The sequence below is a fragment of the Amblyomma mixtum genome, chromosome 6 (assembly GCF_055824585.1).
Source record: "Amblyomma mixtum isolate Tamu chromosome 6, ASM5582458v1, whole genome shotgun sequence".
Lineage (NCBI taxonomy): Eukaryota > Metazoa > Arthropoda > Arachnida > Ixodida > Ixodidae > Amblyomma > Amblyomma mixtum.
Window position 1 is genome coordinate 20,207,674 of NC_143017.1, and position 72,089 is coordinate 20,279,762.

At 47.0% G+C, this 72,089-nt stretch overlaps 1 protein-coding gene and 4 pseudogenes across 1 annotated transcript; 2 read left to right on the forward strand and 3 right to left on the reverse strand.

Annotated features, from left to right (window-relative positions):
• Positions 1-1,296: 1,296 nt before the first annotated feature.
• LOC149338355 (uncharacterized) lies at positions 1,297-2,735 on the reverse strand (annotated as a pseudogene).
• A 2,859-nt stretch (positions 2,736-5,594) lies between these two features.
• On the reverse strand, positions 5,595-7,699 carry LOC149338356 (uncharacterized; annotated as a pseudogene).
• Positions 7,700-9,084: 1,385 nt separating this feature from the next.
• Positions 9,085-11,842, reverse strand: LOC149338357 (uncharacterized; annotated as a pseudogene).
• Positions 11,843-12,601: 759 nt separating this feature from the next.
• LOC149338358 (uncharacterized) lies at positions 12,602-20,101 on the forward strand (annotated as a pseudogene).
• A 13,407-nt stretch (positions 20,102-33,508) lies between these two features.
• LOC149338359 (uncharacterized) lies at positions 33,509-37,815 on the forward strand. The gene is made up of 7 exons (XM_089547626.1): positions 33,509-33,608; positions 34,136-34,323; positions 34,634-34,753; positions 34,907-35,119; positions 35,343-35,557; positions 37,168-37,264; positions 37,748-37,815. Exons 2-7 carry the CDS (start codon positions 34,137-34,139, stop codon positions 37,795-37,797), a joined length of 882 nt encoding a protein of 293 aa, XP_089403752.1. The 5' UTR covers positions 33,509-33,608; position 34,136; the 3' UTR covers positions 37,798-37,815.
• Positions 37,816-72,089: the final 34,274 nt, after the last annotated feature.

The following is a 72,089-nucleotide window of genomic DNA, read 5'->3' on the forward strand; positions in this document are numbered from 1 at the left end:
GGAATGGCGTTGCCGTTAATATATACGGGGTAACTTCTCATTTTTTTTCGTGTGAATGGCACGAGGGAACATTTTTTTGGTAGAAATATTTAGGCCCTGGTGACGAAGGTATAACGTCAGTGTCGTTGCCGCCTTTTGTAGTTCCGCACAAACTTGGGGACAGGTCACGCTTGATGCCCAAATACAGATATTATCGGCCTATAATTAGATCTTAACAGATTGTGGCAATGAGTCAACCAGGCCGATGAGAGCAAGGTTGAAAAGAGTTAGGCTCAGCACTCCACCCTGTGGGACTCCACGCGAATTTAGGTGCAGAGAGGTTGGTCCGCCTTCAGTCTGGACAAAACACGACCTCTTTGCCAAATAGCTGCGTATCCAGCTGAACATGCCGCCTCTAATCTCAGCAGCTTCTAGTGCGTCCAAAATGTCCTGATGTGTTACGTTGTCGTAGGCACCGTTGATGTCCAAGAACAGTGGCACTGTTAGTCTTTTCAAATTTTTTTGTGTGCTGGGCGGATGCTACAAGGTCAACCACATTGTCGTTGGAAGAGCGGCCACGTCGAAACCCAGACATAAATCCAGGGTAGATTTGGTATCGCTCCAGGTACCATTCCACGCGTGTTAACAACATTCTTTCCATGACTTTCCCGGCATTGCTGGAGGGTGCAATCGGGCGGTATGCTGAAATGTCGAGTGGTGATTTTCCTGGTTTAAGGAGTGGAACTAGACTACTGGTCTTCCATGCATTAGGAACTATGCCGCCACCCATGACTTGTTGTATGCATCCACAGGAACCCGTCGAGCCTCTTGGCCCAAGTTGGCGAGTTCGGAGTGTGTCACTATTCATGCCACCTATAAGTCCTGAAAAGCGAGTCAGTAAATTACAAGACAAAAATTTCCATTCTCGCTCGTCACAGCGATGGTCAGTGTTGCTGTTTCGCTTGAATCCTGCATTACTACAAGCACTGTCTTGCCTAAAACCACAAGGACGTTTGTAGCTGAAGGCGCAACCCACAGGAAGTGGTGGCACATCACTTCTTTTGTCTTTTCTTAATTGTGCAATAAAGGGCGGCTGAAAAATGTAAACCGAGCGAAGAGGGCAGACCAAGCCTATAGTATATTTTTTCAGCCTCACTGCTGTGCACAATCTGAAAGGCAAAGTTGCTAATATCTAATTCTTCCGGCGCTGCATAAGCTAGATCACTAGCTTTTGTGGGAGGATGATGGGTGCAGGCGTTAAGTGGATGCAGCTAGCACAGGACAGGGTTAATGGGAGAGGCCTTCACCCTGCAGTGGCTATAGTCTGGCTAATGATGTAGGGTCTTGATGTCTTGATGGCGCATAACGGAGCCATTCGGCTATAGAAAGGTGTATTTGCGATTCTGTGGCCTGCGCAAAATTACTCGTCAGCGTTTCTGAAAAACAAATGAAAAAAAATGAATGAGTCGCCAAAAACAAGGCTACATTGATTCGCTTGGGGAAGAGGGTTAAAGTAGATAAGAGAAATCCGCATGCCTTGTGCTGAACAACGGCCTCATCCCGCTGCGTTAAAATAGGCAAAGCAGAAAACCAGCAGAGTGATAGCATGCTAGGAAAAGCCTATGCTAGCAATATCAAAAAATGTACTGCTTGTGTTTCTTACATAGGAAATGCATTCAGTGCTTCAAGCCTATGCATCATTAACTGACAGCTTAGAAAGCATGGCATGCTGAAATGCGGATGTGCGTATGCATGCTACACATGAGAGATATATAAATAGCACACCTGTGAGGACTTGGAGCAGGTATAGCCCAATGAATGGCCTTTTTCCTTTTCTCCCAGTTAGAGAAAAGTCCAGGGCCAACGTGTCGCACATGCATCTGCGCATAATTTTGCGGACAGAATCTTGAACAGATGTCTCAACGACTGGAGATAAATGGGCCATCTAGAAAAAAAAAGACATCCACATAAAATTTTATGCACTTGTACTTGCAAAGAAAAAAAATACCGACGATTACGTTACTTCCTAATGCGAAATTTGAGCGCAGCAAATAAGCTGTTTCACCTTTTCGATAGATTGAGGCAAAGAAATCGAGCAACACATGTATGCGCTATCACAGAACGTAAAGTAACGTAATCGTCGGCGCTATCACAGAACGTAAAGTAACGTAATCGTCGGCGCGTCGACAACTGCGCGTCGGCGCTATCACAGAACGTAAAGTAACGTAATCGTCGGCGCGTCGACAACTGCGCGTCGGCAACCGGCGCGTCGGCAACTGAAGAGCACCCTATCCGCCACACAAGAACAGGGGGGGGGGACCCTTTCCTCCTCTTTCTTCATGGCGGCGACGGTGTTCTATGCAGTCACGTTATCTTGACTCTCTAGCGGCGTCAGCGGCATCCAGCGGTATCAGTCGGTCGCTGCTAGCGCTGGGGGGATGAAAGGGGGGCGGAGCTGGTTACGAGGCCGACGCCGACGACGACGCGAAACCCAGGAACGGACGCCAAAGAGCTGCGCTCTAAAAATTTAACTTACGAGGTCTGTCCTATTTTTTGGAGTCATGAAGCTGCCATTCCAGTTCTTCAAGGCTCTGATGGGTTGACAGAGGAAGTAGTTCAAGGATGGCACTGCTGACAGGTTCTGCACCTGGTAGCTTATTTTGAGTGATGGCTTGCTCCGTCCTCTGCATGGCTTTTTCTAGACAATCTACCTGAGCTCTTATGCCCTTCAGCTCCTTGAGCAACATTCCAATCATGGCTAAAATAAAGAACATCAAAGTAACCTGATCAAGCTAAAACATTTCACTGTATTGGTTTTAATCTTATGTAAGCAGTAACCTAAGTAGTGTCTTCATTATTTCTGCAAGCAAAGCAATCCACCTACGAAATTGTAGTAACAGTTAAATAAAGGATTCTGGTCATTTCTTTCTTTAACCGATGTTCTGCAAAGGGCATAACTTAAGGTGCATGAATAACACTTTGCATATCCAATACAAGAACACCACGCAGAAACATGCGCACGTATCTTCAGTGGATCTTTAAAAGAGCCAGAGTACTGGTGCTGCAATCAAAAGTATAAGAAATGCAAATATAAAACAAATGCTTCAACAGTCAGACTTAATAATGATGAATTAGACATATTATGCAAATATTTTAATGTTAACATAAGTACGTTTTCCCAAAAAGTATTGTCTAAATTTAAGAGATCTAATATTACCGTGACCATATTTGCCTGTTAGCGCACCGAAATAAATTAAGACGTCTCGCACTTTGAAGACTTACTATTTACGTTCCAATCCTACTTTTGCTAGAGCTCCACATGTAGCTGCAAAATGTTTAAGTAAATGAATAGAATTAAATAAGATTAACTTATGGCAATCACCAATATGTGATCATGTCGCTGCTACAACTGAGGAGACCAACTTTTCCATGCTAAACTGTAACACCATGGTTGGATGCAACCTAAGTGCAGTGAAGCTCCGCCCACATTCGGGATGCCCACTCTGAATTCCGCTGTAAGAGAAAGTAGTCCGTTTTAAAAGCTTTTGTTACCTTAACAAGAAGCTAATCACCAGACGAAATGATAAGACCAAGATTTTTAATGCTCAAGCTCGTTTGATAAAGTAAAACACTAAAAGCTGATTTCATTTATTGTTCTGATTGGTCAGCACAGTAATATAGAGAATGTGAACCATGGCCCAGTATTACCAACTTCATTTTTAAGTTGTATCCTACTACGGTAAGATCACAGAAGTGGCTGGCACCTGCATATGACACCAACAGATGCGTAACCATGGTTAAACACATTCAGTAAGGCACTGTCAGAGCAACACCGTCTATAAAATGCATAATGTAATGTAATAAATGTAATGGGACATTCGCATGATCATGCAACCTGCACCTTCCCTTTGTCATAGCACACATGGCGGTCTGCTCTCGTCTGTCTTTACGCTCCACTTATGAAATTAAGAATCAACTATAGCCCTTCTACAAACTTTGCAGAATTAAAAATGCACCAGACTTTTCACAGATTGTTCATGAAGTTGGACAAACTCTTGAGACCTGCAACTCATGTCGCAAGCGTAATAATTGAATCGAAAGGCTGGCAGCAGCCCCTACCATTCTGGTAAACCTTCTTATTTTCAGCAAAATAATTGCAGTTATCTAAAGCCACTTCCTGGCTAGGTGAGGCTGCTTGTATCTGGGAATCCTGTGAGGCAAGTGGCTGGCGCTTGAACCTTGATGATTTCACAATTTTTGGCGGTGCTGGTCTTGAAACAAGCTTCGCAATTTTTTTGTGAACAATTAAAGCACTCTCCTCGTAGAGGGATAACTAGAGGCTCATCAGGAAAGGCGATTCTCTCTTCATCTGAAAACTCTAGGCGTGATGGCGGCCACCTCTTTCGCCTTTGTTGAATTACTTCAGCATCTGAGGCCAGACCTGACGTAAATTCTGCCTGTTGCTCTTTTAGCCTTGTACTTTGATAGCTGCCTAAAAAGAGTGAATGTAATATTTATTGCCCAAAAAGAAATGGAATGCAAAGCACTAGTTTTAAAGAGACAAACAAATATGTATAGAGCTGTTGAACACTGAGTGGTGAAAGAAATAACAGTACAGTATAAAAACGACATGGCAAAATTAATATGTTTAGTATAATCATCTACTTAATATTTGCCACCTCCTCTAGTTTCGACACAAAAGCCAACAGTTCTGGTACTAAGACTATAAAATTGCAGATACCTTAATTATAAAGTTCAACGAAGATAATTTTGAAGCCAAAAGTTTACATAATAATACTGCCAAAAATTTACTATCATACTGATAGTATATGAAGATAAGCTACCAACTTGAACTTGTTTTTTAGAAACTTGGGCAAGAAGCTTACCACATGACCACAACACTCGACATCCGTAGCTTTTCCAGTCGCTTGATGGCGGTTGTTGCTCTTTGATGGCAGCAGTTATCTTTGCGGTGCTCTTGAACGGTGGCCACCTGTGTTTTCCGAAATCCACGAAGTGGGAACGACAGAAACTGCATCTTCATCTTCTAAAAGAACGATGCTGTATGTCTTCCCCCCAGAAATTATAAAATAAAGAAAACTGAATTAATGCGATGGAATCCTAGCTATGATGGGTGCCGTTTGATGAAGGTCAAATGTGAAAAACAAGCCCTCTGCTATGATGCCTCTTTGCCGCCTTTAAACTCGCGTCAATGGGTAAATTACTGTACTTTACCTTTCCTGATAGGCAAGTTTTACATTTTACGAAATCAACCAGTGATCCCTGAAAATATTGCCTTTCCCATTACTCTGCAATGCAACTGCTACCCTTGTACTGCAGGTAATGATAAGGTGAAATGAGAGGTTTAACATTCCGAAGCTGCACATGGATTTTTAGGACACAAAAACGGAAGGCTGCCAATTAATTTTTGTCCACTTAGGGTTCTTTTAATACGCACTGACGTCACACAGAACACGCATTTTCACTGCGTCCAAAGGTAGCCACTCTGGCAAGGATTCAATCTCATGACCTTGAGAAGAGCAGGTCGAATTAAATGAGCAGTTTAAATGGCCAAGTATACGAGCATAGGCTGTACTTGACTAATTTAGTCCATTTCAGTGGACCAAACAATGGCATGTGTGCAATAGAGGAAACACTGCATAATTATCTTCTCCACTTGGCAAGCACATGCATTTGTTTCTAATTTCATCAACAGGCCACACAGAAAGACCTTGTGAAAGGTCTTTAGCAGCAAAAACCAGGAGCTCTGAAGACGGCAATGGATGCGAATACAAGTAAGTCAAGTTGTAAAATAGTGCCCGCAGATGCTGGCCCCTGGCACCGATCGCAACATATTAGTTACTAATACAATGTGACCTTTTTTAAGCTGGAAACAATCATCCAGCCTGCCAAGCTTTAGCACAGTTCCTTCGAACTCTAGCAAAGAGCTTGCCTTGAAATCCTGGCGGCACAGGTTCATTAGAGTGCTCTCCTGACAGCCTTGGGTATGAATTGAGAGGGCCTACGGAAACATTACAAAGAAAGCGTTTCTCTCTGAGGCGCTTGATAACCTGCTGAAGAGCTCTTGCCTTCGTCCTTACTAGGGTCTGCAGTTTATGAAAAAAACTTTTCAAAAACGAAGGCTGGAAAGTCATCAAGAGGGCCAAATCTTCTGGCATCGTCAGCTAGGTGCAACAATGAGTGCACGTTATAGACATAAATCCCCTTTCCATATAGGGAGCCAGCCCCCGCTACAAACTCTTGAAGAAGGTGTCCGCCAAGTCCAAGTTGTGCACTGCGCAATCTGGACATGCAAGGATAGCAATAGCAGCACTAAGCTTCATAAAAAGGTCGTAAAACTTCCTTTCCAAATTTCCTTTGAGCACAAGTGGTCCGTAGTAGAGTAGAAAGTTCCTAAACTCAACCGCTTTCCACTGCTCCAAAAATTGCAGTAATCGTGGCCTGCGCTTCATTTCACTTGGAACTCACAAACAAAAACTAGCAAGCATCGTGGATACATGAAGCTTTGATTGTGACGACATTTTTGAGGCTGATGGCTTTTTAGATGTCCAATAACAGACCAGCAGTTTCTTCATTACCCCCAAACAAACCAGGTGCATATAGTCTAGTGGGAACTGTGTGACCATCCCAACACCGTAACACAGCAGTGGAGACTCGCTATGGTAGGGATGTTTTTGGGCAAAGCTCCTGAAATCTTCATCACTGCGCAAGGGGCTGTCATGAAAAAAATGATTTTCCTGTAAAGTGCAGAGTACGCACCCTTTTGAGTGCACTTTAACATCCACAACAGGCTGTATGACCCTTAATGCATTTGATGTAAGCCCTTGCTAGGGCATCACACACAAATGCATGGATTTTCACAGCATAGACCTTGCCATTGTACAAAGGCCCTCCTCAAGCAGCTTCCTCATTACGGAGACAAAATCGTTTAAGTATGAGGTCACATCTCCAGGCTTGCTGTCGCCCTCATAGAGAGAAGCAACAAATGGAGAAGATTGTGAACTTTCCTTTACAATCACGAGAATCGACAGAATTGCTTCCTCGGGCTGCGGGAGAGCGAAAGGCCGTCAACGCTCGCAATGAGTGACAATGTCCGACAACCTGCAGGAACATATGCAACATGTTCTTCCAGATAACGAGAAATTCCAAAATAGTGGTAATGACCATCGGTCATCACTGCTGGACAGTATGCCTCTGCGTCTTTAACAATGTTCTAGCATCTGTGGGTAACTCTGGATAGTATGGCTTCAGTACTTTAAGCAGGGAATTTAGGTGTGAAGCAGGCAATTGACTATTGATAGCCCATACACGCAGGTCATACTCTAGACATTGAGTAGCGTCACCAGACTCATGTGTCATCCTCTCTTCATACTCCACAACTCGTCATCCTCATAAATCTGCGACAAGTCTGACGTTGCACTTCCTATGTCAGAAATGCTTCTAGAGGTGCAAAATCTGACAAGTTGGAACTGTGGCTTTCATCTGCGTCCTCGGCTGGCGCTGATAAAGAGGATAAAGCAACATTATGCGACGAAAAGACGTCTTGATCCTGCTCTGCTCATGTTGCGTACAATTTGCTGTCACCACCCTTATCAACAACTGCGAAACAATTTTCCAGTTCGCCGTGTATATCCTCTACTATTCTTCAGCGTCATTGCCGAATGGACACTTCACTTAGCGAACTCTTCACTCTCTTCATGATACAGCGAATGTAGCCTTTATAAAACAATCACGAAGGGCCTGGGTAACTTATGTACACTACTGGTTTTGTGCCAACCAACACGTGTCACAGCCCAACAATGAAAGTGAGGAAATCACTTACCACTGAGGTGATCCTCTGGGCAAGCCTGCGGCATTTCAGCTGAATTCCAGAGAAACTACAAAAAACACAGCAGCACAGGCACATCGACCCCAAAAAAATACACAAGAACAACAAAAAACGTGGACTTTTACACGACTGCCCCTGAGAAGCATGTTTTCAGATGAGCGCACGTCGCAGGACTGGCTCTCTGCGTGGCCGCGATTTGGATTTGTGATGGTGGTCTCCATGGCCATTAGACTGCGGGGCGTCAGTGAAACCAGAAGTCAATTTTTTCGGCAGTTTTAATTTAGTCTGCCTGTTTGATTGAAAAACAGAGTTCAGCTGTTTAGAAATATTGTCGATAGAGGTATATTTTTCTTCATCGGTGTCACAAAGTACACTTGCACTGCTCACCAGCTGTATTCACACCACATGCAAGCTTGCATTCCAAGTAAAAAAATAATTATAATTAATATTGTAGCGGTGAGCAGAAGCGATCTAGTACAGGCTTTTCTATTTGGGCTTCAGAAATAGCTTGAATAGCAAACAACTAACCTATAACATAAATATTATAGGAATGCCATCGTATGTGGCTCAACATTTATTTATCATTTGACAATATTGCTGCAATGTGGAAAGACCACTTTAGAGCAGTATTATCAGAATGTTACTTGGTAACATTGCAGCAACTTTATCTAATGTTGAAGAAAGTTTTAAGTTTTTGCATTATGTTTCAGAAATGTCGTCCAATGTTGGCGCAACATAGTAGTACATTGACAATGTTGTTGCAAAGTTGCAGTAACATACTGTTATACTACGGCCCCGGGTGAAAATTTTCTGCTGGTTTCCTGCTGGTTTACTACTGGTTTCAGTACTGCTGGCTTATTAGCACATTCACAGCACCTACTAGGACCAGTAGGTGTTGGAACCAGTAGCTGAGACCAGTAACTACTGGTTCCAGCAGAGGGTTGCAGAAAGTCTGCCGACTTGTTACTTGTCGACATGGAGAACGTCTCCAAACGGGAAGCTTGCGCCTGCATGAACTCAAATTCATGTTCTGGTACACTTTTCAGCATATTTCGAGCGAAGTATGAAATCATGACTGCTATCCTGGCTGCTTTATTCTAAAGATTAAACCTGCTTATCGCGTGGCTTGGCATCTTTGTGCTACACTGACAGAGCCCACATCGATCTTGTTCTAGCACAGTCACACATTTTCATACTTTAATCGGCTTGCGTAGCTTTGACCAATACAACCATCAAAAAAGAATCTTCACAGTTTTTCAAAATTTCATCTGCATGCGCAGCTTGGTTTTCAAGAAATCTTGAATTTTTTCAGTAAGGATCCTTGTCAAGTTCTTCTCGGTTTCCTCAATGTTGACGGAATTCTGTAGGCCCCAGTGCTTGAGTGTTTCTAAAAAGAGAGAAAAGTCAATTTCAAGCATAAAAAATACTAGCTGTTGCCGCAACTAGACTCCAATTATGCGGCCGGAGCTTGGCAGTCAGCCACGAATTAGATTTATGGCACACAAACTACAACCATGCACGTATATGCACATGGCTTGTCAGCTTTGGCAAAGCCATCAAGTCAAGCTGTCCTGTATTCCATATGCCACAGTGTTGTTTCATGTCCACCGGAATATTGTACGAGCACAGCCACCTGAATGTGACCCATTCAAATTTATCTGCATGCAGAGGCTTGGGGTGAAGAGGTATATGATTTTGGTAATTCCTATATGACTAAGTACAAGGAAATGTGTGCTATCCTAATATATATAATCAGATCCTTGGCAACATGCTATGCCAAAAGCTAGTTCGTGCTACTGCATTTTTATTCAACTGCCCTGCTGCGAAAAGATAACTTACGGCATGCAACAGTACAGGCAACAGAAAGCATTCATGCCAGCTGTATCTGACACGACAACAAGTTTCTCAAGCGTCAGGAGTTGTTTTGGCAGCTCCCCCAACGCTCTCTTCTTAGAACAAGCCGTCCCAGTGACACTCCTTGTAATAAGGACATCGTTTCCCCATATCGCTTGTGCCGTGTCCTTAACAACCAAAGTTGTTTTTTTTTTGTTTTTAAGTATTTTTTCAGCACATATGCCGCTTATAACAACTCATTTCGTCAAATGGAACTGTGAAAAGAGGAAAATAATGGGGGAATTTTAATAACACCTTGTTTGAGGTCGTGAAAAAAAAGCACCCAAATAAATAAAAGAAGTACACTGTGGTAGCAGATGCCTTCAACATGCATATGAATGAATTCAAGAACAGAAAATGCCGAGGATCAATAACTGTACTGTAAGCAACAATGAAACATGAAAACTACTGCATGTTACTTCTGGTAAGTGTACAGCAAAACTAAGAAACTGTTTGGCCAATGTCATTTCACACCATCATTAGGACATAGCCCATGAATAATATGCGCTCCTTGCAACTGCAACACATAAAAAGGGTGAATGTGTTCGGTTCATGCTCGTGTTCATCTTTGCCTAACAGGCACGAACTCAAATTGCAAACTTGAGCATGCCTGGAAAGGCCCTTGCTTTTGTAAAATAAAAATGATAACCATTCTGCGGACAACAGGCATTGGGAGTCAGCGGCATTATTCAAGACTCACTGAGTATGTGCCAACAGATTAAACGCTAAGCATGAAAAGTGGCTGACTTACTTAACCTAGTAGCGTAGTATTACTCACGGAACCGTCTTCCATATAAGTGAAATCTCGAGTTGGAGCTACAAGTGAGGGAAAAATAAGAATCCTTGTCTGACATACACAAAACGAAGTTTATAATGTTAGCGGTGATATCAGTCTACTGCTCACCTGGAGGTGTAAGGAAGTGCTGCTACTGCTCTCTAGAATTTCTGTTGCCCTCCTCTGCTTCTGTATCAGCAGATAAGCATGGTGCTGCACACCTTTAAGGAATATTAAAATACGTGATCTGAGAGCCTACATTGGTTTAGCTGAAAACAAATTTACTCTCAATGAAAATAGAACTGTTACTTACAGGGAGCACGTTTGCTGGGGCCCCTGTTGAGTATCTGCAATGCTGCTAAAGTTAGAAAGATATACTGATAACTGTAGCTCCAGTTTTAAAATGCAAGCAATTACATAAAGAACCAAAGTACTTACGCCCAACCAAGCCTTCCGTGGCAGCCGTCACAGAAAGTGCGGCTACAAAAATGGGTTTGGTGCAACAGTAAATGTTATGAACAGGTTTCATCCATATCACTGCTTGCTGCCAGAAACCTCAAGCCCGTTAGATTTGCACACTTTGCACTGCGCAGCAAGTTCACCAGGTACAGCCAAAACTCTCATAGCATTTGCTTAGCACATACTATTAGGCAAGTCGTTTTGACAAAAAAAAGAAAAAGTGTACTGTGCGATGTCAGTGCACGTTAAAGAACCCCAGGTGGTCGAAATTTCCGGAGCCCTCCACTACGGCGTCTCTCATAGCCTTAGTCGCTTTGGGACGTTAAACCCCATAAACCAACCAACCAAAAAAAGAAAAAAAAATGACTTCATGACGCAGCGGAGAAAGTGTTGTATCACGGCACCTTTGATGTAACCCATGCATAGTTTCCAAAGCATCACATGAAGGGCCAACAGGAAACAAACGTGTTGTCATGCCATGACTGTAAGCCTTATCTTGTTGTTGTTCGACTGTATAGGATAAGCAATAATGAACAAATTTAAGAAAAGCACATCATCTGTCATGTTGAATCATCTTTCGTGCATGGTCAGCAAAGACATTAGTGCAAAGCAAAAAGCATTCTTACGTTCAAAAATTTTGCTTTCCAGGCACCTTTCCAGGCTTGAAACTAGCGCTTTCAAAAACACGTTGTCATCTTGTAGTTCCTGGGCGCGAGATTTCAGTAATCTATTTCTTTCTTGAGCTCGCCTTCTTGCAGCTCCTGGGAACGTCCTTTCCAGGCTTCCTTCTGCTTTTTAATTTTTATTAGCTCGCTCTTGGCACATAGTTCATCACTGTCTGATGATGTGCTCACAGATGAATATCTCTTCCTTGGATGAAACTGCATTATGTAACGTTTAGGAGAGGTTTTGATGTCATGTCAGTACTTTTTTTGTAACACAAAGTCCTAAATTCTAAAGAAAGACAACCCCAGAAGAATGGCCTGAGGGGCGAGTTGGTGCATGATGAAATGAACGGCGACGCAACAAGGACGCTAACAAGAAAGGGGACACCACATGCGCATGTGGTGTCCCCTTTCTTGTTAGCGTCCTTGTTGCGCCGCCGTTCATATCTTCAAAGACAACCACTCTTACCTGGGCTCCAGGTTTCTGCAGAGACTGCGCGTTGTTGGCACAACTTCCAGAATTTTTTTATCTCCTCATAAATAACTTTCTTCGCGTTGCCTTATTCGTTCTTTTGTCTCTGAAAGAACAGGAAAGCACGGAAAACAATTTAAACGCGGCAATCCCGAAAGTTTCAGCTCTTTTTTTTCGCTTGCGACTCCTCGTCGTCATCTCTTCCTTCTTGCAATGAACCGCGTATCTTCGGGATTATTACCCTCTTTGTCCCCATTTTGTCGTGTACGTCGTTTTCGCTCTCTGTAAGAAATGAGCATTTATGAATTGACACTATAACATTAAAGAGGGCATACACATACCTGCCAGACACAAAACTTGAGTGTCCGCTGTTTGGGTCGTGAACAGGGTCCCACCAATAAGCAGAATATACGGCGCGGTTGTCGTAGTCATTATTGTTTTTTGGTGCGAAGTCCTCAATCACGTGCAGGCGATTGTCGCGGTCACTAAGAAAACGCACAACGGCGAACATGGTGCCCAGCTCTGTACAAGGAGGTAAGTCTTGAAAAATTGCGCAACGTGCACCAGACAGAACACACGCGCAACCAGGTTACTCCCGAAAGCGCAATAACTGCCCATAGTGGGCAGTGGGCTCAACCGGCCCAGCGTCGCGGCTGATTCTGGCAGATTTCCGAACAGAATAACTAATAAGGAAATGATAATTGTTAGGAACAAAATATTTATGAATATGACTCGATTATTTAGACTGAACGCATAAGTATTAGTTAATCAAGCACTTATTTTGAGATTGATAGCGTCTATTGTGGGTTATGTGTGCCATGAATGTGTGTCCTTGGGTAGCCCGCAATCAAACTTAATCCAGTCCAATCCAAGACGTAAACATTATGGTGTGGGAAGCTACCGGCAGTTCGAGCCAGCATTTGCATCGTGAGTTCAAGGTTTGCATGGGAATGCACAGGAGAGAGTATGGGCCGTATAGGATGGAATAGCTGCACCCAGGCAGCGCCTCCTACATCCCATATTCAACGAAAAGTTATCTTGAGAAATCAGCCCGCCGCGCGCAGGAGTCACATTCATCGCAGCCGGCCACCGACGTTACTGAACCACACAGCAGTGTCGCCGGCCATGCGTAGGCTTCGATATCAACTCCACATACTGGCGCGCAGCGGGCGCAGCTGCCAGCACAGACAAAACTTATGCAGGATGCCGAGACTACGGCTGAAGGCCACTTTTAGGCTGATTCGGTGGATGAAGTGGTGTCAACGTCACCTTGTGACGCCCCACAGCCTCCCATCGACGCAGAAGTGCTGCACGAAGATTGTAGCTTTTCTGCTGACAATTTGCTGGCATTAACGGCGAACTTTGGTTTGGAGTTTGGCCTTTGACCTGCAAAGGCTAATAATGCACGTTCTTGCTCGGCACGATATACCAGCGACGAAATATCACTTAAACAGAGTGTCGAGGCCGAAATTAAAGCCACCCATTTCCACTTCTACTGTGGAAACTGCTTGAAGCTACTTGCCGAGACCACTGGCGATCTCGCCGAGAGAAATGCAGTGCGAGAAACATGCTCTGTGTGCGGGCGTCACTACAGAGGCCAGCAGATGCTGCAGGATAGGCACTTGTTATTAACACTGCCTATTGTGAAGTTGCTTTCTTCTTTACTCTCTGGAAATGATATTTCTAGTGTGCGTTATCAAAGACTTGATATCATAAAGCAGACTTTGTTGACAAGTATGCGACGGCAGACATAACAGATGGCGCCCTCTACAGAGAGCTTAGGCGCAAAATGGCGTCCAAAATTGACCTCACCCTCACTATTAACACAGACGGAAGCCCCGTCTTCAAATCATCAAAATTTTCTGTGTGGCCAATTCAGATGACAGTGAATGAACTGCCAGCACTTATTGGACAGAAAAATGTGCTTGTATCTCCACTCTGGTATGGCCAGAAGCATCCTGACATGACTCTGCTATTGAACACATTTGTGAAACAAATTGATGGTTTGTCAACCGACGGCATTACATAGACGGCAGGCAAGGAAACTATGCACTTAAAGGTAATTTTTTTCTGCTAATATAGAAACTGTTCGAACAACACAGCTTCAGACTATTCTGGTTTGTAAATGATGCATTGTGATGGAGTGCATAGACTAACTGCAACTTGAAAGGGTGTGTTGCTGGGCTAGCTGGTCACTTCATTCAGCTTAGAATCCACTGTTTTGGAGAGAGGCAGAGTGGAGAATGACAAGCACAACTACTGATAGTTCAGCACAAATAATGAGGGTGCAAGTGGAGCAGCTTTTTTATCCTGCTGATTCAAGCCATCACCTCTGCACCTGAGCAACACTGTATGGTCTGAAGTTCACGTACAGTGCTATTCATAACGCTATTTGTGTAGAGTTTGATAATATTACCAGCCAATACATGTAGTGCTCAATCATATTCCAGTTAATTAAAGGCTGAGTACATAGACGGGATTGCTGCAAGAGTAACAAACCAGAAAGCTACATATAATGTTCAGTTTGTACTCAAAGAGCGCATTGACGTTATTAGAGCACGTCGAATAATGAATAACATTTGTCGCAAATTGGCTATTTTGTGATTCTTTAAGCATGGAAATAAATGTTGTGCTTGCTTACGCGGGTATACTGCTTCAGCTGCTGTGCGGATGCACCTGCGCTGGCGGCCATGCGGCACTTTCTTTCTTTCTCTTTATTTGTTCCTTTCCGCTACAGAAAGCCGGAGCCAAAGCTAAAGGCTGCAGTGCCTGACAAAGGCTTTCGCTCCGGATGACGTTCAGCGAGCAGGTAAAGAGCACACAATGTTTCGTCACATATAGATTTGCGCCATGCATGAACACATAAATACTTACAAAGTAGACTAACATAGAATTGCTGATTGCTTTGCAATAACAGAACATTTAACTATAATATATTGAAAGCAAGACATGTCGTTATAAGAAACATTACTAAAGAATATCGGCTATACTAAAAACAGACATACATATTCAGGTACAACAAAACGAAAGAAGCAGCACAAAATTACACAAATACAAAGTGTGGGTTTCTAAGTGGACACAGGCCACCACCCACCGCGGGTTCGAGCTTCGCGCGAGCCAAGGGCCCCGATCAGCCGTCACCACACACCACTGGGACACCGATGCGGCGCACTCAACCTCCGCTGGGAGGAGAGCGATTCGCCGCAAAGAAATAGGCCTCCAAGTTCACAAAGGAGACGTTTGTTCACATCGTCCTCCAGCTGATACACACACACTCAATAGTCACCCCGTCCCGGGGGCGCGCGAGGAGCAAGGCTCCGCTGCGCGCACGAAGCGACTCGAGTAATGCGCACCGCTAGCACGCCGCTGCGGGAGAATGTCCCCGCGGCAGTGCTGTGATCTCTCTCTCGTGTCGACCGTTGGGCCGGTTGCGAGAGAGAGTGGGCATTCAACGCAAGGTACGCCTGTCAGAGGTCGCTGGACCCCGCTGGACAGGCTCGAGCCGCTGCAGGTCAGAGGACACGTGCGGGCGAGCTCGAGTAAGCACTGGTCCGAACGGCAAAGGCCGGCACGGACAAACAGTAACGTACGCACCTTACGCTGTCTCGGAGGGATCTCTCTCTCTGGGCCCCGCTCGGACGGTCGCGCGGTGCGCGGCCGCCCCAAAGCGGGCCCCGATTCCCGCCAAAAGGCGCCAATGGCAAAGGCCCTTGGGGAGCCGGGGCGGAGCTGTGGCTAAATGACAGTGATTAGTCACCCAGCCGCCTCTCCACCGCCTGAGGCGGGAGCAAGGGAAAGAGGAGAAACAACGCGGGCGGCCGGCACAGCCGCGCAAAGGCGACGGCGGAAAGCCAGGATTCCCACATCCCCCTCTCCTTAAATGCCCTCCTACCCATCGGCAAAGCACGCGGCCAAAAATAAAGAAATCAATACACAAAAAAATAAGCTACACTTCAGTTCCAAAATAAAGAAATGAATACACAAAAAAAAAACTAGCTACACTTCAGTTCCAGCCAGAACAACGTAAGAAAACAAAGGAAAAAACAAGGCAAACAACACTTGCATACGCTTCAGTAAATCAAAGCAGCCTGCAGATTATATACACGGTACACAAGGAGATGTGAATACCACTGTACAGCTGTGTTACAGGTGGATGCCAGCCTCAAAGTTCGATGGCACGGCCCAGTGGGCCGGTCGGCGACTCACCGCTCGCAGACTTCAAGTTGAACGGGTTGGGAGGGCCGACGACTGATGGCGGTCTTCTTTCCGTTGATGTAGGGTGCGTTGATGACGACGGGGCCGCGGCAGAGCACTGACCTCGCGCCCTTGGACACGACATCACGTTCGGCACAAGAGAGTTAGTGCACCCCCTTCACGCCGGCTGAAACGGGCGAGGACGTTCGGCGGCGTCCTGATGTGTAACCTTGGCCACAGCGAGGGGTCCTTCTCATCCTCGCGCTCACGCAGAAGCACAGCGGCACAACTCACAGGCGTCGCCTTGGCTCATGGTTACGCGCGCACACAGCCACAGCCACAAACACGCATACACCGGCACGTGCGCGGACGCTGGTCGGCGACAACGACCCCCCCATCAGAAGCGTCCAGAGGCGCCGCGGCGAGGGTCAAAGGATGCACTTTCCGCCCCCCATCACCCCAAACGCCCCGCCAACTTCCCCTCCATACGGGCCGCACAAAACTCGCACCGCGACACACGGCTCCTTAACGAGCCCACCACCCACAGTCGGGCCGGAAATGAGAAAAGGCTCGCTGTACAAACGACACCTAATCCAATCTATTCCTTCTAGAAGATAAGAGCAAGAACGAGCGGGCTGAAGTTTACATATGTACAAGTCTGGTACGTTAGAACAAAAACAGACGAACCAGCAGGAAACGAAAGTGGCTAGAAAACTGACTAAAAGCAAAAAAAAATAAATAAACTGATAAACACACAAGGCTGGAACTGAGCATGCTGCAAAAACAACAACAAAAATAACACACCGTGCTTCACCTGGGTAGGGCCTGACGAGAAAGCTCGCCAGCTAGCTGAGGCTGCGTGCCTTCGGTTGCGGAAAAGTCCGCCGTCCGGCATAAATCACACTGGTGACCGTCGCCTCAGATTGTACCGGTGCTCCGTACGCTTGCGTTCCGCAGCACCAGTTGTGCCTTTGCGCTTGCCTTTGATACCAATGGGTACCGGCGCAAGCTCGTCAGACCGTGACGCGTAGGCCTTCAAGTCTATGAACCCCTGCTTGCTCCTGGGGAAAGGCCCCATCAAATCGCAGGTGGCCATCTGCCACGGACGCACACTGTCAATCGGTTTCATCATTCCAGGCGGCTTGCCGCCCCGTGACTTCACCGCTTGACAGACATGGCAGGAACGGCAATAGCGGAAAATGTCACGCTTCATGCCGGGCCACGTCACCGAATGGCTCAGTTTTGCAAAAACTTTGGAGCCACTCAAATGACCGGCCAGTGGTTAGTCATGAGAGAATCTCAACAGTGCGCCTCTCAGACTTTTGGGGATAACCACCTAGAGCGGGTCGATGGACTCGTCATCGGTGGCTATGTATTTCAGCACGAGCCCGTCATGGTCCAGTAAATATGAATCCCCGGGGTTCGCCGCGACACACGCTGGCTTCTTCCCCCCTGCGCCCGCTACAATACAAGTAGCGTCACGGCGCTCCGTCTCCCTGAGACCGTCGCTCACCTCGCGACAAAAAAGGTCATTTTGCTGGGCTTTCAGTAGCTCTTACGGCTGAAAACGATTCCAGTCATCCCAGAGGGGAGCATGGTCTCGTCCCCACTCAGGTTTGCAGCCAAAATTTCCGTTCGCGTCGGCACCTCCGAGGCGCTCACGAAGAGCTTTGCCTCTCGTCCGCTTTGCGAAGCGCTGCTCGCCTGGTTAGCGGAATGGGTTAACCCGTTTGCGGGTTCCCCCTCCTTGCCGCCCGGCGGCTCGTCCGCTGTTTCGCCCCTCCGCCTACAGGCGTCAAGGCGCCGCAGGCGAGTGGGGCACGGGATAGCGCGTCAGCTACCACGTTTGTGCTCCCCTTTCGACACTGCACGGAAAAGTCGCAATGCTGTATCAGGAGAGCCCAGCGCGCCAGCCGACCCGCAGGCTCGCGGAGCCGCATCAGCCAACTGAGCGCACTGCACCCCTGCCTCAGTGGAGGCTTGGGCGGGCTGCACGAACGACGGAGGCAAGGCTCCTAGTTCGATGAGCGGCGCGGTTTCCGCAGGCCCCGTAACTTCACCGCTTGACAGACATGGCAGGAACGGCAATAGCGGAAAATGACACGCTTCATGCCGGGCCACGTCACCGATTGACTCAGTTTTGCAAAAACTTTGGAGTCACTCAGATGACCGGCCAGTGGTTCGTCATGAGTGAATCTCAACAGTGCGCCTCTCAGACTTTTGGGGATAACCACCTTGAACGGGTCGATGGACTCGTCATCGGTGGCTATGTATTTCAGCACGAGCCCGTCATGGTCCAGCAAATATGAATCCCCGGGGTTCGCCGCGACACACGCTGGCTTCTGCCCCCCTGCGCCCGCTACAATACAAGTAGCGTCACGGCGCTCCGTCTCCCTGAGACCGTCGCTCACGCGTTGGGCGCCAGTTGTGGGTTTCTAAGTGGACACAGGCCACCACCCACCGCGGGTTCGAGCTTCGCGCGAGCCAAGGGCCCCGATCAGCCGTCACCACACACCACTGGGACACCGATGCGGCGCACTCAACCTTTGCTGGGAGGAGAGCGATTCGCCGCAAAGAAATAGGCCTCCAAGTTCACAAAGGAGACGTTTATTCACATCGTCCTCCAGCTGATACACACACACTCAATAGTCACCCCGTCCCGGGGGCGCGCGAGGAGCAAGGCTCCGCTGCGCGCACGAAGCGACTCGAGTAATGCGCACCGCTAGCACGCCGCTGCAGGAGAATGTCCCCGCGGCAGTGCTGTGATCTCTCTCTCGTGTCGACCGTTGGGCCGGTTGCGAGAGAGAGTGGGCATTCAACGCAAGGTACGCCTGTCAGAGGTCGCTGGACCCCGCTGGACAGGCTCGAGCCGCTGCAGGTCAGAGGACACGTGCGGGCGAGCTCGAGTAAGCACTGGTCCGAACGGCAAAGGCCGGCACGGACAAACAGTAACGTACGCACCTTACGCTGTCTCGGAGGGATCTCTCTCTCTGGGCCCCGCTCGGACGGTCGCGCGGTGCGCGGCCGCCCCAAAGCGGGCCCCGATTCCCGCCAAAAGGCGCCAATGGCAAAGGCCCTTGGGGAGCCGGGGCGGAGCTGTGGCTAAATGACAGTGATTAGTCACCCAGCCGCCTCTCCACCGCCTGAGGCGGGAGCAAGGGAAAGAGGAGAAACAACGCGGGCGGCCGGCACAGCCGCGCAAAGGCGACGGCGGAAATCCAGGATTCCCACAAAAGTCATGCTTGAGCAATAGGGTTTTTAGAAAATGTTTGGACATTTGTTTCGTAAAATTTACTAATTCATCAACACGATTCAACCACAAAGGTATCTGGAAGCCTGTATATTGCCGGCCATAGTTTGTTCTTGTAATAGGTGTCCTTCTGTGTCCTCTGTGGAGAGAATACTGTGAACATGGTTCAGGACTTGTTGTAGTGTAGAGCTTGTTGTTCTTTATATACTGCAAGAGCTTGAAGTAATATACTTGGTTTGCTTTGATTAATAAATGCTTTATAAAGAGCGGACTTCTGGGAAGAAGTTGAGGCTTGCCATAAAAGTTTTCAAATATTCTCAGTGTTTTCTTCTGCAATAAAATTAATTTGTTATAATTTTGACCTGTTGTTGTTCCCCAGACCAATGCACAGTATGAGAGACGAGAGTAGAACAGAGAGTAATACAGCATTTTTTTTAGCCAAAGCGGAACAAGGTTTTTAACCTTATACAAACAGCCAACTGCTTGACTTAGCTGTTTGACCCATTTCAATGGCTACTACACCTGTGGATGGTGTTTGCACCCTGGAGCATCTGCGGATGGTTAGGGAAGATAACAAAACTAAGAATGCAGTCTGCTTTCTGATAAGACGTGCTGAGGCAGATTTTCGACTTTTCTTCAAGCACCTTTCCTGTAAAGACATACCTTAGTGTACAGTGTACTTGGGCTTGCCGGTAGTTAACTTGCAACACTGGTCATTGAAACACTGAAACATCGAAAGTTAAGTTAAAACACTGATCCTCCTGGTCACGGCACCAGTTAAGTTTCTTCCGTAAAACGTCGAAATGGCCGGTTCGTCGATGATTGTACGTGGTTAGCATTTCGAAGAGCGCTTCGCGCTTTCGTCCACTCGACCGGCGACACGTTGCCGGTTGGGGCAGCAACTGCAAACTTCTTGATAGAGAAAACTTGTTTATTTAAGACGAGACAAAAAATAAAGGCAACAGGAGAAAAAGGCGGTTAAAGGAAAGGCTGGTTAAAAGCGGCTGAGACTGGGGCTCGGCGCGCTTCCCCTCGCTCTTTGTTTGCAGCGGGTTTTAATACCTTCGATAATTGGGCGGAGCTTTATTAAATCTGCTCTCACCCAATTTCAACCAATACTGCTGCAATGGCATTGTACATACAAGTGGGCGGAGCGCAGTACTCACCAGAGCCCGACTCGGCGGACCGCGCACTTTTCCTGGAATACGCACTCTAACGAGGCGCCAGTAAAGTCCACCGCTTGGTCGTTTCGAAAGTCGCCGACCCCACTGACCCCCACCCACTTGAGAGCTAATCTCTTTTCAATGGGAAACGGTCGTCAGCCCCTTCGTCCCCGTTTCCCGCGGTCTTGGACAGCGTCCGAAGCGCGCGACGCGCTGTCACCATTGTCAACCCCTCCCGAGTTCAGGTGGACACGGTAGGGGTGAAATGAGCTACTGGCGCCGTAGGCTTCTACCTTAACACCACTTCTCAGCTCTGAAGAAAAATTGTACCTTATTTTGAGCAGCAATATCATATTTCAAGATGATTGCACGTTGTCGGTTTTTAAAAATGTATTGTAGAAGTGGATTCTCAGAAATACTCCTGTGAACAAATGTGGTAATATTTTGAAGCGCTGAACTGTGCGAGATCTTTACAAAGTTATAAGTTTGTGTGGTTTTCAATTTTTTCTTACATTGCCAAACAGGAACCGTCAAGTACCTCGTGAGCACTGTTGTGCCTGACAGGGCTGCTGAAGACACAAGCACGACGATGATCGAGGCTGCTACAGCTGGACGGCCTGTTCAGGGTGTAAAGGCCTAACGCCCTTAATTAAGCTCTCATAATGTAATATAATCTGGGGCTTTAGCTTAGATTATATGCATTGTGTGTTGCTGAGTGTGTCGCGGCAGTTAACCGAGAACTGTCTCTCCGTGTAGGGGAGCAACACTACATTGGAGCACCAGAAAGAGTGGCAGCGATAGATCAGCGTGTAAGTGCTATAAAGCCACATCGTTGTGTTCCACTTCTTCCGCGCTCAGTTTTGCTGAGGAAGTACTAGAAAGCCTCAGAGTGGCAACAGTGCCTTTTGTATTTTGCATTGCCATGTTTGAGAGGCATCCTTCTACGGCAATATTTTAAACATTTGGCATTACCTGTGAAGGTTATTGCCCTTCTTCTGCAGGACACAGTGATCTTGAATGACACAGCTGTAAGCACGAACTGCCTTGTAAAGTTTGTTGTTGATATGCAGTTTCTCTATGGAGAAAAACAGATGACTTTCAATGTGCATCAGCTGTTCCACATTCCTCCAGTGCTGCGCACCAAGGAACACTTGGGCACATTCTTTCTTTGCATTTTAGTCCGACATTGGCCAACTTAAGCAGCTAGTCACATCAGAAAAAGGTGCCCCGCTGCAGATTGTAGAGCGCCTCATGATGGCCAGCAACTTCAAGAATCTGAAGGCTTTAGCTAACCCTCGCACTTTGAAGTTCTTGGCAAAAGCTGGCCTATCAAAGAGTAAAGGTGCTTTACTTCTCAGCAGGCCCCGAGCTGCGTCTGACCAGCTGCTTCGCCTTCTTCAAGACCAAGTTGGCAACATCATAAGTTGCCCTGTTGTGGAACATGACCGAGTTATTCTGTCTCCAGGTCTTGTTTTTCACAGTGTGCAATACTCAAGGCCAAACAAGACAAGCAGCACAGCCTTGCAGTCATATTTGAGAACCTGCCTAAAAATAAAGCACATTGTTTCCTTCAATGACATGACTGGCAATATAAGCATTTTTGTACTTTCGATTAAAATCTTTTCCCATCGTGCATTCAGTACAGAACAAATAATGACATCTGAGGGTGCTAATTTCCAGCAACTAGTGGAACTTTTTACTAATGTTACCCCATGCAACTATATAGAGTTCAATGGAAAGTGTTTTTTTTAGAAGATTTTCTTTGAAAATGCTCTCTGTCGGTTATTAATAGGACAATGAGAGCAACGTTTTTCTACTTGAACCGTGGATTTTACTTTCATTTCTTCTTTCACTGTTTGTTCTGCACCAGAAATGATTTCACCTCTCGGAAATTGCTTTCACTACGTTTCTGACCAACTGCGGTTGATTTGTGGATCCTACGTTGGAATATGCAGGCGTTCTATAAGTTCATAACCCATAGCATGATTTGGAGTCTAGACCCGCCGCGGTGGCTTAGTGGTTACGGCGCTCGGCTGCGGTCCCAAAAGACGCGGGTTCAATCCCGGCCGCGGTGGTCGAATTTCGATGGAGGGGAAATTCTAGAGGCCCGTGTACTGTGCGATATCAGTGCACGTGGTCGAAATTTTCTGGAGCTCTTCACTGCGACGTCCCTCATTGCCTGAGTCGCTTTCGGGCGTTAAACCCCAATAAACCAAACCAAAAACATTTGCAGTCGAGTCTCATATCAGCCAGAAATGCATCCACTTCTAACAATGTGGAACTGGTGCTACCACAGTGGCTATGCTTTCAATAATAAAACTTTTTATCTTCACAAAAATACTTTGCTGTTGTTGCTTTGCTTGGACTTTAATGTCCCAAAGTGACATGGCCTCTAATGGACATCTTTGTGGAGGACTCCTCATCAATTTTCACCACCTGCAGCTCTTTAACACGCATTGACAATGCACAGCACATCCGTTCTTGCGTTTCGCCTCCATCAAACCCATTTCCTCGGGAACCACAGTCGAGCGATCTAAACAATGAGCCACTGCATTGGAGAAAATGCACCTGCTGTGCATTGGATTGAATCCTGGCCATAACAGCCTCATTTCTGTGAAGGAAAATGTGGAAACGCCTGTGCATTTTCTTGCATTTTCGTTGTTGCGTGTTAGCACTGGACGGTCAAAATTCATCTGGAACTGTAATCTACCAACTCTTTTCTTGTTTTTCCTTCTTAATTTCACTGTATTCAAATATACAGGGTGTTTCACCTAAGACTTTCTGCAATTTTTAAAAATAAGCTATTTGAATTAGATGCGCGCTTTTTCTGGCATAGCATTGTCAGTGGTGTAGTACATCCTAATGCAGCTAAGACGTGCTAACTAGCAGGCTTGTTAATTGCCTGTTGACTGGAAGACCGCCCGAATCATCCCTGTACCTAAGAAAGGAGATCGTTTAATGCTGTCAAACTACCGCCCAATCTCCCTTATTTCATCTTGTTGTAAATTAATTGAACACGTCATTGCTGATCGCATAAATGAATTCCTAAATCGGCACTCCATTTTATCCAAATTTCAGCATGGTTTTCGTAAAGGATATTCAACAGTAACCCAATTAGTAACAATTGTTCACTCCATTGCATTAAGCTTAGACAATAATGGCCAAGTTGACCTAATATTTTTAGATTTTAGCAAGGCTTTTGACAAAGTCCCTCATGATAAATTAATTCTAAAGCTTAAATCTATTGGCCTTCCTGAGATATTAGTTACCTGGATTTCAAACTATTTAACTAACCGTAAGCAGTATGTCTCGATTGATGGAGAGGAATCGGGCGCTCTTTCAGTCACTTCTGGAGTGCCTCAGGGGAGCGTACTTGGGCCTTTATTGTTCTTACTATATATTAATGACATCGCCGACACAACTGTTCCGGGCGTTGAGATTCGATTGTTTGCGGATGACTGCTTGCTGTACAGAGATATTACATGTTCAAATAACCAGATTGACCTAAACACTTCTCTAACTAACATCCTTACCTGGTGCCAGAAATGGGACATGGCTTTAAACAAAGAAAAAACAAACTTCCTTCGCGTGACACGTAAAAAAAATATTTTTGAGCACAGGTACCATCTCGGACAAACACCACTAAAGGAAGTTTCCAGTTTTAAATACCTGGGTGTAGCATTAACTAACAATCTGGCCTGGAATTCACATGCGGAAAATATCTGTTCGTCCGCCTTTCGCAAACTCTATTTTTTAAGAAATAAACTTTCCAAAGCTCCCCCTCAGGTTAAACTTCTCGCGTTTAACTCACTAATCAGGCCTAAGCTCGAATATGCATGCGTGGTGTGGGATCCTTATACTAATACTAATATTAAGAAAATTGAAAGAATCCAAAGAAAAGCCATAAGATTTATTTATTCTAAATTTTCACCTTTTGATTCTCCGTCTGAGCTAATGAAATCTAACCGTATCCAACCTCTTGAGATAAGAAGAAAAAATATTCGACGAGAATTTCTTTCCTTGCTCATAAATAACAAACTGGCTCTTGATCCTGCACCCTATTTATCGTCTTTAGCTACACGCATCACACGTCACCATCATCCCGGTTCACTTACCCCGTACTTTGCTAGAACTGACACTTTTAAATTTTCCTTTTTCCCGCGTACCATCAGTGAGTGGAATTCTCTGACATGATAAAATGTAAGCGCATAGTCATCCTGCATGCCTTTTTTTATTTTTAGTTTTAGTTTTTCTTTCTATTTTACTTGTTATTTCTTTTTATTTTACTTGTTACTCGTGTATCTATGTTATCTTGTTCTGCTTGGATCTGTAAGACGATCTGCAGTATGAAATAAATAATAAATAAAAAAAATATTTAATAGTTAACTTTTAAACTATTACCGTTGAGCTCCTTAATTATTGAGAGGCATGTAGCTCACTGTAAGTGATGTCCATATCCGTTTTTATAATTTCGAGAACGCGATTATCCTCGGCGCTGTGGCCCAACAAATTTTGGCTATTTCGACGAGTTACGTGCACTGCAGAGGTTGCTTTGCCTGCAAGCTTCTCAAACCGCATGTATTTTGCTGCGATGTAGGCGAAATTTGTTGGGCCACAGCGCCGAGGATAATCGTGTTCTCGAAATTCTAAAAACGGATATGGACATCACTTACGGTGGGCTACATGCCTCTCAATAATTAAGGAGCCCAACGGTAATAGTTTAAAAGTTAACTATCAAATATTGGTTAATAAGCCTGCTAGTAGCACGTCTTAGCTATATTATGATGTACTACACCACTGACAATGCTATGCCAGAAAAAGCGCGCATCTAATTCAAATAGCTTATTTTTAAAAATTGCAGAAAGTCTTAGGTGAAACACCCTGTATAATGTTCTAACAGCAGTGTGTTGAAAATTTATTCGCATGTAATATTTCCGCTGAGCAGAGCAATTCATGCAGCATCAGGGGTGTGTAGGTAGCATTATCCTAAATGCCTCTCCTGTTATGACTGGCAAATTCTGGTCATGGAATAGCATTGTGTTTTTTCACACTCTGGTGCATTGTAGTTTATTTCTGGAAGTGCTTTCAAATGCTGCTTTATTCGGAATAATTTGCATAGCTCCAAGTGGCTAAAAGTCACCATTTATTCTAGCCACTCACAGGCGTCTACTCTATATGGCTGACTGTCAAACGTTCCAAGGGTCACTAGTAAGACACTGCTGCCACTCTGCGGAGTTGCTACTTTAGGACCAAGTGATTGTTTCTTAGTGCCTTGTTTCTTCTCAGTTCTTCTTTTGTTATGATAGTTATATGCATCAATGCATGCTTTTTGTATTCATCATTGTGTAGATATATAGGTTGTACAGTGTACCACTACTTTTTACAGGAAATTAGCAATGACAAAAAGCTAGAAAGCAGTGGGTTCTTAGCTCTAAACAGCAGATTCAAACTCCAAGAGGGAATAGTTCAACTAGTTAACTCATTGCTGGTTAAATTTTTTTTAAAACAGTGAAAATAAGACAAGAACTGAAGACATGCACTTCCGAAGAAGTGACCCTCTTGTGCCATCATTTCCGCTGCTTTTTTTCTTTGAAAAATCTAAACTAGTTTACTTCATGCTGTTACCAAAACTCAGTTGAAAACCAGGAAATCATCAAATGGGACCATTAGAGTCCAAACACAAAACCACTGAATGCGCTGCTGGTTCTAGCAGCATCTGAGGAAACCAGTGAGCACCCTTCCGGAACCATTACAGCCTGTAGGCTGCCTGCTGGGACCAGCAGCAAACGAGTGAACACCTCGCCGGGACCAGTACAAAACCAGCAATCTACTGGCTGGTTCCATCAGTACCAGCAGCTCCCAGCAGGAAACCAGCAAAAAATTTTCACCAGGGGCGCCGTTTTTAAAAAAATTCCTGTGTGCAAACTACTGGCCTAATCGAGAGCAAACATCACTCACGGGGTAGCACATTATGGTCTACGTTATTTCCCAAGTAACGCATAATGTTGCTTCAACGTTGCCTGTAAGTACCAACTTCCATGCAACGTTATGTGACAAAATCTCACATTGCTGCAACGTTGCCTCTGGTATGTTACTATGACGTTTCAAAATTACGTTACTGTAACGTTTCCAGACATCAGAGCACTAACGTTAGGTATATGTTTCAAATTTACGTCAGATTAACGTTTCTAGACATCAGAGCACCAACATTAGGCATACACATCTCGCCAACGTTCAGTGTGACCAATGTTCAGATGACATTCATATTTTGTAACATGTACATAATACTGACAAAGCCACTAGGGCTCCTCAAATTTTCTATGAATTGACAACACACAAACACGTTCAGTGATACATATGACACACTTTTATTATAACATGAAGGCCATTTCGGTAGTAATTATTTTCTAACACGTAAGTCAGTTCACAGGGCACATAACCAATGGCTGTACTTTTCAGTGCTAACAAAATCTCAAAGATAAACTCCAAGTTACATTTGAGCACTCAGTGGCATCATACATTTCATCGAAAAAGTAGGTGTGTGCGAATATTCAAAATGTTCACATATTAACTCAATTATTATTGTATTCGATAACTCCGACACCACACAGCATGCTGCCGCAATCAGACAGAAAGGAGGGTTCAATACTACAACGCTTTCTGTTCATGTGGTGACATTCATAATGCTAAGATACGGCCTTTAAGTGTTCAGTGAGCATTCGAAAATCCTGCGGAATGCCTTATCTCGGAGGCCACAGCTCATCGCCGCTCTCATCAACTGGGATTTGAATCAGTTTATATGCTGTCGTCATCAGAAGTAAAATGTATTTTTCCTATGGGTATTACATGAAGGTCGCAATGTTAATATACAGACTGAGTTATAATATGTCTAACAACAGTTACAGCTGTTTTTCATACTCACACAAATAACGAATAATCATGAAAATATTTGATTCATTTTTTGACTAAATCATTCATATTAGATTCAGTTCTGAGAAAGCACTATTCGCACATACCTAAGAAAAAACCAGGAATTCTGATCTGAAATAACCACTCGAAAAAGTCTCTCTTCATTTTGAGAGTAACCAGTTGTGTCATGCCTGGAGGTGTTGTAAGCGAACGTCACATAGGGCAAGGCGAGATCCCAGTCTTTGTGGTCGGGGGAGACGTACATAGACAACATGTCTGTTAATGTTCGATTCAAACGCTCGGTTAGCCCGTTTGTCTGTGGGTGGTATGCTGTGGCAATCTTATGCTTGGTAGAACACGAACGCAGGATGTCGTCGGCAACTCTGGAGAGGAAATAGCGTCCGCGGTCTGTGAGTAATTGACGAGGGGCACCATGTTGTAGAATAAGACTGTGCAAAAGAAAGTCAGCGACATCGGTCGCGCAGCTCGTAGGCAGCGCACGGGTGATCACATACCGAGTGGCATAGTCTGTGGTTACTGCGATCAACCTATTTCCGGAATCCGAGGTCGGGAATGGTCCGAGAAGATTGAGCCCTACACGGTGGAACGCCTCCACAGGCACGTCTATAGGATGCAGAAGACCAGGAGGTGGTGCCGAAGGCTTCTTTCTGCGCTGACAAAGGTTGCAATTGGTGACGTAATGCCGGACTGTACGGTATAATCCAGGCCAAAAGAAACGATGCCGTATGCGGTCGTAAGTTCGTGCCACACCGAGGTGGCCAGCTGCAGGCAGGTCATGGAGTTCTGGAATTATAGAAGACCGCAGCTGCTGGGGAATGACTAGAAGGAGTGAGGGCCCGTCAGGACGGAAGTTGCGGCGATAGAGAATGTCATTTTTAGTAACGAAGAGCTGCAGGGAGCGCTTGAAGCTTCCAGAGCTGAGGCCCTCGATGATGGTTTGCAAATATGGGTCTTTGCGCTGCTCCTCGGCGATGTTGTGTAGATCAGAAATGCCATACAGGGAAGGGATATCGTCAGTATCACTGAGAGCAGGTGGCTCGACAGGGTACCGAGACAGGCAATCAGCGTCTTGATGGAGACGTCCAGACTTGTACACGACAGTGTACGAATATTCCTGAAGGCGTAGCGCCCAGCGGCCAAGACGCCCAGAAGGGTCTTTCAGCGTGGACAGCCAGCATAGGGCGTGGTGGTCCGTGACAACAGAAAAAACACGCCCGAACAAGTATGGCCGGAATTTAGCTACAGCCCAAACTAGAGCGAGGCACTCACGTTCCGTAATGGAGTAATTTCGCTCGGCAGGTGAAAGCAGGCGGCTAGCATACGCAACCACGTGGTGTGGGCCCCGGGAGCGTTGAGCCAGCACGGCTCCGATCCCGTAGCCACAGGCGTCCGTGCGGAGTTCAGTAGGGGCCGCGGGATCAAAATGTGCCAGAATCGGGGATGATGTCAGTAGGCGGACAAGCGTGGAAAACGCATTTTGTTGATCAGAGCCCCAGGTAAAGTCTGTGTCCGTCTTCAGGAGGTCAGTGAGTGGACGAGTGATAAGGGCAAAATCTTGAATAAAACGGCGAAAGTAGGAGCACAGCCCAAGAAAACTGCGCACGTCTTTCTGAGAATTTGGGCGAGGGAACTGTTGCACCGCTGCAATTTTAGCTGGATCAGGACGTACACCGGAGGCATCGACGAGATGTCCCAGAATGGTGAGTTGCCGGCGGCCGAATTGGCATTTGGACGAGTTGAGCTGGAGCCCAGCCATACGAAAGACAGTCAGGATACTCCTGAGACGTTCAAGGTGCGAGGCAAATGTGGGCGAGAAGACAACAACATCGTCAAGGTAGCACAGACACGTAGTCCACTTAAATCTGTGAAGGAGTGAGTCCATCATCCATTCGAAAGTAGCTGGTGCATTACAAAGTCCGAACGGCATCACTTTGAACTGGTATAAACCGTCGGGTGTGACGAAAGCTGTCTTTTCGCGGTCCTGCTCGTCAACGGCGACTTGCCAATAACCGGAACGAAGGTCAATGGAAGAAAAGTATTGAGATCCGTGGAGACAGTCGAGAGCGTCATCGATCCTAGGGAGTGGGTAGACGTCTCTTCTTGTGATGCGGTTCAGGTGGCGGTAGTCGACGCAGAAATGCCAACTGCCGTCTTTCTTTTTAACAAGGACGACTGGAGAGGCCCAAGGACTGGACGACGGTTCGATTATGTCCTTAGCGAGCATCTTTTCGACTTCCTGTTGTATCACTTGGCGTTCGGAACTGGACACCCTATAAGGCCGGCGGTGCAGAGGAGCGGCGTCACCAGTGTTGATACGATGCTTCACAATAGTCGTACGAGCTAAAGGGCGGTCATTGAAGTCAAATATGTCCTGAAAAGATGCCAGAAGATGGGTAAGCGCCTCGGCTTGGTCGGCAGAGAGATCTGAAGCGATCATATTGGCAAAGTGGTCAGGTCTCGAAAGAGCTGTGACATGATCGTCCGGAGAGGACGATACACAGTTTGTGACTGCAGAGATCACGTATTCATCGGTAGGGGACAGCGTGGCGAGGCACATGCCTTGAGGAAGCGTCTGGACGTGCGTACTGAAGTTGAGAACAGGTAACCATGCGCTGTTTGCCGAGACTGCGACAACCGTATGGGCAAGGGCAACATTCTTTGTGACGGGCAAATCAAGGACAGGGGTGATGATATACTGGCCGTTAGGAAGAGGTGGAACAGATTTAAACAATACGTAAGTAGCGGCTTCAGGTGGTAAGCGGGTGAACTCGGCAGTACAGAGACGGTGCACAACTGGGGCAGGTGGTTCTGAGAGGTACGGTAGGTCCAACTCAACAACACTTGTAGCACAGTCAATAAGGGCTGCGTGCTCACTAAGGAAATCAAGGCCGAGTATGATGTCATATAAGTCCAACTCTCTTACACTTAGGATACTGCACATCTATTCAATTACAATATTGCTGCTCTCGCACTAACAGCCTATGAGATTGTCAAATCAGCTTTCACGCATATATGTAGTCTGCGTCGTCCTTGTGTAGAGTGCTTGAGCAATGTTCACCACCTGATAAAAACAAACTAGAATGCAGATAAGTTCCCGGACAACGTGCTCGTGCTAATTTTGCTTGCAGGTCTGTGTGGCTCAACGTCCTCGCAAGTGTTGCCTTTGAAAGCTACAGGCTGCGACAAGGTGTCAGTTTAGTGTAGGAAAGTGTGCTGCTGAAGTGCTCTACACAAGGGTGACACGGACTCTATGCATCAGATAACAAAAAATGTCTGATGGGAGATTGCGAGCCAAGGGTCTTCACAATGGGAGCAAAGGGAAAATAACATCTGTGTTCTTGCTCCATGGTAGACACACACATTTTTCAGAGAACTCTCTTACATCCCACATACTGAGACTCTGAGAAAGCTCCTTGGCTTTGTAAACACCGATATCAGTGAGGTGCAGCACTGCATTGTGAAAGCCACTAATATTGGTGTAATACTGTCCACAGATGGAGACCTCTCTATCAGCTACTAACACATTCCTTATTCGGACAATATTTCCATCTTTCATCTTCACGCAGTTATCTCCAGCCTTTGTAGAAAGCACTTTGTTTTGAATTGTCACCTTACTGAATTGCTGCCCTTGGAAATTTGGTGGGACAGGTCCACTATCGTGCATTTTAGCAAGCTTAATGTCATTGCTGCCAGGATGACATGACTGCTTGTTCAGCAGCTTCAGTTCAGTTTCCCTCATGAAAATTTGCTGGGTTGGAAGGGCACGGCCTCTCACTAGTTTCTTCAGCTTCCCAAGAAAACTTTCATATGGGAAGGCGGAAAACGATGCCAGACAGCCAAATCGTCGCACATCCTCTGCCAAATGCATGAGGCTGTGTGTGCTGAGAGTATATATGCCATTACCATACAGGCTGCCCGCTTCTGTAACAAAGTTAAGAAGCAACTCCTCAGCTTTGTTACAGTAAGCCATGCAGAGCTTGGGTGATGCCAGTATGGTAATGGCACAACTCAGTTTCAAAAAATGAACATAGAACTGGTGAGCCAGATGGTGTTTGAGCACTACAGGGCCGAAGTACACGAGGAAGTTCCTGAACTCCGATGCTTTCCAAAACTCTAGGGCTCGTAGTGACCTCGGGTGGCGTTGAATCTCGTATGGAGTGTTAACTGCCAGCTGCACCAGCTTTTCTGAAATTTTCTGACGTGTACCCACAGGCAGCTTTGATGCTGATGGGACTGTGGATGTCCAGTAGTGAACCAGAAGTCTTTTCATGGCACCAAGGCATACGAGGTGCATGTAGTCTAGCGGGAATTTGCTGACCAGTCCAATACCCAGCTCAAGTAATGGTGAAGCAGAATTATGGTGGTTGGGTTGTACCATATTTCTGAAATCTTCATCTGTACGCAAAGGGGCAAATGCATCAGGAAATATCACTTTCCTGTGCTCTTCAGAGTACACGCCCTTTTGCGTGCATTTTTCGCAAGCAAAGTATGCTGCATGTCCTTTAGTGCACTTAAGAAAAGCCCGCGCAGGCATGTCGCAAACAAATGCACGCACAACCACTGCATAAATAGCCTCACCATGCTGCAATCCAATTTCAAGAAGTGAAGCAAGCTCCTTCAGCACGTCTCGCATGTACATTTCAACATTCTCGGGCTTAGAGTCGCCCATGTATAGAGCTGCAAGGAAAGGCTCATGTCTTGAGCTCTCCTCAACTCGCACAAGAACGGGCCAAAACTGCTTCGACGAGCTCCGAAATATGGGAACACCATCGACGTTTATCGACAGTGAGATCACTGAAGTGTTCAAGGGTATGGAGCCACTTTCTAATTGTTCAAGGATGTTATCAGTCACCCCGAAAAAGCAGTAACTACCGTTGCCCATGATGGTTACTGTGCTGGAACGAGGAGTACGCAACAGTGCTCTGGCGTCAGAAGGCAGGTCTTGGTGGTATGGTTGTAAGATCTTTAGAAGCTTAGTAACTTGTACGGCACAAATGTTACCACTCACAGCCCACGTACGAAGCTGGTCGCGTACTGTCGGCGTTAAATCCGCTTCTCTCTCGCTGCTCTCGTTTGCCGAAAATTCTGGAGGTTCAGAAACTTCGCCACTTGCTCGTGGATCAATTAAGGGCAGTGCAGACACAAATTCCCCATCGTTGATAGTGTTGTCGTCGGACCCATATTCGTGAAACACACACTCAGTCTCACGAGGTTCTTCGATCGTCTGCCTCCGGTGCATTACGGCTTGTGGACGGTTCTGGCTGCATCGCAGCTTCATCAGATTGACAGAGTGCTGCTACTTGGCTTGCTCTGCGCCTGAATTTTTGTCTAGTTCCAACGTCAACGAGGCGTCGCTTAATCCTCTCCATATTCCGGGAACCGTCGGTGTAAATTCACATCCACATCCACACAATGCTAGTTATGATGCACTGAAGTTGGCTCGCGTACAAGCAACGCGAGCATTTGCTCAAGGTAGGCTTGTGCATGAGGAGTACCAGAAAAGAAACGATGGGAAGATACAAATGCACTTTCAAAACACCTATATCACACACCGACTATAGATATGCACTCGTCAGCACAAAATTGCAGCGCAGCGGATAGTCGCCGCCATAACTGCATGCCCGTGTGGCTTGGCTTGGCTGCGTTTTACCTAAGCTAGAAACCACCTAAGCCAAAAAATGACGAAATAGTTTTGTCAGTAAACTCAAAAAACATATTTACATGACAAAAATATCTCTAAAAATAAAAGTACTGAATACTAAACACAAAAAAAACAGATTTTTTTTACAATTGAAATGCTTTTACACGTACAGGACAAAAAAAAAATGCTGTCATGAGCACAGAAGACAAGAAGAGACAATCCAATTCAATCCAAAGTGACCATGTGCGCGCGCTCAATTCGCAGTTGCATCGATTGCATTGCAGCTTGAGGGTCTGAACGTCGTCTTTGACTTTTCGGGGCTGTGCAATAGTTTACAGGTGAGTGCATATTATACTTGTGCTACTGATTTGAAGGCACTGTTTTTAGTTCGTAGGCATAGTTAAGTCAGCATGCTGTCGTTCACGGGTGGCCATACATTTAAGCACTTCTTTTCTTTCCCGCTGCGGTTGAATGGCATCCGCGTTTCTGCGTGTTTTTTCCGACAAAAATTCTTATTGCAGTGTGAGCATAACGTTGCTGCACTGCCCACGCATAACACATGGTGGAGATGGATTGTTACGATGTTTGAACATTCTTCTCACCCATTATTTGAGAATCGCGACATGATGCTAAAACCTTAAATCGGCATGCACTTAGCTTATGTTGCTTCATTAGTCTGCGCGGCCGTTTAATGCAATTTAGCGCCCGCAAAAATTCTTACCAGTTAGCCCCCAGCAAGTTGTAACAGCTATGAGGCGTTGCTCAATTTTATTTTTCTATCCTTGCCAGTTTGAAATGTCTTTATTTTGGCAGTTAGGCCTGTGGGCATGCTGGCGTACTAGCTAATCACGTTTTGTTCTCGCAGGATGTTTTTCATTGTGGAGTTTGCCAGCGGTGACGGAGTGGCTGCAGTGCCCAAAGCTTGGGTGAAAAATGGTGAAGCACTTTGGCCGCCCTACAGGAATCCGTCCCGATGCCGAAGTGCAATAAAAAGTTGCGAGAAGCCAGGAGAGGCATGGACAGCCCATAAATGCCGCGTTTTGGGCGAAGCTGGTATGTCTTCTTTCGTTAGTGTATTATTCTATTTATTTATTTATTGTGCACCTCAAATGCCTCAGATTGGAGTATGCATGCTGAGCTGCTCGGTTTGTAATTTCAGTGTTATAAACTTTTCAGATGAAATGGCAAAACATTCCGAAATCTTGATTCAGTGATTAGCGTTACATTTGTATTGTAATCGCATTATTGTTATTAATCGCATGTCAGAGCTGCTTTTACGAACCTCTGTGTTGCTTACTGAATTGCTTTTTAGCTACCCCATTCAATGTGGTTGGTTTTTAAATACTGAAATCCTTGCATGTAGTGACCTACTGGGAAGCCAAAAAAAGAGAAAAGAAGGCTGAAGAAGTCTCTGATCTCACAACGGATGATGAGCATGCGAAAAAGAGGGTTAGGAGGCCCACTGAGAAGCTCCTCTACGCAGGTGAGCGTCCACCACTGCTGAAGTGTGTTTGCCCAGCATGCTTCATTGAGTCCTACATTTGTTATATGCTTCGCTACTGTTCATGAACATTACTTTACCAGTTCACTAATTTATTGAAATGACTAATGACTTTAGCCATTTTTAACCTTGTAGAGTCTGAGGATGACAGTGGCAGTGAAGTGCCAAAGAACAAGAGGCAGAGGAAAGTGACATCTTTCATCTCTAGCGATGACAGCATTGACAGCAGTGATCATGCTCCTGCAGCTGGTCAGAAACCTGTGCAGCAGATGCCTTTTGCTGCCCGCCCTGCTCCTAGAAATATAGCAGTGTCGGCAGCGCCTGGTCAAGAGGAAAGTGCGATACAAGGTGAACACTTGTGCCTCTACTTAGTTGCAATCAGCATCTAACACGCAACATATTTTGAAAGAGTAACTAAAATTGCTAGTGGACATGGTTACTTCTGTGTTGCGGTGCTTTCCTAGGTTAGTACAACTAAAATTTGGTCAATTAGGGAATTCTAGGCAGCAGTTCATTTTTGCTGTGTCGTTATTTCAGTGCATTTTTTTATTTTTTTGCATTTCTGTCTCAGGGCTTCTGAAAAATGCCTTAAAAATGCTGGCAAAGGTGGAAGAAAAAATTGATCATATGACAGAAAGTGTGCAACGTCTTCAAAACGCCCAAGGAAATGCACGACCAGTGCCCTCAGCAAGCTTGGAAGTCCTCCAGCTCTTGCCTCTTTCAACTTTTGAAGAAGTTGAGAGTCTGGAGTGCCTCCTGGATGATACAGAAAATAGAAAGACCTTGGCAAGTGCTTCTTTACTTTGTATGAGCTTAAAAACCTAAAGTGCTATTTGTTTTTTTTTCTTCATTTCAAATACAGGTGATTATTTCATTTGGTGTCGTTTGTGAAAATGATGCCTTATGCGAACACTTGAAGTTGGTCTTCTGGACATGAAGGCTTAATGTATGATATATGAGGCAGGGTGGCTTATAACTGCTGTGGCATTTGGAAGCTGAGACCTAATCCCAGCTGCAATGGCCCCACTTTGAAGGGAGGAAGGGGGAGGTGCAGAAGACGCTATGGGCTATTTGATTAAACTGCCTGTGACAAAATATGTACAATACAAAACAAACGAGGGTTGAGGGGGAGCCTTAGTTCGTTAGCCAACATTTCAACAAGAGAACTCCTCCATCTGGGCAAGTGTGGTCATCATTGGTGGGAGAGCCTCTTTATGTTACTTTTGTTCAGGTCAAGCTGACCTTTTTTTCCAATGTCTGTGCAATACCTTTTTCTAATTTACATTAATCACCTAGCCGTTCCCTGAACTCCATTCCCTCGCCTGTAATTCTTCCTGAAGGAAGTGAAGGCTCTATTTAACCGCTCCAAGTGATGATCGCACTCGCCCAGATGAATATGAGCATTTGTTAAAATGTTGACTAGTGGACTAAGGCTCCTTCTCAACCCTTGTTTGTTCTTATGTGTTGTCATGAATCCCATCTTCCTGCCTTCTTTCTACTGTGAAAAATATGCTCAAGGCAGTTACATACTTGCGGGTCAAGTAACTAATGAGGATTCATGTTTTCATTCATTAACTAACCAATTGTTCTGAGTGTACAGAGTCATTTATAGTTACTATAGTCGGACACAACTCAAGAAAAAAGCGGCATTTCCCCTCAAAGGATCCCCCTCCAACCATTGGCGTTGACTGATTTTCAGGACGTCGTGGTTAACCTCAGTGAATGACATTACAGGGAGTGGCACATGAAAGGCGGCTAACAGCGACTTAAATGGACTAACCCCGGAGTCATGACAATCAGTTGACTCCATTGACTGGTGGGGGACCTTTTAGGGGAAATGCTGCTTTATTTGAGTTGTATCTGACTAGATCAAAATATAAATATTTATTACATATTCTAATGTTCTCAGATCTCCCATCTGGCTTTGATTGGAGGCTCTTGCCAGAAGGACGTAGTGCGGCAGCTAATGAAAAGGGCCATTACCGATGAGCTAGCCAAAGGCTATTGCCTGACTGGCAGGAAGGGCAAGAGGCCATTCATGGAGTTGAAGCTGATGAATATTATCATTGGTTTGTACAAATTTTGTGTTTTATTGTGGAAAGCCCTTATCATATCACAATAATTCTAGCACTTTATAGTTTGTCGTGAAGGAGTCATGAAGAAAAGCATGCTTCATGAATTTATAATTTTCTGGAAGGCAAATCCACAGAACAGTTTCTTTTAGGACATAATTCAAAAGTAAATGTGCTGAGGCATATAACAGACCAAAAGGTACGCATCTCAGTGTGTACATGTTTGAAATTTGTAACAGAAGTTGTAGAAGTGCAGTTCTGAACTGTAGCAGGTATCGATTTCTAGTGTTACTTGTGTAATGCTGTGATACTGTGTCTTTGCAGCTTCACTTCGGCTCTCTTGCCCATCTGGGAAAGAAGTGGATTTTAGGCATGACATTGCCGATCACTTTCGCCACGCACCGGCGCGCTGCAAGAAACGGCAAGTCAGAGCCAATGTTCCCGATTTGCGTGTGGAAGCTGGGTTAATTGAATAGGCTTATGTGCAACTCTTTAGAAGAACTTCTGCATTGTACTAGAAACGGCACATTCTGTATTGATTTCAGCCAATTGACATCTAAGTGTTGAGCCTAGTGCCGAACATGAGGCATATTGTGTGGGGCAGTAGAGGTAGTTAAAATGCATGGGACATAGAGGCAACCAAGAATGTTTGTTTTGTTATTTGTACTTCTCTGTAAGAAGTGTGAAATGCTACTATACTGCGATCTATGGTGTAGCACATTTTAGGGGCAAAAAATTTGTGGGTGTCTTTGCTTCAAGCTTTATCCTTCGTATTTGTAATCCAAAAAATATTGGCACACTCCATACACAGTACAATTCTATCTTGCAAACTAAGTTTTTGTTTCTTCATTACTTTTTCAGTGCACAAACCTGAATATTAGTAATTTGTGTGTTTTTATTTCAGTGACCTCATTCGCGTGCTGGATGACGAAGATGCATAATTGTGTCAAATAAATGTTTCAGTGGATTTAACATGTGTATCATTTGTAATTCTTGCACTATTGTGCCTGCATCTTTCAAGTAACAAGTCAGTAGTGCAAGTCTGCCTTAAAGTGCACGATCACTACTTACCATCTTTTGGCAGGTGATTTGCATTCATATATAGATGTGTGTAGCAGTTGACAAAAGGCAGCAGACACGCTTTTTGCATGATTCCTCTATCAGCTGTGACCACACCGCACATACTGCACGCAGGTAGTACTGCTCATTTAGCTTTTTATCCAGCTGCTCCCCGAGGAATGTGCATGCAATGTAACAGAATACAATAAGGCAACGTAGAAGCAACGTTTTTCTGGGCGTTTCTTGTTGATCCAACGTCAACATAACATCACATCAACGTTCTCTAAACGTTGCAAAAACGTTGAAGTGTAACGTTATCTGGTGATCAAAAATAGTGACATTAGCAACATGAAGGCAACGTTTTGCACCGACATTCTTGAACATTCAGATAACGTTTAAGCAACATTTTGCGTTGCTTAGACGTTATTAAACATTGGTACTTGCCTGCATTTCCTGAAATTAAGAGGAAACTGCTGTCAACTGCGAGTAAAGCTGTCGGAGACGTGAACCAAGGAGCTGGTTTGACAGGGCGCGCATCTGCCGGCAGGCCAGTATTATTGACGACTCTTTATTTTTTTTGTCGCATTCATTTCGACGAGCTGACCAGCCGCATCTTCGAAGCCAGCGCGCTACCCTCCCGCCCACCGAGCCGGGACGTCGTTTGCCTCGCCTTCCGGCAGATGGCACGCCCTGTCAAACCAGCCGCTTGGCTCGCGTCTGCGACGGCTTTACTCGCACTTGACAGCAGTTCGTTCTTAATTTCAGGAAATGCAGGCAAGTACCAACGTTCAATTACGTCGCAAATAACTTAGACCATAACATGCTACCCCGTGAGCGAGGTTTGCTCTCGATTAGGCCAGTAGTTTGCTCACAGGAATTTTTAAAAATTCTCCAGATAAAAACGAAATTTTCTGTACTTTCCCTCAATAAACTTTGGTTGTAACGGCGTCCAGCGCCGATAGAGTGGCTTGTGTGAGACACGGGTATGTGCTGCCGCTGGGCGAGTGACATTAAAACGACAGAAATAGAGCTTCTTTTAGCATTCGCCAGGTGGCGCCAAATGTCTGCAAGCACTTCCGGCAATGCGGTTTTGGGCTTAAGGGCAAAGTTCAGTCGAGATTAGACGTAAATCAGATAGCTGCTGGAATATTAGCACTAGGTGCCCACGGCAAAACCCTCAAACGAGGCAGTACAAGGGGATATGGGCTGGGCATCGTTCGAAGCACGAGAAGCTAAGAGTAAAATTCTATATGAAGAACGCCTGAGGAAATTGGACGATAAAAGGTGGGCAGCGAAGGTATTTAAATACTTGTACAGAAAGAGCGTTGACTCACAGCGGCGGAAAAGAACTAGAAAACTAACCAGGAAGTACGCCGGTCATGAAGACGGAGAAAGAAAGAGTATTAAACGACAGGTTAAAAACGCGGAAGTTGAAAATGGGATTAATTCAATGGAAAAGAAGCATAGTGTAGAACTCTATCGATACTGGAAAAGTCAGATTAGGAAAGAAATTTTCTATGATAACTCAAGAGGCAGTGCCCCACTTTTTGAAGCTGGGTCAGAGTGTCTTAGAACGCGCAGCTACGAATAGAAATTTAACGAAGAAGATGACACGTACATGTGCAGTGTGTGGTAGATCTGTGGAAACAATTGAACACCTCATAATCAAATGTGATGGTATCCATCCGGATGTCGATGCAGGCACAGTTACTCTTCCTGAGTCTCTAGGGTTTAAAGATAACAATGGTCACGTAAAGAAATCTGCAGTGGAAGTCAGCAAAAAGCGATTGGAGGATTGATGGCTGAAAAGCAGAGATGTGACATAAGGTTAAAAGTGTAGGAAACCGTAGGTGAAGAACATGGCGAATCTTAATGAGAACTGACAACACAGTTGAACAAAAATAAAGAAAGAAAAACTAAGCATGGGGGCAACTGCCACCACCACGTTTCAAACGAGGCGCTCCTATCCATCCGTCCACCGGAATTTCTGGATTCTGCACTTGAACTAAGAACTTGGTTATAGACTCTTTACAACGCGGTAGCATGGGCTCCGCCTTATTGGGTCACATGACAATTCTGCCATTGCCGCCCTTCGGGCCTTCTCGTTTCGACGTATATTAATTCTATGCGACAGCTGCCTACGCGCAAGCGCCCGGCTGCAAGACGCTTCTCCGGCTCTCGCTGTGGATAACGAGCTGCCGGACGGCGCAAAAACTTCGTGTGGGTGCGCATAGCACGTGTTGATATTGGAAAATGTTTGGTTGAACCAGCTGATTTCCTCCCCTCCTTCAGGCTGCCCGCGTCGCCTCGAATGTGTCAATAAACAGCGGTCAGCTCCCTGCGCGTTGATATTTATTCAGTCAGTTGATCGTCTAACGCTATTCCGCATTACTAACTTGTTGTCGGACTGCACAATAAAAGTGGGACAATGCCTGAAAGCTTGCTTTCTAGAGCTGGATATTTTTGCCGCATGTAGGAACATGTGTTCACAGCTATTAGGATTGTTCACTGCTGACCACTGTGCACGCGACTTGCATGTGATGCAAGCACGTGCACGTGATCGCCAGCCCACTGCCCAGATATTTACTCTATCCTCCGTTAACATTCTGGCTTGCAATGAAAGAACGTGGATGTTTTTTTTAAGGGCCCCTTCAGAACCTCGCCGACGTTCGACCGTGCTCTCTTGCGATGTAAAACTGAAAACTGCTCGGGATTCAGCCCCCGCAGATGTAACCAGCCGGAATAAGCTGGAATATTCGAAGTCCTGTCATGATAAATTTCAACGCTGTCCCGTGCATTAGCGTAGTTCTGTAGACCTTGGCATCGGGCAAGAGAATTGTAGAAGTGCCTCCTCTGAGGACTTTTGCAAAAGCTCCGTTGCCGCTTCCACCGTGCTAGCGCCAAATACTCACGACAGTTTAGTGGCCACTGTGCCGATGCCCAGGAAGCACTTATTGCAAAGGTCTAACAATGCACCGATCATTTGATGCATTGCATCAGTGTTTTTCGAAGGTGAGAAAGGTTACAGGCATGTACGCTCGCTCTGGCATTCCCGTAGCGGCTGCTGTCACTGAAACAAACTGGCGCGTGGGTTTGTGATAAGCTTATTTTTTCATGGAACAACACATTAACCTTCTGTTCTCCCTGAAAGCAGCATGAACTCGCAAAACAGCTCCTTTAAAAACGGAGGCTGTTATGTCGCGAATTATCTCGTATGTAACAAGCGCGTCTTTTTTTCCGACACTAGACGACAAGGTTATTAGCTCTAGATATTAATCCAACAATACGCTTGGCATCCGTATAAGAGCCGCGTTGTTCAAGAGTCACTTGACGTTCGTACACAAGCTGTACAGTGCGTGTCGATGATGTTAACGAATGCTCCGAAGGCCAGAAGTGGCTACCGTCCTTGTGGCGCCACCTCTCGTGGACAGAGCAAACTGCTCGCTGTAAAGGGTCCATAGAAAAGGTGGGGCGTATGTGGGCACTTTCGCACAAGCGGTTAAAAAGCGGAATGCAAATAAGCTTTGGCAAAACGTCGTCCAAATACTCGATAAAGGCGCCCTCGAAATTTGCTTCGCATATAATGCGAAATGCATTTAAGAGAAACCCGCGCAGGTAAATAGTTTGAGGTTACCATCATAAAAACACTGCAATGAAATTTTCACATCAAAGAAATGTGCGGAAAGGCTTGCAGACAGCTGAGATATTTTCGCAAAAGAAAATTGCACTGCACCCGGCAGAGTCAAGCGAGCAAGTTATAAGGCCCTTAAGCCCAACAAACACAGAACCTCCTCAAAATCTCCCAAAAGTAACCCATTGGGACATTTGGAATCTCCCAGGAGGTGCTCATTTTTCCCGAACACATCTAAAAAACGTCCCCACAACTAGCGATGTCCAAAAAGTTGTGCTTCCCATGGAAAGCCCCAAAAGGTTAATGCTCGATTTCTCGGCTCTGGTTTAATAAAATTATTCCTCCTTTTTCAAGCATCCTGCAGGCATCCAAGCGCACATATGTGCAAAATTTCAGGTGCATACTTACTCTACAGGTGATGTAATACACCTGTCCACTCGTGTGAATGCGTGCTGGCTCGGCTGTTCCGCACTTAACCGTTTACGTGAAATGTCCTAGCATTTTACACACAAGGAAAATATGAATTCAGAAAGTCATCCCAACTTCCCATATAAGAACAAATAGCAGCGCCATACAGAAGTCATTTCAGTTTACTAGCTGTACTTTTAGCACGACTTGTAGCCTGTCGTCCATACCGGCGACAGCACCATACACCACCACGATCAAAATGCAAGTCAAAGAAAAACAATACAGACGAATTGAAAGTCCGTGCCGAACAAAACTTACGTTCAACGGCGCAAATTTGAATGAATACAAACAGAAAACGCAAACGTACGCACCTTTTAATGCACAATTTGTACCTAGCACTACGACGCCATGCATATAATGATGGTCACTTTTTTCTCTAGCTCTGAGAAATTGTAAAATGAAGCAAGTAAAACAGAACACGGGCTGGAAGTTGATGCACCCTAAACAAGTATTCTAAGGGCTGCAGATATGCACACGCAAAAGCAAACGTATGTAAAGAGCAACTCCATCTTGGGGGATTCCCCTAAACATTTGACCATGACAAAAGAAAAGGCGAGATGGGCGTACGCTACAGACACGTAGTTTCAGGTCACGGATTTTCTTCAAGTTGAAACCCCCTCTCGCTTAGAGACTCGGAGCAAGCTTCAGCTACATGCTATCAAAAGAGAAAAAAAAGTTCTACTAGGAGAAAATAAAAAAAAGTGCGAAAAGGGCCTGCAGTATGCTTAAATAAATAAATAAATAAATAAAATAAACCAACATACCTTGACAACGTTGCCTACGGAAACCCAGGGATGAAATAGAAGGCTGCAACAGCTGAAACCATAAATTAAACGCAGGCTTCTGTCCTGCGCCTTCTCACAGCACAGCGAACGCTCAAACATACGCGTTACACCCTCGTAACGGCCCTGGGAGTTTTATTTTCTTGTGACTAAGTGTGGGGATAAGACTGCTTGAAGCCAGACGGGATGGGGGACGTCTTGAGGCAGGTGCGGTGGCGCGCTGCATCCAGGTGCGGCAGACCGCGCATGCGGCACAGTCCGGCGTGGGAGTCGAGATCAAGGCACAATTAATCCGGTGTGGGAGAGTCAATATAGCCACGCGAACACTCCACAAACTGTACCGCTGCGACAGGATGGCTGGGTGGTGGCGAAGTAGGTAGAGCAGGCTAATCCATGGGCACTCGCAGAAAGAGTGTGATGGGTCTCCGAAGGTCCTTCCCGCCTACGACCGTAGTAGGGGGCCACGATTCCACCACCAACGCGCTGCAGTCGTCGGAGGCGCTGAGGAATGCAGGGTGCGTGTGGAGGAGTCTCCTATTGCCACGAACTCCGCCGCCGCGAACGCCGCCTCGAACAGCGGCATCAGTAGGGCCGTGAAGCTACGGAAAGGACTTGCGATGCGCCGCCGCTGCATGAGTTCCAAAAGAAATAGCATGGGCACGCCGAGGTGCGCAGGAAGACTGCCGTGAATCCGTAGCTACGAAGTCAACGACAGCCCAGTTGGCGTAGTGATCAGAGCAAGAACTGCCGCGCTGGGGCTTCTGCTCGAACGGCTGGGGCAGCGCGAATAAGAGCGCGCAAAACGGCTTCCGTCCAGCGAGGTAGCCGGGCGAGTGACGTTAGGCCATTACTGCAACTTCTGCTAGACAGCGGCGCAGCTAGGAGCGCCGATAGCCGGAGATGCCTGGAGGGGCCACCACACAATGTCGAAGTTGGACGGCAGCAGGGAAAACGCTAGAAGACGGGAAAGCTGGTGACCGCCGCTTCCGGCGGCGCGATGAAAATGCAGACCGCCGTCGCCTGCCTGCAGCATGGAGCCGACGGCCCACGTGCGAGAAACGCATGCGCCGAGAGAGATGCAGGGTTAACCGCTTCCTTTGGCTGTTCGAATGAAACAAGAGCAAAACCAACTCCCCCCGCGGTTCTTATTCGCTTCATCGGCGTTTTTCAAATAAGCATTCCACTGAATGTTTCTGTTAAGATAGTCTATCAGTTCCACTTGGCATATGGCACCAAGCAGTTAGCATATACGTAAGTCTGCTCTCAAGTATAAAATAGAACATATTATGCTGGTTTCGGCGTACAAAGCATCTAGTAGCTAAATTACGAGGCGTGCATCGTATCTGATTCATTTCGAGTAAACATCGCCGCCACTGTTTGGTTTTTCTGCCTGTCGGGTGTGGCCGCGAAAGGCTGCCATGGCTTGGGTAGGCCTGAATATACGTACTATTTTCGTTAGTCGCGATAAATGTGCTATTATTGTTATTATTATTATTATTATTATTATTATTATTATTATTATTATTATTATTATTATTATTATTATTATTATTATTATTATTATGGTTATTATTGTTATCATTTATGAAATTTTAACAATGGCTGGTGTTCCCACTCTTCTTGTGCTACGTGGTACGTTTCAAGTCCCAAAGATACAAGTGGCTATGAGAGGCACCTTAGCGGAGGGCTCCCGATTAATTTAGACCAGCACGGGTTTAACGTGGGCTGAAAACACGCCGCTCACAGTCGTTATTGCATCGCGCCAGCATCAGATTCCCGGCGCTGTAGCAAGGGTTCGATGCTGCATCCTTCGGATTTGCAGCCGAATGCTATAGGACCACGGCACCGCGGCGGGTGTCTTCCCATTGCTAATATCTGGTGAGGTGTGCATACTTTAAGCTTTAATGCGAAAATATTACATGCCTCCAGGGAACGAAACCCGATGCCCGGAAAGGTGGCGTCCTAAGTCCCACCTGACCAGGAAGAAAACTAAAATTTCTTCTCAAGGCGCGGGGAAGTGAACACACGACTTTCAAATTGCGAGGCGAGCACGCAGTTGCCTCTTTTTCTTCAAGTTGTATGTGTATGCGCATGTACAACGGTGCAACTCCGCTATAGCAGGGAGCAAAGAGTGGAAACCTTGTTCACATCGCCTCTGAAAACCAGGCAAATACCCAAGCGTAAAAAAACTGAGAGAGAATGTATGCCACATTCGTATACAGGGCGAAATCACGGTGTATCCATGGGTGCAGAATTGCTCTTTCTCAGCTTGACGTCCATAGATCCCTGGGAGTCCTTATACGAGTCCTGGTGCAGTGATACAGAGGTTAAGTGGTGTGCACTGCCTGAGATGGCAGGTGCTGCCATCCGTGGAATTTTTGCGCTCCAGGTTCCTCTTCCCGAGATACTGCCCTTGGGTGGCAGGTGCTGCCACCCAAGGAGCTTGTGCGATCCCGTTTGGTATCGGACAGAAAAACGCTAGGCGATTTTGCTAGGCTCTGAATCTCCGGATTAGTGAATTCACACTATAAAGGTGTCTGAAGAAATATAGGGCCAGAAACCGGTAACACGTTGGCCTGTGATTGGCGCAACAAAAGGTAAAAAGGGAATGCCTAAGAGAAGGAAAGCGGGAAATATGCATGGGGCTGCAGTCCACGGTGCCGACTTGGAGGGGACGAATACCACCCAACCATCGTGAGGTTATCGCACATATACAGACCTCTCAGCCTGTACACACCTATAAAGACTTGCATCACTGGCAATGTCGTGGCCGAGTCAACACTCGTGCTTGCTGCTCTCCAAGAAACCACGAAGGCAGGAAAGAAAGAACGCCTAGCAACAGATGAGCAACTCCAAGATGTGATCAGTTTACAGCTGTCCAAGCATTGTAGTCCTTCGAAGGGTGTTTCGGCAAAGGGAAGCACTGTGCCAGATCATGGATACAGAATGCAGTAGTCACAAGATTGTGTTGCGTACTGCTTGTGTGGCTATTTTGCACACTCCTTTTTAAAGCACGAGAAATGTGCTGCCTGCGTCAGCGAAATTCAGTCATCACGAACGCAGTGCCAAGAAACTTTTCTAACTCTTGAAAGAGAATTCAAGGTAGGCTGCCTTAAATATCCCTCATGGGAGCTATTCAACACGCTTAGAAGTGTTGAAAGCAAGATCTCCCCTTTCCTGCAAGAAAACAGCCTCTGCGTAGGCACTTTCTGAGAGATTCTGGATTCACTCAAAGGCTGTGATGTGGTAGGGGCTGGGTTCCGTACTTATAGGGACAGTCTGACAGCAGGAATTGTGCAGTACTGCATAGTTTTGTTTGTTTGTTTATGGGGTTTACGTCCCAAAGCGACTAAGGTTAAAGAACCTGGGGTTCTTTAACGTGCACTGACATCGCACAGTACACGGGCCCCTAGAATTTCTCCTCCAAAGAAATTCAACCGCCGCGGCCGGGATCGAACCCGCGTCTTTTGGACCAGCAGCCGAGCACCATAACACTGTGCCACCGTGGCGGCTGCATAGTTTTGAGAATGCACTTCGTAGCAAAGGATGCTTGCAAGCAGTCGACTGCTTGTGGCACACTTGCCTCTGTCAAAAAGGTGAAGTTGATGTCGATTTATTTCATGGGCAAATAAATGCATCCATAGTGCTTAAAAACATGCACCAATTAAAGATGATTGGAGATGCTTTGACTGTGCTTGATCTGTGCTTCTTGTATTTCACTTGGCCTTGAGCTTCTTTTTCTTCCATCATTACAAGCCTATTCCCAGCTGTTCAGAACATTTTAATTCTTAAGCCAGGAGGTCTACGCACATGCTGCATCCTTCAAGGAAATGCGGCGGTAAAGTTAGACATCCCCGTAGTGAGGAGAGTTTGCCGACCTGAAGGAAGGTAGCATCGCGGAGCCTAATCGCATAAAACGGGTAGTTGCAACTCTGAAAGGTGATTAAGGGTACATTTTTCCCGTGGTAGCCGATCGTTTTGTAAATACATTCTTGCGCTCAATTTAAGAGCTGGCTTGAACATGCACATAAAATGACCATGGGCACGTCTGCTTGGAAAGCGCAGCCGTGTGTCGAAATACACCCGACTGAGCTATGGACTAGCCCTATCGGAAGCGACAACGCTGAGCTATGGACTAGCCCTATCGGAAGCGACAACGCAAAAGCGTCTCGAACGTGGTTCGTGTTAGGAGTGCCGAGCCAGAGGGAGAGCATAGCGCTGGTCAGCGCAAAGCAGCCGCCGTCGTCCAGCGGCCGCCTCTAGCCGATTGCCTAGCTTAACTATTTTTTCCCCGGACTACAATCCCGCTTTTTATTTTATTTTTGTGTATAAACAGCATTCAACTAGCTCTTCTGCAGCTGCTTTAAGATCTTTGCATTGATGCGAAAGCTGCTTACTTCCGCAATTCAGCGCGGAGCGCTCGCAGAAGTAGCAGACGATCCCAGAAGGACCAATCCTAACGCGACCGCAGCGCCGCCGCGGCGCGGGATACGGAAGGAGCCCGCTCCGTCTATATGGCGAACGCGCGCTCTTTCCCAACTGACCTAATCTACAAACGTTGGTTTGAACCAGCGTTACTGGAACATCGCTCGCCCCACGAAGCTTTGAAGCGGAATCTAAAGTGTCGGCCTACGTTATCTTTATTAGTTTTTGTTCGCTTTCAGTGCTTCTGTCCAGCTTTTGTGGCATGCAAAAAGCTTTCAGTACTCAGAGACTTAATATTTTGGACCCATTTCGCGAGTATAAGGAACAATATCCGAACTGGAGGCCCAACCAATCAAAAAGGGAGCGCTCAGTCTGGATGCAACCTCATTCCCGCTGCCGAAAATGGCGGCTGTGTTGCGACACCATCGGGTCTAAACGAACACTTCTGGAGAAGATTAAAATATTAAATATTAGGATTCAGGCGATGTCTATGGGCGTTCAGGCGTCACAGTGTCCCTTACTCTGCACACAAAGAATAAGCACCTCATGCTTTATCTACGTCGCAGGGCCCCTTTAACCTCTGCTTCCGTGATATCTCTATCCAGGCAGTCGTTTGGTATCCCTAGATATGCATCCCTGAGAGGGGGGTCCCCAATTCTAAGTTCTTGAAACAAACCAAAATGTACTCGTCTGTATTTCTTGCTAAACTATTCCAGCAGTCGCTCGACCAAGGGATTTTGTCGATGGACTGTGTGGGAATCCTGGCTTTCTGCCGTCGCCTTTGCGCGGCTAGCCGGCCTCCCGCGTTGTTTCTCCTCTTTCCCTTGCTCCCGCCTCAGGCGGTGGAGAGGCGGCTGGGTGACTAATCACTGTCATTTAGCCACAGCTCCGCCCCGGCTCCCCAAGGGCCTTTGCCATTGGCGCCTTCTGGCGGGAATCCGGGACCCGTTTTGGGCGGCCGCGCACTGCGCGACCGTCCGAGCGGGGCCCAGAGAGTGAGAGATCCCTCCGAGACAGCGTAAGGTGCGTACGTTACTGTTTGTCCGTGCCGGCCTTTGCCGTTCGGACCAGTGCTTACTCGAGCTCGCCCGCACGTGTCCTCTGACCTGCAGCGGCTCGAGCCTGTCCAGCGGGGTCCAGCGACCTCTGACAGGCGTACCTTGCGTTGAATGCCCACTCTCTCTCGCAACCGGCCCAACGGTCGACACGAGAGAGAGATCACAGCACTGCCGCGGGGACATTCTCCTGCAGCGGCGTGCTAGCGTCGCGCATTGCTCGAGTCGCTTCGTGCGCGCAGCGGAGCCTTGCTCCTCGCGCGCCCCCGGGACGGGGTGACGATTGAGTGTGTGTGTACTGCTGAAGGACGACGTGAATAAACGTCTCCTTTGTGAACTTGGAGGCCTATTTCTTTGCGGCGAATCGCTCTCCTCCCAGCGGAGGTTGAGTGCGCCGCATCGGTGTCCCAGTGGTGTGTGGTGACGGCTGATCGGGGCCCTTGGCTCGCGCGAAGCTCGAACCCGCGGTGGGTGGTGGCCTGTGTCCACGTAGGAACCCACAACTGGCGCCCAACGTGCTAAGTCATTGGCGCTTACGCCTTTGATGACACATTAGCCGAGCAGGTCGCCTTGCCGATCACGCTTGCGCACAATGTCTACCCCCAGCGGGGCACTCGGCAGCTACATGTCGGCTCCCTACGGAGTTGTAGCGTCGTTTGATCCGCTGGCTGCTGTTCCTTCGAATAGCTAGACACCGTGGTTGGCCGCGGCCCCCATTGGGGTTCACGGCGAGACAACCCAAAATGTCGACCACGCGGCTCCCATTGGAGCTGTATCGGAAGCACCCTGCGGTGCATCCGCTGGTCGCATGCCTCAGCTGTGCAAGCTTTCCGCCCAGTGCGAAAGCAGTTCGTGTCACGCTGCCGCAACCGGCAGTTTCGAACAGCAGCAGCCGTGCCCCGCGAGCAGTCAATTCTGCTCTGGGAACGGCGAGGCGCTGGCCCGGTTCCCTGTGGAAACCACGCCGCTCATCGAACTAGGAGCCTTGCCTCCCTCGTTCGTGTAGCCCGCCCAAGCCTCCACTGAGGCAGGGGTGCAGTGCGCTCAGTTGGCTGATGCGGCTCCGCGAGCCTGCGGGTCGGCTGGCGCGCTGGGCTCTCCTGATACAGCATTACGACTTTTCCGTGCAGTGTCGAAAGGGGAGCACAAACGTGGTAGCTGACGCGCTATCCCGTGCCCCACTAGCCAGCGGCGCCTTGACGCCTGTAGGCGGAGGGGGCGAAACAGCGGACGAGCCGCCGGGCGGCAAGGAGGGGGAACCCGCAAACGGGTTAGCCCATTCCGCTAACCAGGCGAGCAGCGCTTCGCAAAGCGGACGAGAGGCAAAGCTCTTCGTGAGCGCCTCGGAGGTGCCGACGCGAACGGAAATTTTGGCTGCAAACCTGAGTGGGGACGAGACCATGCTCCCCTCTGGGATGACTGGAATCGTTTTCAGCCCTAAAGAGCTACTGAAAGCCCAGCAAAATGACCCGTTTTGTCGCGAGGTGAGCGACGGTCTCAGGGAGACGGAGTGCCGTGACGCTACTTGTATTGTAGCGGGCGCAGGGGGGCAGAAGCCAGCGTGTGTCGCGGCGAACCCCGGGGATTCATATTTGCTGGACCATGACGGGCTCGTGCTGAAGTACATAGCCACCGATGACGAGTCCATCGACCCGTTCTAGGTGGTTATCCCCAAAAGTCTAAGAGGCGCACTTTTGCGATTCTCTCATGACGAACCACTGGCCGGTCATTTGAGTGGCTCCAAAGTTTTTGCAAAACTGAGCCATTCGGTGACGTGGCCCGGCATGAAGTGTGACATTTTCCGCTATTGCCGTTCCTGCCCTGTCTGTCAAGCGGTGAAGTCACGGGGCGGCAAGCCGCCTGTAATGATGAAACCGATTGACAGTGTGCGTCCGTGGCAGATGGCCACCTGCGATTTGATGGGGCCTTTCCCCAGGATCAAGCAGGGGTTCATAGACCTGAAGGCCTACGCGTCACGGTCTGACGAGCTTGCGCCGGTACCCATTGGTATCAAAGGCAAGCGCAAAGGCACAACTGGTGCTGCGGAACGCAAGCGTACGGAGCACCGGTACAATCTGAGGCGACGGTCACCGGTGTGATTGATGCCGGACGGCGGACTCTTCCGCAACCGAAGGCACGCAGCCTCGGCTAGCTGGCGAGCTTTCTCGTCGGGCCCTACCTAGGCGAAGCACGGTGTGTTATTTTTTTTGTTTTTGCAGCATGCTCAGTTCCAGCCTTGTATGTTTATCTATTTATTTATTTGTTTTGTTTGAGTCAGCTTCTAGCCACTTTCGTTTCCCCGCTTGTACATCTGTTTTCGTTCTAACGTACCGAGATGTACATAGGCAAACTTCAGCCCGCTCGTGTTGCTCTTATCTTCTAGAAGGAATAGATTGGATTAGGTGTCGTTTGTACAGCGCGCCTTTTCTCATTTCCGGCCCGACTTTGGGTGGTTGGCTCGTTAAGGAGCCGTGTGTCGCGGTGCGAGTTTTGTGCGGCCCGTATGGACGGGAAGTTGGCGGGGCGTTTGGGGCGATGGGTTGCGATGGGGGGCGGAAAGTGCACCCTTTGACCCTCGCCGCGGCGCCTCTGGACGCTTCTGATGAGGGGATCGTTGTCGCCGACCAGCGTCCGCGCACTTGCCGGTGTATGCGTGGTTGTGGCTGTGACTGTGTGCGCGCGTAACCATGAGTCAAGGCGACGCCTGTGAGTTGTGCCGTTGTGTGCTTCTGCGTGAGCGCGAGGATGAGAAGGACCCCTCGCTGTGGCCAAGGTTACACATCAGGACGCCGCCGAACGTCCTCGCCCGTTTCAGCCGGCGTGAAGGGGGTGCACTAACTTTCTTGTGCCCGAACGTGATGTCGTGTCCAAGGGCGCGAGGTCAGTGCTCTGCCGCGGCCCCGTCGTCATCAACGCACCATACATCAACGGAAAGAAGACCGCCATCAGTCGTCGGCCCTCCCAACCCGTTCAACTTGAAGTCTGCGAGCGGTGAGTCGCCGACCGGCCCAATTTGCCGCGCCATCGAACTTTGAGGCTGGCATCCACCTGTAACACAGCTGTACAGTGGTATTCAAATCTCCTTGTGTACCGTGTATATAATCTGCAGGCTGCTTTGATTTACTGAAGCGTATGCCCGTGTTTGTTTGTCTGCCTTGTTTTCCTTAGTTTGTGTTTTTTTTCTTACGTTGTTGTGGCTGGAACTGAAGTGTATCTAGTTTTCTTTGTGTATTCATTTCTTTATTTTGGAACTGAAGTGTAGTTTTTTTGTGTATTGATTTCTTTATTTTTGGCCGCGTGCTTTGCCGATGGGTAGGAGGGCATTTAAGGAGTGGGGGATGTGGGAATCCTGGCTTTCTGCCGTCGCCTTTGCGCGGCTAGCCGGCCTCCCGCGTTGTTTCTCCTCTTTCCCTTGCTCCCGCCTCAGGCGGTGGAGAGGCGGCTGGGTGACTAATCACTGTCATTTAGCCACAGCTCCGCCCCGGCTCCCCAAGGGCCTTTGCCATTGGCGCCTTTTGGCGGGAATCCGGGACCCGTTTTGGGCGGCCGCGCACTGCGCGACCGTCCGAGCGGGGCCCAGAGAGTGAGAGATCCCTCCGAGACAGCGTAAGGTGCGTACGTTACTGTTTGTCCGTGCCGGCCTTTGCCGTTCGGACCAGTGCTTACTCGAGCTCGCCCGCACGTGTCCTCTGACCTGCAGCGGCTCGAGCCTGTCCAGCGGGGTCCAGCGACCTCCGACAGGCGTACCTTGCGTTGATTGCCCACTCTCTCTCGCAACCGGCCCAACGGTCGACACGAGAGAGAGATCACAGCACTGCCGCGGGGACATTCTCCTGCAGCGGCGTGTTAGCGGCGCGCATTACTCTGGTCGCTTCGTGCGCGCAGCGGAGCCTTGCTCCTCGCGCGCCCCCGGGACGGGGTGACTATTGAGTGTTTGTGTATCTGCTAGAGGACGACGTGAATAAACGTCTCCTTTGTGAACTTGGAGGCCTATTTCTTTGCGGCGAATCGCTCTCCTCCCAGCGGAGGTTGAGTGCGCTGCATCGGTGTCCCAGTGTGTGTGTGGTGACGGCTGATCGGGGCCCTTGGCTCGCGCGAAGCTCGAACCCGCGGTGGGTGGTGGCCTGTGTCCACGTAGAAACCCACAACTGGAAAGTCGGGAAGGTGGTTCCTCTTCATAAATCAGGTAGTAAATCATCCCCTTTAAATTATCGACCCATATCACTAACCAGTATTCCTTGTAAATTATTGAAGCACGTATTATATTCCCATATCTATCATTTTTTGCACTCCAATTCCTTTTTTACATCTGTTCAACATGGCTTTCGCCCTTCCTTCTCATGCGAAACTCAGCTCCTTCATTTCACGCATTCATTACACAGTATACTTGATCGGAATTCCCAGGCAGACTGCATATTTCTGGACTTTTGCAAGGCCTTTGATAAAGTACATCATAAGCTCTTAATGACTAAACTGTCTGCACTGAATCTTGATCCTGCTGTACTAAACTGGCTTGAACATTTTCTGATTAATCGCTCCCAGTACGTCTGTATTAACGATTGTAATTCTTCCTTAACCGAAGTAACATCAGGCGTGCCCCAAGGCTCTGTTTTAGGGCCAATTTTATTTCTAATATACATTAACGACTTGCCAAGCTGCGTATCTTCTTGCATGCACTTATACGCTGACGACTGTGTCATTTATCGCGAGGTTCGTAATGATGATGACATACTAATTCTTCAGTCCGATTTAAGTAACATTGCTCTTTGGTGCAGAAAATGGCGCATGGAACTAAACATTAACAAATGTAAAATAATGCGTGTCTCTCGACAAGGTGAATGTACCTCGGTGTACACACTTTACAACACTCCACTTGAGTCCGTGCCTTCATATAAATACCTTGGCCTAACCATTTCTTCCACATTAAACTGGAAAGCTCACACTGACCATATTATTAGCAACGCCAGTCGCACCTTAGGATACTTAAGACGTAATTTCAGTAAAGTCCCTACTTCATTAAAGCTTCTTATTTATAAAACCCTTATCCAACCCAAACTCGAATATGCTGCCTCCATCTGGGATTCTAATCACAACACTTTATCTTATGCTGTTGAAATGGTGCAGAATAATGCTATTCGATTTGTACTTTCTAACTATAACCGAACAGCCAGCATAACGTTAATGAGGTCTAATGTCTGTTTGCCGTGTCTGTCTTTGCGCCGTAAAATTTTTCGCATTTGCTTGTTTCATAAATTTCTCTACCATGAGTCTCTACATAGTGAATTCATTATGTCGCCTAGCTACCGCTCCTCACGTGTCGACCATCGCAACAAGGTTGCTCTTCCTAATTGCCGCACTAACACCTTTTATTATTCATTCTTGCCAAACACATCAAAAGACTGGAACCACCTTCCCGCTGAGATCGCATCCATATCAGACTACACTATTTTCAGGCAAGCATTGTTCAATCATTTTTGTGGTGTCACCTAAGAGTTTATTAATGCCTTTTTTTCCTTTCTGCCGTTTTTTTTTGTTTTTTTTGTTATTGTTATTCTTGTCTTATGTTGCTTTTCGATTTACTTTTCTAGTGCAATTGTGTTCGTTTTCTCGTTTTTTAGCCTTTCACGCTGTATGATTTATTTTGTATTTTGTACTATATACCTGCCGCTTTCATGTTCTGTTGTTGCTTTTTGTAACCCACTCCCCTCTACAATGCTTCGGCGATTGAGGGTATGCGAAATAAATAAATAAATGGTGCTGAATTATATTTTTGTTAATATCCTCAGCAGCTCATCGTCTTCACTCTGAAACGCATGTATAACCCTCTGTAGGTTTCTTTATGTAGTCGATCTGGTCGCCCCTGGGTGAAGGAGATGTTTCAGTAGATGCCAGGAGTTTTTGTAACCCAATTGCCCGTTCAGCCTGTCACACGTTCAGCCTTTCACTTGTTTGATGCCAATGTTGTCTGTTCAGTTTTCGTGCGTACTCTTCCATCTCCTTGCTGAGCCGGGCCAGACGTAGTTTCTGCCTACGGTTGTGCTTAGGTTTGAGCCAAAGCTTGTGTAGACTGGCGTACGCCTCGAGCATATGTAGCATTTTAGCGTCTCCATTTGGTTCTTCCGTCTTCCACGTGATCTTTGTTGTAGCGTTGGATACTTCATTAGCATGGATTTGCGTCCATTCTTCCGGGCTGTTTATCCCATACGAACATATCAGATAGCGTCCCACTTGACTCCTCTTACGTCCCGAAACTTTTTCTTGAGGTTCCAAGGTGCGTCTTCGTTCCATTTCTCAGTGCGCAACCTGCGTCGGGGTTGAACGCTGAGAACTATACATTAATGCTTTCGCCTTCACAGCACGTAAATACTATTTAGTGCCCTGTGAATTGTGTTTACGTAGCATAAGCTGAACCCTTTTCGTTAGCCTTCACGTTACTGCCTCATACGTGAATACGGTTAAGATACAGCTATTACGCTCTTTTCTCTTGAGGGATATTGGTAAACTGCCATTCATGATCTGAGAGAACCTGCCATATGCGCTCCACCCCATTCCTATTCTTCTAGTTATTTCACTCTCGTGATCTGGATCGGCGGTCACTACCTGACCGAAGTAGGCACATTCGCTTACTACTTCCAACTCATCGTTACCAATTGCAAATTGCTGTTGCCATCCCGGACTATTGCAAAAACTTAACTTTTCTGCATATTATATTTAGACTAGCCGTTTTACTTTACCTCGCGAAGCAATTGATCATGCTTTGCACTTCATCCCAAGAATGACTAAGAAAGGCAATGCCGTCAGTGAATCGCAAAATTACTATCGTATCCTCTTATCCCTGACTACTTATAACTTAACTCATATCCAACACTACTTACAGGCCGTGTCTTTGGCTATCTCTTGGAAAAAGGTGGTGAATAGCATGAGAAAGATTGTGTGCGCCTGCCTGATACCCTTCCTTTACGGAATTATATTGCTGTCTTTATGGCAGACAATTTCAACTGCGCAGTCATAGATATATTCCTGTACTATTACCTAAAACATCTCACATCGTATTTCCGTAATGTGTGCATGAGTGCTGTGGTCTCGACTAACGCAAATGCTTTCTCGTAATAACTGAAGGACATATATAGAGGTTGGTTATATTCTGCAAATTCCTCTATCGCCTGATTGACAGAGTGAATATAGTATATTTTCCAGTGGCTTTACAAAAGACTGCCAGGTGGTTTGGTTGAATGAACTCCAAAGTTGCCTGATTGTATCAGTCGCTGCTTTTGTAAATGCCGTGTAGGCCACAACAGGAAGCTGATCTGTACTTTTTTGTTGCAATTTGGCGTGCCCATTTTTCATGGATTAAAAATAGCGTTCTTCCAAGCTTCCGGTACGCTCGAGGTCGAAAGGCACTGTGCATACAGGGTGGTTAGTTTTTGTAGCACAGCCTCCCCATCGCCGTTCAAGAGATGTGGTGTTACATGATCCTCACCAGCTGTATTCTCCCTTTGAACTAATCCCAAGGTTTTTTTTTAGTTGCTCCTTCCTTACTGGTGGGATCTCCAGGTGGAGCGCACTAGTGCATCTCTAATCAACATCCTGATTACGCTGTCTGCTGTACAGATCTGTGTAGAGCTGTTCAACCGCTTTATCTTATCCATGCTACTCATGGCGTTGCCCTCCTTGTCTTTCAGCGCATACATCCCCTTACATATGTACGCGTACATACATCCTTTAGAGCATGCTCGATTCTGTTGATGATATACTTCCTTACTGGGGTGACCTTGCTCGTAATGATTAGGTTTCATAGGTCTGCCAGTTCTATTGTGTCTGTGAGGTTAGAAACTTTCTTCTTTGCCGTTTCCTAGATATTTCGTCTCCTGACAGAGCTTCCTGGTATGCTGACTGACAGTCTTAGCACCTACTTCAACTGCGCACACTGCCAAACATTGCTGCAGGCTATCCTTCCTTGCTTGAACGTTAAGCTCATCGTCATCGGCGGTTAAAGCCGACTATCTGTTCCCCAGCGAAGCCCTCAGATCCTACTTTCCTTCTTACCGATAACTCGTTCATGAGCTTCTGTCGCACTAGTTCTATCGGTTTCCTCTTCGAGTCTAGGCGAATGTTCTTAATGGTGTGTTACTTGATCCACTTAAAAGATATAAGTACCTCAGAATTCATATTATGTCGAACCTTAGCTGGCATGCGCAAATTGAGCACATCACTAACAAAGCTAATCGCATGCTCGGATTTCTGAGACGTAACTTTCACGCAGCCCCAACTAACATCAAACTTCTACTCTATACCACACTCGTACGTTCACAACTAGAATATGCTTTATCAATCTGAGGCCCAGGTGTTAAGAGTTTGATCGACCTACTGGAGATGGTACAACACAAATCAGCGCGCTTTATTCTCTCTCACATACGGCGTACATCAAGCGTAACGGCTATTAAGTCTACATTGGGCCAAACTTCACTTGCATCACTACTCAAAATTGCACGCCTGTGTCTTTCTCAGAAAATATTTCATCATCAGTCTACATGTATGCACTACGAATTACTTCTTCCCCCTTCATACATTTCACGCCACACAGATCATATCCATATGGTAGGCATTTCTACATGGAAAACTAAAACATTCTCGAATTCTCTCATTCCTCGCATGTCATATGACTGGAACCACCTTCCTTCTTCAGTTGCCACAATTCCTCACCCTGTATTGTTTAGAACTGCTGTTACCGCTTCTATTGAATGATATATTCTGTTATTCAATTAATCTAACTTATCTATGTTTTGGTAATTTATTGTTCTCTGCTACTGTTTGTATTTTAAGTGTTCATATGTATTACCCGCTCCCCCTCTGTAATGCTTTGCCCCGAGGGTAAAAAGAAATGAATAAATAATTCGAGACTTTACGTTTCTATAATCGCTACATCACTGTCACCACATCGCGCTCTTTAGCATGCATTCCAAGACAACCTTGGAGCGTGTGTGGGTAGCGGTCTCAGTCACAGCGCAGATGCCCTCGACTCAGCGTGGCAAGCTCAGCCAGAGACCAGCTACCAAGTGACAAGAGGATTGGTCGTTTAGTGCCCAGAATTCGCTGGTCGCAAGCCAGAGAATGGGTCCGAGCCAAAGGTTAACAAAGTTTATACAACAAAGAGCTGATGCAGAGGATTTCACAATTACTCGCATGAGCACATACAAAGTGACTTACAATACAATGCAATTCGCGCAAGGTAACACTCGAGAGAGATTACAATTCCAAAGAAATGTTGCGCCTAAAGTGCACTAACGCAAGAGAGAGGCAAACACACAAAACACACTTTGTTCACCGGGCACTGCGACAGTCCGACGGCCAGAGGTTCGCGACGATGCCGTCCCGCAGGTTGGCGCACGCTGCCTTGCTGGTCTGTGGCTTGGCAAGTGGTGTTCACCCGGGAGTCGAGCGGCCGCGCTTTTATGAAGCTTGAACGGCGGCTCGTGCTGACAGACAGCGCCCTACGCCCTTCATATCTATGCTCTCTCCGCGTCTGTTCGTTCTTCGCGCCAAGGCAGGCGCGCACATACACACATATTAGCTGTGCGATTTCCTTCTTCCTGTCGCGCCGAGCGCGCGTCCCCATTGGTCAGGCGCGAATACTGGCTTCGAGTTGCTTCGAGGTTTTTCTTGTGTTGCGCCGCCGCCGGCGCGCGAGTGAAGGGGGAGAGGGCATCACTTAGCATACTCAAGGCTACGGCCTCTCCGTCAGCACTGAGTAAAAACTACTACGACATTTGGGAAGAATCGACGACATGCGCTGACGTAATTCGCTTGGCACCGCGCCGCTAAGCGATGGTGGAGAGGGTGGAAACACCCACAAGTCTATGCGCTCTCCGCGGTTTCCTTCTCCCCTATTCTAACGGCGCGCGCTGACGAGATTGCTTCCGCCCGGCGCTTTCTTTTTTTTTTTCAAAAGTGAGCCGGGTTGTGTGACAATCGCATCTTTCCAAGGACGTCCACATTGTGCACAATTATAAGGTGAGCCCTCAGTGTCAATTATTTATTGGTCGCTCCTTTGAGGCTCTTTCATATCCACTTCCTACTGTGGCGTTTTCTGAGGAAAGTACTCTTGATCCGCTAATTGTTCCTCTGTGCAAACTCTTTCAATAACTACCCTCTGCCATTACTAGTGCCTCTGCAATAGCCGCCCACGGCCTAGTCTCCAGCCTACTTCTTGCCTCCCTGGCATTTAAGTGATCTATCAGTAGAATGTACTGTTTCTACTTTGCTCATTGCCGATTCCACATCTTCATACATGCTCTCTGTCGACGATCTAGTTTCCATGAGTGGAGGTAGACGCGTAGGCCTATACCACGTTCAGTTTGTGTCTCTTATTAGGCTTAGTTATCATAGCTGCCACCCCTTCCTTTATACTATAGAATTCCTCTATGGTGTTGGTTATATAGGGTTTAACGTCCCAAAGCAACTCAGGCTACGAAGGACCCCGTAGTGGGGGGCTTGTCCTAAGTAGACGTATTCTCTTACCACCTTCAACACGTCGTACGCCAATTGTACATTGTTGTTCCCAATTGAGACGGTTGAACATTACTTTTGTTTTCTTTATATTAATTTTTAGACCCACATTACTGCTCTTCCTGTCAAACTCATTGATCGTGTTTTGCAGTTCATCTCCTGACTGAATTAGCAAAGCAATGCTATTGGCGAATAGCAGATAACTAAGGTATTCTCCATTAAATCTTATCCCCACCTGTTCCCAAATCAGGCGTCCGAATACCTCCTGTAAACAGGCGGCCAATAGCATCGGTGAGATCGCGTCTCGTTGTTTGACACCCTTTCTTATTGGAACTTAATTGCTGATTTCATGGAGCACTGCGGTAGCTGCGCACCTGCTATAAATATCTTCCAGTATTTTTTCATAAGGATCTTCTACACCTAGGTTCCTTAATGTCTGCATGATTTCTGAACTTTTAAGGCGAAAGCCTTTAATGTCTCATCGTTGTAAGCAGCAGTTGTCGACAGAGAATGTCACGCTTTTCAGTTGGTCGAAACAGTCGTGACGTCACAGTGCACCAATTTCAAACGGGGCCAATTGTACTTTGGCTAGTAACCATGCAACCAATTGAAGGGACCATATAGTGATGCTCCAAGTAAGTGGGACTGAGCTTAGTTAATTGCTCAATTACCCAATTAGCCTAATTAACTTATCTAGTCAGGCCATATAAATAAATAAAACCTAGTAAGAAATTGGTCGAGCTCGGGAATCGAACCCCGGTCTTCGGAGTGCGAGACGAGCATGCTATCCACTCCGCCATGCCAGCTCGATGGTTTGGAATGAACAAAGGCACGTCTAGTGAATACGGTGTCTTCGCTCACTGCCATCCTCCGCCCTTCCCTTCCGGCGAGGTTTAGGTGTCCACCGAGATATGAGAGAGAAATACATTTCCTTTCCTCAAAAACCAATTTACCGACGAGCGAGGCGTAGAACCGAATGGGCGATGGCGTTCTATGGACTCCCTGGCAGCGTTGCAAGACGCTCTCGCGTTCCACTCTTAGAGGCGAAGCTTAATATCTTAACCACACATCAGTGACCACACTTTAGGTCAAAAAAGTGCACCCCCCCCCCCTGAATTTTGACGGGTGTCCACCGAGATATGTGAGACAGTTACTGCGTAATTTTCTTTGCTCGAATACAATTTTCATTTTCTTCATTTTCTTCATTTTCTTCATCTTCGTCTTTCTTCTTTCACTCCCACTTCCTCCGTTCCTCTACGGTGCGGTTCAGGTGTCCACCTAGATGACAGAGATTTACTGCGCCATTTCCTTTCCTCAAAAACCGTTGCGTTGAAACGGCAAGGCATCGCGCCGAACGGGTGGTGGCGTTCCGTGGACTCCCTGGCAGCGCTACAACACGCTGTCGCGTTCCACTCCTAAAGGCGAAGCTTAAGCTTAATCTTAATTAGCAGTTAATTAGTATTCAGGCATTAATTAGTAATTAACCATTAATTAGTGATTTGTCATCACTTAGTAATTAGTACTCAATTACATGTGACGCCACCAGTGCCACAGGAGCACTGAAAGTGGTGCGGAAAACGCTTTCGCCTCTACGCACTTTAGACAGTCAAAGTGCCCCCTGAATTTTTGATTGAGTCATATGCTTTCTAGTAATCTATAAAGGCTACATAACGGGGTTTACTAATACTCCGCGCATTTATTTATCACCTGATTGATATCGTGAATATGGTCTATAGTCATGAAGCCTTTACGAAAGTCTTCTTGATGATTTAGTTGATTGAAGTCTAAGGTAGTCCTGTAGGAAGCAGCCATTGAATGTTCGTTAGATGTGCATGACGCGATAATTTTGACACAACATTTGTTTGTTTTTCTGCTTACCTTTTATGCTATTACAGCACATAAAGTAAACGCGCCACTATTTCGAAGCCTCTAAAGATAGGATGACAGAATTTTGGAAGAGCCAGTATTTGTCAGTGAGTGAGATAGAAAGGGGGGACACCATGCTCGGTGATCAAAGGAAAACACTGCATAGGGATAGTCGCGCAGATGCGACTCTCAAAAGTGGAAGAACGTTGATGGTTTCGGGATTCACAAAGTCGCCGCGACGGTTTAAAGTACTGATAACTATTTATAGGAGTGTGACAGCCGCTGCGTTGGCTCACTGTTTGTGCTTCTCGGCTGCTGTCATGAAAGACATGGGTTTGACCCCGGCCTCGGCGGTCGCATTCCGATGGAAGCGAAATGTTATGTTCTCATGTACTGGGGGATGTGGGTGCACGTTAAAGAAGCCGAGGTGGTCTAAATTATCCGGAGCCCTCCACTGCGGCGTCCCTCATAGCCTCAGCCTCTTTGAGATGGTAAACCCCATAAACCACACCACTGCAAGCGAGGAGCGTGCGAGCGTGCGTATACAGCAGGTTTTTTTTTTTCAGGACGGAATCCAACTGATAGTGTTAAGCTATCCTATCGAATAAAACACGGATAGCGTTGGTAGAAACCGAATTGAATAGGCTATATTGATAGAATCAAATTCAACCAGAATGAATTTTTATTTATTTATTTATTTAGCAAATACTGCCGGCCTGTGTTACAGGCCTTAGGCAGGAGTGGGGTACAAACATATTGATAAAAAATGACAAGTACATTGCAAAAGAAGCAGATAGCGAACAGAGCAAAAACCAGAACATACAACATAAAATTGAATACAAAGGCAGTGAACATGTAATTACATCGAACCTGGCAGCAAACGAAGGCATCGGACTTGGCCCAAAACAAGGATACATAAGAGCCCCATACATCCTTCAGAGCTTGTAAAAATAAATTTACCGATTCGCAATTGACAACTTCAGCAGGTAAACCATTCCACTTAGTGATAGTATGGGAAAATAACGAGTACTTAAAAACATTTGTTTTACATGAAAACGCGGCAACTTTCTTCGTATGGTAAGAGCGTGTAGGGCGTCGAGATGTGTGCTCAACTAAAATTCCTTCCTCTATTGTTAATTTATTGTGATAATACAGATAGAATAACTTTAATTTTAACTTTAAATTTAATAACTTTAACTATTGTTCTCGGAGATAGCGATTATTTGCACCAAAGGATGAATCCTGCCCTGGGAGACAAACACGTGGTAGCGGCGGCGCTGCGATACAGCGATATAACTTATGGAGTTAGAGCTATAGCTGCGAAAAGAGGAAACACCGAGATATACCACGGTGCAGGCAACACGAAGTCAATATATTAACTTGATGATTGCCGAATCTAGGAGTGCAGGCAACACGAAGTCGGTATATTAACTTGATGATTGCCGAATCTAGGAGACTTTGAACGAGCTGAAATTTTTGCTGTTATTCATTACATGAGAAGAGTTATGAGTAGTGATGGAGAGTCTATCGTGCTTAACAGGCGGGCACAATGACGGCCGACACGCAAGCTGTGACGTTGACTCATAACCGCTCTGCAGCCGAAGATTCTGTCAATGGCTGCGAATCTGCGGCTCCGTTCACCAAGTGCCCCCTCCATTCCTCTCGTCACCTGATCGCGCGCATAGGCCGAACACAGCGTGCGCGATAGCATTCCCGTCACGCTTCATGTCTGCCACCCGGAAACAAGCGGAATAGAAACTGCACACGACAAAAGCGCTTCCCACGTAATCGTGTTATCCCGGACGGGCCCCAACCCCGGGGTCCCCGACTTTGGCGTCCGCCAAGCGTCAAATCCTGTTACGCATGGCGGCGGCCGGCAAGCTCCCGTCGCAGGAACAGGAGTCCTTGCGCAGCAGCGACAGGCCTTCGCCGCTCAGTATCAGCGTTCCACGACGGCGGCCGTGCCGCTCGCTCCTCGTGTCACGATGTTCAGATGCCGATGTGCGAACTGAAGGCTTTGCATAGTTGTGTGCTGAGTTCAGTTATCCATGCGCGCGTCTTCTTATTGATACCCGTGTGACTACGCGGACCACGCGGACAACTACGCGGACAACATGGCTTGAGACAGATAAATTTCACTGCACAACTTATTAGTACATGTTTCCGCTGTGATCACAACAACCTTGGTATATGAGGCTCTCCTAACATACGGCATCACAGATAACTCTGTTACGCGTCGTATAGACATGCTTGAGGCCCTCTCCTGTGGCATTCGCAGTGGTGATTGGTAGCCCAACGGTAAATGTAGTCATAAAATTTATTCATATGAACTGGATCACACTAACAACTTTAGTACTGCCAGTTCTACTTCCTGAGCTGTGCCTCAATTTCTGTCTTTTTTGATCGGATCGCGACCTGAGCCTCTGAGCTCGAATTGACTTCGGAGCAGCGAAACCGTGCTTCCATATTTGCAGCCAACACTGTGCTGGTTGTCGTGGCCACTCAATCCATCAGCATGAATTGGTCTTTCGGGCTCAACTAGAAAGGCGCTGGGGACACTGGTGCCACGGGACTCTGCCTTCACTGGCTACATACAGTTGAAAATGATGACAGCACGTTGAGTCGAATTGATATTCTCAACGCCGATGCACCAAGAGGATGCATCTCTATCGACCTCCGCAGCCCTTGGACAAGCGAGTGTTCTTTCCTTTCAGCCAACTTTTATTCGCATTCCCAAGCCTTCGCTGCGAAAAGCCTCGGCTGAGCCGAGAACCTCTACACTGGGGTTGATGCACTGCAAGATCGGTTTGCAGGAAACAAAAGTTGGTCGCATCAAAGACTGGCAGAAAAAAAAATCCGCAGCATCGAATAGGAAAAAGGAAGAAGAAACAGAAGGGGACTGAAGAGGTTAAATGTGGATCGATATATTTCCTTGTGAGTGCCTTTCAGTAATACAGCCAAGCTTAAATGCGCAATGCAGCCAAACAGGATGTATCTGCCTGGCTGAAGGGCGCAAAAAAATTAGGTAATATCTGATCCACGTTGATACCAACCTTTAAACCATTTTGGCATGCATCGGAATCCACTATCGTAAGATAATGCTTGATCTACGTTATCACCCCCTGATTTCGCATAAAATTTCTGCGAACAGAGGTGCGATGTCATTAACAGCCCCTACTTCCGATGTCATAATGCTGACATTTTCTTACTTGGTGACTTTACCTGCCCAAATATTTCCTGCTCTTCTAATCAGGCTATTCTTAATCTGTTCTCTTCTGTCGTTTCACAATTTTTATTCTTCCTTCAGTTTTTTCTTCCTCAACTTAGTCACACAACGTAATAGGTTAACCGAAGATACCTCTACCACCTTGTGTTTAATACAACACGCCTCGATCTCGTCTCGCATGTAACATACCTGCACGGGATAAGTGACCGTTGATCATTTAGCTATTCGTTTTGAAATCTGCGCACACCCCTTGAAACTAAGAGTATGATTAAAGTCACCGGAGACTACAACGCAGCCAATTTCGAGGCTATTACCGACGAGCTGCCTCTATTTATCGACGTCTTCCTGGGTGGTTTCGAAAACCGGTAAGTATACAATTTAACTGGAACATCTTCAGTACCTATGTCCAGCAAATAATCGATAAGCGCATTCCCCCGTACGAACCATTTCTCCCAACTCGAAAGCCCCGTGGTATAACCTTCACCTAAAACGGCTCTAACGCTTGCGCCGTAACGCTTCACGTTCCCCTTTAGACGTCGTGCAGGGAGCCTATACTGCAGCCTGTAACGCCTCTGTAACCGCACTCAAAAACGCCACAAGTAATTTTATTACAAACATCTTCCCTTCTATGCTTACTAATCATCCGCGAAATTCTCACACACAATTAACCCAAGGAAAGTCGACTCAATTCACTTAAAAGATCCTGACGGGCTACCTATACCAGATGCACAATGCCTTGAGGTCTTAATAATAATATAATAATAATAATAATAATAATAATAATAATTTATTTCCATCACCATACAGTGTTGGAGGGGATGGGAATAAAAGCGGTTATCGCTTGACGAGGTTCCCACCCCCCTGAACAGCAAGTAGGCAGTGGCATGCGACGGCACTTCTGAGAAAATAAAAGAGAGAGAGAGGGAGAAAGAAAAAAAAAGACAACAGACACATAAACAATCACCAGCGTGTGCAGAAAATCAATGCGGCTTTAAGAAATAACAACAAAAGCAACAAAAAAACCTGTTATAAAGATTATAACAGCAACCAATACATGAAATACAAGTTCAAAGTGTGAATGCTAGAAAAAAGTGGCTTCAGAAATAAAGTAGTTGAGGAGGTCAGAGCAGCTAATGTTTCCTATGTCAATGTTTGCAGCAATTAATCTATTTAGGAGTGAGGGAAGTTGGAATGTTACCATTCGGCGTCCATAGTTTGTTCTGACTAAAGGAACTACACAGTGTGGTTTGCGACGGCGTGGGTATGCACACTGAAATAACTGAATTAGCGCTAAGTCATATATGTTTGTAATGCATCTTCTTTGTTCTATTTTATAGGTGCGCAATAGTTTATATGTATACAGGTTGAAAAAGCTAATAATCTTGTGCTTGGAAAATAAGTTTTTAGTTGAGTATCTATATGGCAGGTTATGAACAATTCTGAGGGCCATATTTTCAAGAACGGCAAGTTTTTTCAGACTGGTTTGTGTAGCAGTACCCCATACTAATGAACAGTAGTTTAGATGTGAGCGAAATAATTTATTTATTTAATATTAGTACCTCAAATGCCCCTTGGTGTGGGGTATTACATGAGGGATGGGCATAATGTTCAAGTGAAGAGTGGTTCTATGGCAGTCTTGAAGGAATGTGGGTCGGAGTGGTGCACAGCCTCGACAGGCAGTTTGTTCTAGTCCCGAGCGGTCTGAACAAAAAACGAACGAAGATGGGCTGTGGTCTGTGCTGGGGGCGGATAGACGGCTTTAGGATGGCTGGTGCGGCTTGACTGTCGATGAAGTGGTAAGATTGCTGAAACATTGAGTGGCGTATGGTAGAACTTGTGAAAAAGGCACAGCCTGAAGATGCAGCGTCGCTTTTCAAGATTAGTAAGATTAGCCCGTGATTTGAGTGCAGTGACACTGGAATGATAGGAGTAGTCTGAGAAAATAAACCTTGCAGCGCGATTTTTTAGAGCTTCGAGGGTGTTAGAAAGATTAGCTTGATGGGGATCCCAGACTGAGCATGCGTATTCTATTTTAGGTCTGATAAATGTAAGATAAGTAAATGTTTTCATGGATGCAGAGGCTAGGCGCAAGTTTCGACGGAGGCAACCAAGAGTGCGATTGGCTTCGTTAGTAGTGTTAATTATATGCTCTGACCAGGTTAGTGTATCTGAAATGGTGACGCCAAGGTATTTGTGAGAGTGGACAGATGAGATTACCGAGCCACAAATGGTGTAACTTGATGCCTGATAGTTTTTCCGACAGTGAAAGGAAAGCAAAGAGGTTTTTTTAGTGTTTAGGCCCATTAACCATTTGTCGCACCAAGTTTCAGTTCGTTTAAGGTCATCCTGTAAAATTCTAGAGTCAGAGGTGGTGTGGATGGGGCGATAAAGTACGCAGTCGACTGCGAAAAGGCGGATGTTAGAGGATATGTTACTAGGCAGGTCATTAATATAAATTAGAAACAGCAATGGTCCGAGTACTGTACCTTGGGGGACTCCGGAGAGGACTGAAGAAAAAGACGAGGAGCGGTTTTTAGCGTACACAAATTGCTTTCGGTTCGTAAGGAAATTAGAAATCCAATCTAATACAAGGCGGTTAATGCACAATCTTGAGAGTTTAAGTAGTAGTCTCTGATGGGGAACTTTATCGAAGGCCTTTTCGAAATCTAAGAACAGCGCGTCTACAGGTATGTTCAGGTCTAGGTTACAGCTTACGTCATTTATGAATGAAGCTAACTAACAGAATAATGCATGATATAACAATTTTTTCAACAGCGCATGCTACACAAGGACACAAGACGAGGAAAGACACACACGAGCGCACATGAATAACCAACTAGCCCGTGAGCTCACCCTGTTCAACGATATAACGGAAGTTTTACCTTTTGTGGGAGACAACATTTGAAACGTGTCATAAATCCTATGGCTCGAGATGTCTTTAATGCTATATGGCTAATGTGGTCATCCCATTGCTTGTCTTCAGATAACATTGACGCTAGCGCTACTGAAGACGACGACGTGAGGACATTAAGCGAAAAGGACGAAGTTCGCCACCATCGGACTCGGCACCGGACGTTCTTGGGAGCCTTCTAAACCGCCTTGAGCGTTAGCGCGTCTTACACCGACGTGACATCTGGTGGAGGTGCTGGGTACATCTTTCATGTACCGGACGCCCCCATCAAGCCGCCATTCCAGCAGAGGTCGACCACCCCCGGTAGACACGCCCGTTCACCAGGGCAGCCGCCGACTACAAGGCCTATCTCCCGAGTTCTGGCTGCTCCCTGACCACAAGTCAACAAGGAGTACCGGCGCTGCTGCAATGAATCCTCCAACATCAACTGCGCCCGTCCTTCTCCACCACCAACGGGATCCGCCGCGTTTCCATGGCCTACCTGATGAGGACGCCGAGGACTGGCTGGACCAGTTCGACCGGGTGGCCACATTCAATTCTTGGGACGGGGACTCAAAGATGCGCCATGTCTATTTTGCTCTGGAAGACTCTGCAAGGACATGGTACGTAAACCATGAATCTTGCCTGCAAACATGGGAGACATTCAAAGCAGAATTTCTCCAGGCGTTCACCAGTACGTTTCGCAAGGAGAAGGCCGACCTTCTTCTGCAGAATCGCATCCAACTTCTGAACGAAAGTGTAATGGTGTACGTGGAAGAGATGACACGCCTCTTCCGTCGCGCAGACCCAAGCATGCCGGAGGAAAAGAAGGTGCGATTGCTGATGAAGGGTGTAAAGGAGCAGCTTTTCGCAGGCCTGGTTCGGAGTCCACCCGCAACACTAAACGACTTCGTCAAGGAAGCAATGTCCATTGAGAAATCGCTCGACATGCGGGCACGACAGTACGAGCGCAGTAACGTATCGATACTCTGCACCCGTACTGAGGGAACCTCCATGACCTCAGGAGAATCGCTGCGTGAGGTCATTCGAGCCATTGTAAGGGAAGAGGTGGCAAAGGCTTTGCAGCACACTCCTGCTCAGCCGCAGATTGCGTCGTTTACAGATGTCATTCGCGAGGAGGTCGAACAAGCATTAGGTACGTCGCAGCTTCCTGCAGCCACTCCACCGCCGCCACAAACATTGAGTTATGCTGCCGCCGCAAGCCGTTTCCTTCCGGCCTCGACCCAACGATATGAAGCACCTACGCCAGCCGCTCCTCAGCTTCCACCTTCCCAGTCGAACATTGTCCAGCGACCTAGGCGTCGCAGAACTGACGTCTGGAGAACCCCGGACCATCGACCGTTGTGCTACCATTGCGGGGCACCTGGACACATCTGGCGCCGCTGTCCATATAAGGAGATGGGTCTTCGAGGGTACCCCTTCGGTGCTCCCCGTCCGCTGCCTGGAGAGCGACCAAGGGAGATCGCAGATTACATCTCCCATGCGGACTCCGCCCAGCGTCGCATCTCGCGATCACCATCTCCGCGCCGCTACAGTTCTCCGGGACCCAGCGACCAGGGCCAGTCTAGAAGTCCCCGTAGGGGAAACTAGACGCGGCAGCCTCTGGAGGTGCGGCTGCTCGACGACAAGAACAAGACCCTCCAACGCCGCCAGACACATCGCCAATGCCGTGCAACACACCGTCCTCGACGACCCACGAACGACAGCATGTTAAGACAAGCCGACAACCCGCCGCACTTCTGCGTAACCACGACGCTTCTCTTCGACGCCGCATCCCTTCGACGCACCAAAGCCGCGATCGGACTCCTCGACAGTACCGCAAGACGCCACCACCGGCCGATTTAGACGTTTCAGTAGACGGCACAGCCGTAACTGCTTTAGTTGACACTGGTGCCGATTATTCTGTGCTCAGTAGACAATTCGCCGCTGTGCTCAAAAAGGTTATGACAGCTTGGGACGGCCCGCAGTTACGTACCGCTGGGGGACATTTGATTACGCCGATAGGAATGTGCACGGCTAGGGTCACGGTGCAAGGGCAAACGTTCCCTGCAAGGTTTGTTGTCCTCGCTGATTGCTCTCGTGATGTTCTCTTGGGTATGGACTTCCTAACGGACAACGGAGCCTTCATCGACCTGCAGTCCCAGTCCGTCCAGTTTTCGACAGAGAATGCCATTGACACCACAGATGCCCTCCCGTCGGCGCTCCATATTCTTGACGAGCAAGTGACCGTGCCTCCCCGCTCCAGTATACTGGTGACTGTCGGTTCGCATACCATTCGAGACACTGAAGGTATAGTCGAGAGTAAACAACTTTTGCTTCTCGACCGCGGTATTGCAGTACCTCGGGCGGTCGTGTTTCTGGAAGACGGCAAAGTTGATGTACTCTTGACTAATTTCAGCAATGAGCACCAGCACCTGAACAAGGGGACGACTGTCGCTTACATAGATGCCGTCACTGATACCAAGTGCGCACAAAGACTGGAGTGAAGTTCGCGGTGCCGTATGTTGTTTGCTGCATCCGGTCGCTTTATGGGAATGCCCATTACGTTCTTTTTCTTGGGCCCTCCGCACAACCACACAGGAAGGGGTCAGTCAACCCGGCGGGAAAAGAGGGGGCGCCGAATGGCGGGGGATTACAGGAGACTTCAAACTTCCCTTATGGACGGAGTCGTTAGGCGGCATCCTGTGTGCACGTGTGTACGGCGAGGCTGACCCGCGTCACAGTGCGTGGCTCTTTGTACCATGTCTGCAGCGGCATGCTTTGACATATTGTCACGCTAGCTGCAGGCATGAGTAGCGACGACGAGAAACAGATGAGTTGAAATGGCGTTCCTCGAACTTGGCGGCAACCGGACTTTGAGAAACGGGAAAGCATAATTATCTGAAATCGTGATGGTGGAAAGTGTGCATATGTGTACAGTGTCGCGATGAGTTACCTTCTTTCCCCAATCGTTCATTGGTTGTGTTATTCTTTCCCCAATTGCTGATTGGTGGTATTTTCCTTTCCCCAATAAGTTATTGGGTGGATGTTTGTATAGTACTTGATTGGTTATTCTCCCACCGAGGGCGGGGACATAGGATTTAAAACCCGCTGCTTCGGCAGGACCGAGGGCTGGTTTCGTCACCTAGAACTGCGAGCCAGTCAATTGTAAATATGTTTTCTCCTTGCTTGTATCCTCCTTTGTGCTTTTAATTGTTATAAAAAGTAACCTCTCCTAAAGTGTCCTCTTGCAATGTGATTCAGCAATTCGAATCTTCAAGACATCAAGAATCCTACAACAATCATCTTTAACCCAATTTCCCTCTACGAGAACAAGAGAGGGGAATCCAACTGGCGCAGTCGACAGGATTTGCTACGTCTTCCTGCTCGAGGTATCTGACGGAGGGGCGGAGGATCAAGTCGGTGGACAAGCTGCAGAGCGGTACGTCCTAAAGGAGGAACGTCAGCGTCATAGAGCGACGTTGAAAGCTTCATGAGACTGCTGGTCATTGTCAACGGGACGTAGGAGGCTCAAGTCGGCGAGGAGCTGAAGGAGCCAGGCGACCGACGTGTCGTGGAGGTGCCTAGTCCGTGAGCTGCGGAAGGAACCAGGCGTCCCCGTTGAGGTTCAAGAGAAGAACCAGGAGACCAGCAAGTCAAACGAGGCAGGACAAGTCAGCGAGCTGCTGTGAGAGCCGGGGCTCAACTCAACTCATCCGCATCAAGGAGCCCGCTGTCGTCACTCAGGGCGACGTGACTACCGTGGCAGAGGAAAGCAACCTGCGAGGTAGGAGACCTTTCTGCTTCCTCCGAATTCACCATGTCGGTGTAGTGTTTTCGTGCTATAGATGATAGCACGGAAAATGGAGATGGCTGCCGTACGGTATAATTGGGAGGGCAAGATGCGATGTTTGGAGATTGAGGAGGCAGAAAAGCTGCTTGAAATTGAGAATTTGAAACTCATAATCTAGCGAGAAAAGATAAAGCTCGCACAGATGCAGTTGAAAGTAGGACAGGGAACGAAAGCTGGTAGCGAGATGTTATTCGCTGCAGTTCAATGTTTTCACTGCATGGAATTTGGGCATCTAATGATTGACTGTCCGAAATCGAAGCGAGAACAGCATGTTCCCGTATTGAGAATGACCTGTGTGCCAGTGGCTATAGGTGTGAAAGCTGCAGCGGTTAGGCAGCAGGGCCCAACCGTGTGTGCCGTGCCAGGAGAGATGGCTGAGGGCTTAGGGGCGTTAGTCGCGCCTTTGAAGCGCTGCTTGTCAGAGCAAGCTGAGACAGAGGAGACCCAGGAGGCACACGAGTGTTTTGTTTGTGAACAGGAGTTCAGCATTGAGCCAGAACAGGTTGGCGCAAACTCTGGGGCAGCTGTAACGAAAGGCGAAGGTAAGCTGGCTGTCAAAGATGAATTGGTAAGCCAGCCGGAGCGGACACTTTGCGCAGTGACAGCAGACGCTATAGATGAAGGTGTAGGGAAGTTGGAAACACCTGAGACACACTTGCTGCGAGAGCAGCCAGACAGGGAGCAGCTATATGTAGCAAATGAGAGAGCATGTTTTGAAGGCGATTTCAAAACTGCGCATGAGTCTGTTCAAGACAAACCTGAGGCTCCAGTGGAGCTTGAGGCAGATCCGGAAGCTGCCATTGTTATTGCAGATGATCATAGGCTAACCAGGAAAGATGAGCCTGCATTTGATGCCGAGGAAGGAAGGGATGCGAGTTTGATCACTGCAATGGCTTTCGAAGCTGATAAGGAACTGCAGGATTGGGATAATGCATCTGTCCCTGTGGGTATCAGCGTGGAGGAGAGACAGTGTGTTTCATTGCGAGAAGTGCGCAAGCAAGCTGGTGAAGGCAATTGTGAGAAAAGAAGGCTCGAAGGAACGATTTTCTTTGAAGCGTACATCGGTGGGCAGTTGTACGAAGAGCTAGCGCTACTTGAATCTCGATGCAAAACTGCATGTGAAGTAGCTGATGAGAGGCCTGAACGAAATTTAAAATTGAAAGAAGTGGAGAATGTAGACGCGAGGCCAGCAGCAATCTTCGTAGCCCGCGGGGAGCCAGTCCGCTCTACTAATCTGATAGCGGCGGCAGCCTTTGCAACCGGCGCTGTGCCGGATAATTCAGAATTTTTGTCCAAACTTCTGGACAAAGCTCTAGAGAAACATTTGTTGTTTCGTGATGTAGGCGGATAGAAGAAATTTCTGCCAGTTTGGGCACCGATCTGACATGGTGGATTCTGGAACGTGCAGATTGGTTTCCAGCCTTGTGTGTGCGGGATGAAATGACCGCTGTGTGCGCGCATGTGTGCGTGCTGGTGTACTGACTG

Excerpts from the sequence above, each read along its gene's own strand:
- LOC149338359 (XM_089547626.1), top strand. The coding sequence starts at position 34,137 with ATGTTTTTCATTGTGGAGTTTGCCAGCGGTGACGGAGTGGCTGCAGTG. Across the intron at positions 34,324-34,633 it reads CCGCGTTTTGGGCGAAGCTG|TGACCTACTGGGAAGCCAAA; the intron begins GTATGTCTTCTT and ends CCTTGCATGTAG. Across the intron at positions 35,120-35,342 it reads AGAGGAAAGTGCGATACAAG|GGCTTCTGAAAAATGCCTTA; the intron begins GTGAACACTTGT and ends TTTCTGTCTCAG.